Source organism: Eptatretus burgeri, chromosome 17, assembly GCF_056783735.1.
Source record: "Eptatretus burgeri isolate ZD-2024b chromosome 17, Ebu_testis_v1, whole genome shotgun sequence".
In the NCBI taxonomy this organism is placed as follows: Eukaryota; Metazoa; Chordata; class Myxini; order Myxiniformes; family Myxinidae; genus Eptatretus; species Eptatretus burgeri.
Window position 1 is genome coordinate 55,800,387 of NC_140977.1, and position 72,089 is coordinate 55,872,475.

At 48.4% G+C, this 72,089-nt stretch overlaps 1 protein-coding gene and 2 long non-coding RNA genes across 14 annotated transcripts in view; all 3 read right to left on the bottom strand.

Moving 5' to 3' along the window:
- Window positions 1-2,546: 2,546 nt before the first annotated feature.
- On the bottom strand, window positions 2,547-17,177 carry LOC147010170 (uncharacterized). The gene is made up of 3 exons (XR_015052926.1): window positions 16,746-17,177; window positions 16,136-16,406; window positions 2,547-3,038 (listed from the first exon to the last, which is right to left on the bottom strand). It is a non-coding gene; the product is annotated as an uncharacterized LOC147010170 (long non-coding RNA).
- Window positions 17,178-17,328: 151 nt separating this feature from the next.
- On the bottom strand, window positions 17,329-27,173 carry LOC147010171 (uncharacterized). Of its 2 annotated transcripts, XR_015052775.1 has the most exons (5): window positions 25,770-27,173; window positions 25,433-25,602; window positions 24,683-24,870; window positions 23,944-24,095; window positions 17,329-18,343 (listed from the first exon to the last, which is right to left on the bottom strand). It is a non-coding gene; the product is annotated as an uncharacterized LOC147010171 (long non-coding RNA). The 2 variants fall into 2 exon arrangements; XR_015052774.1 differs by lacking the exon at window positions 17,329-18,343 and having other exon boundaries at window positions 23,400-24,095.
- Window positions 27,174-62,153: 34,980 nt separating this feature from the next.
- MADD (MAP kinase activating death domain) overlaps window positions 62,154-72,089 on the bottom strand; it is a 140,499-nt gene continuing 130,563 nt past the window's right edge. For 10 of the 11 annotated variants that reach the window (XM_085861113.1, XM_085861118.1, XM_085861124.1 and 7 more), the window contains 2 exons: window positions 70,188-70,234; window positions 62,154-63,048 (listed from right to left, as the gene is read on the bottom strand). In XM_085861113.1, coding sequence (XP_085717239.1) covers window positions 62,956-63,048; window positions 70,188-70,234 — 140 coding nt within the window. In that variant the 3' untranslated portion in view covers window positions 62,154-62,955. The remainder of the gene's footprint in view (window positions 63,049-70,187; window positions 70,235-72,089) is intronic. The other variant, XM_085861123.1, reaches the window with a different exon arrangement.

The following is a 72,089-nucleotide window of genomic DNA, read 5'->3' on the forward strand; positions in this document are numbered from 1 at the left end:
CAATCCTCTGGAAGAAGTCCTTTCTTTCAAGCTTCTGGGTCTCACTATCTGCCATGACCTTTCCTGGGAAAGCCACATTTCAAATCTCGCCTCTAAATCCAGTCGCCGACTGGGAATCCTCCGTCATGCAAAGTCCTTCCTCGGCCCACCTGAGCTCCTGACCACTTACAAAGTTTTTGTCCACAGCCTGATGGAGTACTGCTCTCCCCTCTGGGCTGGTGCTCCTGCCTCCCACCTTTCTCGGCTTCACGCTGTAGAAACCAAGGCATTTCAGATCATTGGCATCTCCCGCAATGAGGGTGAGTCTTTGGGCCTCTCACTCATTCACCGCAGGTTGGTCGGTGGTCTTTCTGTCTTCTACAGTCTCCTCTCCAGCCTCGCCCCCCTGCTCTCTCTGCGATTTGTCCCCACCACATTTCCGCAGGGCGCTCAAGGTCTGACAACAACCCCCTTCTGGTAAAACTACCAAAATCACGAATCACTGCTCACCTTCACTCTTTCAATCCTCTTTTTTCCCGCCTTTGGAATAAACTCCCTCACTCTATTCATTCCCATTCTTCCCTCCAGGCCTTCAAAACAGCCGTTCACCACCACCTCTCATCATCCTCCATCCAAATCTTCGATCTTTTCTACCCCCGATAATCCACGCAAGCCCACCTCCTTCAAATTCCCTGCTTTCCTTCCTGAAAGTCCCTGTAATGTCCATCTTCTACACCCCATGTTCCCCGTCCCATCCCTCTCCCTTCCACAGATCTTCTAATGTCTCTGTTCCCCACTGTTTTGTCCTTCCCACTCCCTCCCCTCTTGTCTCATGCCTCCCTTGATGTGCGTTGTGTGTTTGCTCTTACATGAGCCTCGACAAGGTATACAAAAAAAAAGAAGCAAAAAAAAAGGGTAAACCGAAAGGGAAAGTCTCATGGGTAATTCTTATGGGTAATTTTAAAGGGGTCTCAAGGGTAATGCTGAAGTGGTGGTCTGAAGGGGTGTAAAGGGTAATTCTAAAGGGTTCCAAATGGGTCTAAAGGGTAATTCTAAGGGATTCTAAAGGGTAATTCTGAAGTGTTCTCAAGGGATCTGAAGGATAATTCTAAAGGGTAATTCAAAGGTCCTCAAGGGTAATTTGAAAGGCTAATTCTGAACAGGTCTAAGGGGAATTTCTAAAGTGGTTGTAGTGGTGACTGCCTTTTTACATTCATCATTTCCTCCATACACAGATGTGCAGACAGAGTTAATCCACCAAGCTTGTTCCTTACGTACTGATGTTCTACTAGCAAACGCTGGACAGTGGGGCATGGTTTAAAACCATAAATAACAAATCAACCTCGAATACTTTTCCATGCGAGGGTGGGAAAAGGATTTAAAAAGGAAAGAAGACATACCGGGGAGAGAGCCGTTATTATGAAGCTTTAAGAAGTACGAGCGCTGCTCGGTTCTTTTGGCTTCCTGGTTTTCTTCATTTTCCCTCTTGACTATCAGTTGTTCCGACCTTGCTTCCCATGGACTACTCGCGTCGAGTCTGTCTACTTCCTATTTTGAAAGACACTTTCCTATTTTGCAGGTCTTTGTATTCATCCTGGTTTCTGAGGAACATCAGCAGCATCTCGGTGGAACCAACCACAGACGAACTTTCCTATTTCCCGGACTTGGTTATTTTTTATCTGCTGAAAATCAACATTGTGTGATATGTTCTCCACCGGTGTTTTCGACCTGGGTTCCAAGAAGCATTGGCCGAATGCATCTCGACTGCACTGTCAACTTTACTCCCATTTAACTATGTTTGCTGAGCATTATGGAGAATGGGGGACCCCCAGCATTCATCTAACCACTGTATAACCACAAGTGAGTGGAAACTCGCACACATAATTTCAACAGGGTAATTTGAAAGTGGTCTAAAGGGTAATTCTAATGGGTTTTAAAGGGTTATTCTAATGGGTTTCGTTCGTTTCTAGGCTTTGCCTATTTCATATTAAAATGCCAAACTGAACTGCTTCCTTTGGACACAAGGAATTTACAAGGAGTTGAGGCGCAGAAGGAGGCCATTTGGCCCATCATACCTGCACCACACCAATACCAGATTTAATCAATCCGTTGATACCCCTTTGCTTCGTGTGCAGCCTTTTTGACGACTACACTGGTATTCATTTCGTCCACCTCGGAAGGATGACAGGCTGAGTCAGCCCACTGTTGTTGATTCAGCTGGCAACGGGGCTTGAACTCAGGATCCTGGGATCCCAAGCCACCACCCTAATCACAATGCCAACACCAGGTCACACAGGTGCCAATTTTAAAATATGAAAGGCATATCCAACCAAAAAAGTATCGACATCTACCCTGCTAATTTAAGTAACAAGCAGCCTCAGTAACAGGTGACATTTAACCTCTTTCCAGTGAGCTTCCTCAGGCCAAGAGACCCCACATCTCTGTACATGTCCACTTTTATTCCTGAGGCGACCACTCATTTCCGGTCACATGACGGTGTGTGACATTAATGGGAGGTGTTTTTATTTTGCTGAACCTCAAGCAAATAAACATCAAATCGCATCACCGATGGCCTACTCTGCTCTTATTATGACTTACTCGTGATCTGATGTTGTATGTGTGGGGGTGAGTGGATGTGTGTATGCTTGTTGCTAGTTTGGTGTTTCTGGGGCACGGACATGGCTGGTTTCACGTCTGGGTTAGACGTGACGAGGTGTGGGTTGTGTGTTGGAATTCCTGTCAGGTGTTGTGTATGTGTGGGTAGGGTGTTGGGGACCGAATGTTGTTTCCCTGCTCACCTTCTCGAGTTGTTTGCACCATTCAGTTTTTTGCCATTTGTATCAGAGGTGTGTACTGCGTGGATATTTCCACAGTCTCCCCAGTAGGTATGCCGATGATCTCCCCAGTAGGTGTCCACGGTCTCCCCAGTAGTTGTGTCCATAACGGTCTTCCCAATAGGTGTGTCCTCGACGATCTCCCCAGTAGGTATGTCCATGATGGTCTCCCCAGTCTCCTCAGTAGGTGTGTATTGTGTGGGTATGTTCATTCACCAAAGAAAGCTGCAGGAAACAACCAAGAAAGCTACCCAAGGTAATCCTGCCTGGGTTCTTCTGCAGCTGCAGACATTCACAAGTAGCAAATAGATGAGAATCCCAATGCTACATGCCCCCCTTGGCCACTGGACCAGTTAATTAAGGAGATCCGAGCCCACTGGGGAAATTGATTAGGTGAGAGGTGATTTGTTATTCCGTCCAATTGTGGGTGAGAGTCGTGATTCGGTCATTACGGGAGAGATACTTGACATATTTCAGCCGTGTGTGTGTGTCTGTGTGTTCGTTCTGATTTTCCAGGCACACCTTTTGAGCCACATGGTTAAAATTTGCCATGAAGACTGTTCACTCTCCTCAGGTGGTTTTGCACGATAAACCTCCCCTACAACACCACACACCACGCCCACCATGTGTTTGCTTCCATCAACCGGATACACCCTTTCACCCACAGGGCTCGCTCACACTTGGCATAAAGGGTGTCCACTCTCCCAGGATCGTTAAGCACTTTGCCTAACCTCCTGCCCCAACACAAAACACACACACACACACACACACACACACACACACACACACACACACACACACACACACACACACACACACACACACCATTGGTGTTTGCTTACATGTACCGGGTACACTCTTTCATCCATGGAGCTCATTCACAAATGGCATGAAGTGTCCACTCCCTCAGAAGAGCTCCTGTGCAAACTCCACCGCCATTATCTCCTAACTGTGTGTGTTTTTTCTGATTTACCAGTCACATCCTTTGACAAATGGTGCATGTGGAAGAAGAAGAAAAAAATTATATTCATGTACTCTCAATTATAATTGTTGCTGATGCTTTATCAATTTAATTTTTATGCTATCGTCGAATTGGCTGTCAATTGTGTTTCCCTTTTGTCTGGGTGTTGAAAGGGGGAAATGTCTTGCTGTGCTACAGGGTGACCTGGTCGATGGCACTGCAACTTTTGCCATGATTCTGTCATTCTATTTCACCCAGAGGACACGTATTGCAATTTGAGTTATTTTGCCTAATGCTTATCAGACCATGTACTCACTGCCTTTTATATACACAATTCCTTGTATTCATTCTTTTGGTTGTCTGCTTTTAGTATTTTGTCTGATTCTCACCAAGGCCAGCTGAAAGTCACCATGTTCTCTCTCTCTCCCTTTGTTCTCTTAGCCCTCTACACTCCCACGAAAGCAAAAAATGTCAGAAAATGTAAACTAAGCTTAGTGCAAATCATTGTGCATGTTTACCATCTCAGTGTTTTGGACTCCGTGGTACCGCAAATAAATGTTCTCTGATCAAATGTACTTTCCGTTGTGGACAGTGAATTAATTGTTTCTTACAAATTGAGTGATAGAATTTACACCAGGTCGGTTAATAGAACAAAGAGAAAATTCCACAATATACACAAACTGGAAACTGGAAATAGAGGAAAATCCTCTATTTCTCTTTGCCGATGACTCCACCCTCTGCCGTACCATCTGTCATCCCTCAGACCGGCAAGCAGCAGCTTCTTCGCTCACTGCAGATCTGGATAAAATCACAAACTGGTCCAACACGTGGAACATGTCTTTCAATCCAGACAAATCTCACACTCTCACTATGTCTCTTCGAAAGGACCGTTTACAAAACCCCCCCATCCACTTTCTCAACAATCCTCTGGAAGAAGTCTTTTCTTTCAAGCTTCTGGGTCTCACTATCTGCCATGACCTTTCCTGGGAAAGTCACATTTCCAACCTTGCCTCAAAAGCCAGTCGCCGACTGGGAATCCTCCGTCGTGCAAAGTCCTTCCTCGGCCCTCTTGAGCTCCTGACCACTTACAAAGCTTTTGTCCGTAGCCTGATGGAGTACTGCTCTCCCCTCTGGGCTGGTGCTCCTGCCTCCCACCTTTCTCGACTTCACGCTGTCGAAACCAGGGCTTTTAAGATCATTGGCATCTCCCGCAATGAAGCTGAGTCTTTGGGCCTCTCACTCAATCACCGCAGGTTGGTCGGTGGTCTTTCTGTCTTCTACCGACTCCTCTCCAGCCTTGCCCCCCCTGCTCTCTCTGCGATTTGTCCCAACCACATTTCCACAGGGCGCTCAAGGTCCGCCAACAACCCCCTTCTGGTAAAACTACCAAAATCACGAATCACTCCTCATCTTCACTCTTTCGTTCCTCTTTTTTCCTGCCTTTGGAATAAACTTCCTCACTCTATTCTTTCCCATTCTTCCCTCCAGGCTTTCAAAACAGCTGTTCACCACCACCTCTTATCTTCCCCCATCCAAATCCTCGATCTTTTCTACCCCCGATAATCCACCCAAGCCCACTTCCTTCAATTCTCCTGCTTTCCTTCCTGAAAGTCCCTTTAATGTCCATCTTCCCCTCGCCATGTTCCCCGTCCCATCCCCATCCCTCTCCCTTCCACAGTTCACCTGTGTCTGTTCCCCAATGTTTTGTCCCTTTCACTCCCGCCCCTCTTGTCTCATGCCTCCTTGCTGTGAGTTGTGTGTTAGCTCTCATACGAGCCTCGACCAAGGTATACAAAAAAAAAAAAAAAAAAAAAAAAAAAAACTGGGTATCAAGAGTGTTCACTCTCCCCAGGATGGTTTTGCACGATGACCTGCTTCTCCAACAACGTCCAAACCCCCACCCCTCCCTTCTGTGCAACACACCAAAATCGATATAACACTAAATAAATCTATAGAGACGAAATGAATCTATATAGACTATATTTGAGCCACAAAGCACAGAATGGAGGACAAAAAGCAGAGAAAATGTTCAGAGAAACACCTACCCCCATTGACAATCGATGGATCGTGTCTTACAACCCGTATCTGACACTGACATTTAACTCCCACCTCAATGTGAATCTGTGCAGCAGCATCAAGTCAATCAAGTACGTGCTAAAGTATGTCCATAAGGGTTGTGACATGGCCATCTACAGACTTCATTGTGATAAGCTCAGAGATGAGGTGCAGATTAATTATCATACGATCAAACAGATTATTATCAATGTGTTATCATTACACAATGTCAAGACTCGTATAAGAGCAAACATACAGAACGTATAACAAGGGGACGGGAGAGGGAAGCAGAAAACAGTGGGGAATAGACCTATGAGGAGATTTGTGGATGGGGCGGGGTACACGGGGTAAACAAGATGGACACTGCAGGGACTTTCAGGAAGGAAAGCAGGGAATTTGAAGGAGGTGGGTTTGGGGTGGATTAATGGGGGTAGAAAAGATAATGGTTTTGGATGGGGGAAGATAAGAGATGGTGATAAGAGACACTAACAGCTGTTTTGAAGACCTTGAAGGAAAAGTGGGATTGAAGAGCGTGTGGGAGTTTGTTCCAAAGGCGAGAAAAAAAAAGAGGAATGAAAGAAGGTGAGCAGTAATTATTGATTTGGCAGTTATACCAGAAGGGAGTTGCTGAAGGACCTTGAACGCCCTGCGGAAATATGGGTGGGACAGATAGCAGACAGAGCGGGGGGCGGGAGGGGGGGTGGCAAGGTCGGAGAGGAGACTGTAGAAGACAGAAAGACCACCGACCTGCCTGCAGTGAGAGTGAGTCGGACAGATCAATGATGAAAATGAGAAAAAGCGTGGAGCCCAGAACACTGCCTTGAGGAACTCCAGAGCCTGGACAGGAAGAGGGGATGAGAGAATTCCATTTAGGGCCATATGTTGACTGCGACAGGAGAGGAAGTCTGCGAGCCATGAGTGGAGATTGCCTTGGATACGATCGGAAGAGAGTTTGGTGAGCAGGGCAGGGTGCCAGACCATATGGAAAGCACGCAATATGTCCAGGGAGATGGCTCTAATCTCATGTCTGGCATTGAGGACCTCCATCCATTGTTGGGAATGCAGGAGCAGCAAGTCTAAGGTAGAGTGACCTGGTCTGAATCCAAATTGATGATCGGAAATCAGGCCATTGGAGAAGAGGAAGGATTTAATGTCTGAAGCAATGATGCATTCCATAACCTCGCTGATTGAGAGAAGGTCGATTGGTCTGCAGTTGCAGGGATCTGTTTTTGCACATTTTTTATGCAGGGCAGTAATTTTTGTTGATTTCCCAGCAGATGGCAGAAGACCTTGAGCAAATAAGAGGGTGAATAAAACAGAGAGAGGGTGAGCAAGAGCAGAGGAGCAGGTTTTTAGGACACGTGGGCTGATGCCGTCTGGACCGGTTGCAGAATCTGAGTCGAGGTTTGACAGCAAGCTCTCCACCTTGTCAGGAGAAAAGGACACAGAGTTCAGGGACAGCTGGGTGTGACTGGGTAAGGTGGGCACAGAAAGCGACAGGTTTAGGACACAAGATTTAGAAAAAACAGAGTTTAGGCATTCAGCCTTTTCATGTGCAGTGTCAGCTGTGCGGCCATTTGAGGTAAGGGAGGGGATGGAGAGGGAACTTACACCAGAAACAGACTTAACCAGATGCCACCAGGATTTGGAGGAGGGAGACAGGTTTGAGATTTCGGACTTGAGATTAGAAAGGTGTTGCTTCCTGGCTCTCCTGAGGGTAGCTACACACTTATTCTGAGCTTTGTTGAAGGAACTGAGATTGCCTTCATTTGGATTTGCCTTCCATGGGGCGAAGGCAAGTTGTTTCAGGACAACTGCCTCACCACAAGCTTCACTGTACCATGGGTAGGAGGAAGGCTGTGACAACTGAAGAAGAGAGAGAGGAAGAGAGAGGAAGAGAGAGGAAGAGAGAGGAAGAGAGAGGAAGAGAGAGGAAGAGAGAGAGATTCTTTGAAAGAATTTCCAGGACAAGTTGATGTTGGGGAAAGTAGCAATGGGAGAGCAGTCTATAAGTTTGATGGCTGCTTGAAGTCCCTGCCAGTCAGCCTGAGTGAAACGCCAGACTCACGGCGCTGATGACCAGCATTAGCAATTTTTGCATGCAAAAAGCTTCAGAAAGCTGTTCTCCATCAACGCTGCACTCACTCTTCACCATCTTGCTCACAACTTGTGACCTTGGAAACCCATCCATGCTGTGGGAACATTAGCAATGCATGGTGGAAGATACTCCATATGAATGTCGCTTGAAAGCAAGACAGCCAGACATGGATTACAATGACTACATCTTCAATGAAGCACTCATGCGTTTGTCAGACTCTGTGGAGCTCATGGCAGACCAGACGCTGGATGTCTATGGATTGCCAATTCCGAAGCGACATCAAGATGACAACAGACTCGAAAGAAATTCTTCAAGAGAAATCTTATGACTGACTGTGTCACACTTCTTAATCACGTTGAACAAACAGAGCCAAAAGATTGCGGAAGACCAAATGGTTATTGATAACAATGTGATGGCACACATCAATTCTGAGAGAGGAATAATCTTCTGGGTTGCCCCTGGTGGCAGAGGGAAAACATTCCTCATAAACCTCATTCTCACAAAAGTTCATTCCAGTGGTCATGTCACGTTGGCAGCTGCAAGGAGTGAGATTGCTGCCCAGCTTCTTCAAAGCAGACAAACAGCCCATTATACATTTAAAATCCCACTCAACCTGACAGGCACAGAAACACCAATGTGTGCCATAAAACGTGGCTCGGCTTTGGCATCCCTCTTTCAGTAGCGTAAAGTCATCTTCTGGGATGAAGCTACGTCACACCGACTGGCAGTGGAAGCTCAAGACTGAACGCTGAATGACATCCTCAAGAGCAGCAAAACCTTATTGGAAGGATTTTGTTGGTGTTATCAGGAGATGTCCACCAAACTCTTCATATTGTGAGTGGTGACGCGAAAGCCAACAAGATTGATGCTTGCCTCAAATCTTCACACCTTTGGAAGCATACAACAACTCTTCATCTGCCAACAAACACGATACAGGTCACTTTGCAAAGCTGTATCAAAGTCTGTATCAAAGTCCATGTGTGGAGTGTCTGTATCAAAGTATCAAAGTATCAAAGTCCTTGTATCCTTAATATATCCTTGTATCCGTGTGTAGAGTATCCTTGTCTGTATCAAAGTCCGTGTGTAGAGGCGCCTCGACTTCAGACCTAAGTTTACTTCACTTATTTTCATTACATTTTGAATTACCCTTGGAAATATTTCCATTGTCATTAAATCCCCGCATATATTTAAAGTTGCTGTGTCCATGCATTTGTCGTGGGGTTTGAGTATAAACCCCTTGTGCTGTACACCCATCTGTTCCATCGCTCTGCCAGTGCCGACTGCCCATCCAGCTTGCGCCATAATCTCTGAGGATCACATGTCCCCCTCCTAAGGAAAACCGCTCAGCTGTCTGGGCTGGCCGGTGTTAACCGCCCGTCCACCACAATTGGGCGTGGGGGGTTATCCTAACCACCCACTATAATATATACATACATGTATATATGTATATATATATATATATATATATATATATATATATATATATATATATATATATATATAATTATTACATTAGTGGGGGTAGATGGAGGAATCCCATTGTGAAGATAGGCTTGTATGGTATTGCATGGACTGTGGACGGGTAGGAGACATCTCGAGACAAATTACCTCACGTACGTGGTGCCGTGGAGAACAACTCCGTGCCATCTTATGTGTTTTCCGCGCGGTGACTTCGAGGTTTGACGACTACAAGGCTCCGAAAGGCCATTTCTGGATGCAAAGCTGAGCGCTTGTGTAAAAGGGGGATTTTCTTTTATTTTATCTTTCTCCTTGTCTCTTTTTGTGACTGAGTGGAGACGTGTCAAATTCGGATTTCATTTTACCTCACCTTTCATTTTCACCTCTTTCATTGATTTTCATTAAACCATTGTTGTTGAATTTCCTTATGTTCGTTTATTCATTTTGGGTTCGAGAATAAACCTGTGTGCTTCCGTTCAGGTAGGCGCCTTTGCTGCTTTCCATCACGCGCGCGTCTTAACCGCCAATAATTTTGCCTCTTCGCTTCGGAGTTAAGACCGTCTGGCTATCCATCCAAGGCTGGGGTTCATCAGCTGAGGACATGACAAAACACATATATATATATATATATATATATATATATATATATATATATATATATATATATATATATATATTGTTACGGTTGTGGAAATTCACAGAACACCATTCAGGTTCCCCGAAGATCAGTTATGTCGATAAGTGTGTGTCCAGATAGATTTCCCCACCGATATCTAATGGGCATTATTCGTGAGCCGGGCTGTGATCTTTGAGGTAGTATTATTCTTTTCTATCGTTATTTTAAACATCTCCTCACCACCTTCGCCACAACCGCCAACACCTCCTCACCACCTTAACCAACAACCAACATTTCCTCACCACCTTCGCCACAACCAACAACATCTCCTCACCTTCATCTCCACAAATGCCACCGTCTTTTCCCCAACAAACAACATCAACAAACGGACGTCTCCTCACCTTCATCTCCACAAACGCCACCATCTTTTCGCCAGCAACGACATCCATAGACGAACGGCATCTCTGCCAACAGATGCGGGGACTCCCTCGTTGTGGCGAGGGCCAGTGATTTCTACCACATCTGCTTTGTCCGCGTTTGACGGAAAGATCGGATCGGAATGACAAAAGCGGCGGAGCCAGCGGGGGGTAAAGGGTCAGAGGTGAAAGACAAACACCACCCCCTCCCCCCCCCCCGAAACCAATAAAAGGCGGGGCTAAGGCACCGGGAGTAGTCAGTCTGGGTTCGTGGTCGGAGTGGAAGTCTGGGTTCGTGGTCCAGTCAGCCTGGGTTCGTGGTTGAGTTCGTTCAGAGTGGAGCTCGGAGTGGAAGTCGGGGTTGAGGTCGGAGTGGAGCCTGGAGTCCAGCCAAGCCTGCAGTACCATGCAGAATTGTGGGTCGGTGGAAGCAGCCGGAGAGAAGTCGCCAGCCAGCGGCATAACGGTCCGAACGACACTGAGGAGTGAGCGGGCTCTTAAGAGAGCATCAACTCCAAAAGAGCAAGGCCCGTATTGCTCCTCTGAGGTGTCGTCAGCTAGGCCCGATTGACCAGGCCGCACGGCTCGGCCTGGACCAACCGAGCTGCCAATACACCAGCTGCCGTGTTGACGACGAGACACACCGAGGGTCGCCGAACCAGGGCCGAGCGAGTCACCACGAGGGTGGCAGGTAACCTGCACGGTCTCGAGGAGCTCCTTCAGTCTTCACAGCTCCGTGGAACATTAAAGGCCTACGGGCCCTGTTCTCCTTTTCTGTCCTGGGGTTTTTGCATGGAAGTCTGTGGCACCTTGTCCGCTAAGTAGAATTGTGGTTAAGTGTACATAATAAATAGACAACGGCTGTAGGTTTTTCTTGCTCGTGTCTTGTCCCTTACCCCCATTGCTTCATTGACTGCATGCGTGTAAAATAAATGTCATTGTTTGAATATGAACCTGCTCTTTGCGTCCCTTCCTCCATTGAGCTGCCGTAATTGCGTTCGGAATAATAGTGGGTTTTAATAGCTGATAAGATAATCGAGTCCGACGGGGCTTGGCGGTAATAAACCGCTCGGCAATCGCAAACGGAGCGAGCTGCTTAAAGTGGCTCGTGTCCGCACGGGTCCCATCGAGGTGTAAATCTCCGGCATTTCTGTTCGCGAATAATTAGGTAAATCGACAATTCGGCGATCAACCCTGTCGCGCGTGGACAGAAGAGTTGGCTGATTTACGGTGTGGTTAAAAACACAGCCGTAGCTGGATTTCGGCATTGATCCGAAAGCTGTGACTGGATTGCCACGGTCGGTTGGCGCGCGGCCGCAATTAGCTAAAAGCAGTCGCCCGCACTCCGGAGTGGTGAGAATCCACAACAATATATATATATATATATATATATATATATATATATATATATATATATATATATATATATATATATATATATATATATATCATTAAATTAGTCTGAATGGAGATCATGAAAAATTGCATCATATAATGCATGAAATCACTTCAAGCTCCTAATTTGAAAACTACAACACTTCCAAAAGCGATGTATACAGTGATTCGTCGGTACACTACGTGGCCAAATGTATGTGGACGCCTGCTCGTCCAACATCTCCTGCCAAAATCATGGCCATTAATATGGAGTTGGTATAACTTCGCTGTTATAACAGCCTCCACACTTCTGGGAAGGCTTTCCACGAGATGTTGAAACATTGCTGTGGGGATTTGCTTCCATTCAGCCACAAGAGCATTAGTGAGGTTAGGCATTGATGTTGGGCGATAGGTCTGGCTTGCAGTCAGCGTTCCAATTAATCCCAAAGGTGTTCGATGGGGTTGAGGTCATGGCTCTGTGCAGGCCAGTCAACTTCTTCCACACCGATCCAAACAAACCATTACTGAATGAACCTCGCTTTTTGCACGGAGCCATTGTCATGCTAAAACAGGAAAGGGCCTTCCCCAAACTGTTGCCACAAAGTTGGAAGCACAGAATCGTCTCGAATGTGATTGTACAGAGACATGACAGAAGTAAATAGACACCTAAAATTTCTTCATTTCATCTGCATAACGCAGTTTTATTTCATTATTTGTACTAATATGCAACAATTTATTTGCAGAAACGAGGTCCTGGGTCATGTATGACAATTAACTATGCCTCAAACCCAGGGAGCACACAACCTTTGCGATTTTCAAATAGGACGAATTGTTGGCCATTCGGGAGGAGTCAATCAGCGTCAGATATCTCAGAACGTTGGCATTCCGCTTTCTGGGCCCTCAGAAAGATGTCTTCCAGTTGTCAAGCGATCCATTGAGAAAACTTCCCGTTGCAAGGCAGCAGATGTTGCAGAGGAGGTCCAAGTTAGCTCAAGAAGTGCCATGTGGTACCTTCATCAACTGGGCCTACTATGGGAGATGAGCAAGGAGAAAACCTCTTCTTAGACCAGCCAACATTCAAAGGAGAAAGAAGAGGGCTGATGAGATGGCCAACAGACCCTTGGAGATTTGGCAAACTGTCATTTTTTTCAGATGAGTCCCAATTTGCTCAATTTTCTGACAGTGGACGCATATGGGTCTGGAGACTTCCCAATCAAGAGTTTTCTTTGAATCAATTGCAGCCAAATGTCAAACACGGTGGTGTTTCAGTGATGGTGTGGGGAGCAATCTGGAGCGCTGGTCGGTCAGAGCTTGTGGAGTGTGTTGGAAACATCAACAACATGTACGATATACATTTCTATCCTTGAGAATGGATGTCTCCCTGTCTTCTCCACTGGTCAGATGGTGAAAAACAACACTCTTTTTATGGAAGATAGAGCTCCATGCCACACTGCAAAAAAGACCAATGAATGGCAGGACAGAAATGGGATCAAGCGACTTCTATGGCCAAGTCAGTCTCCTGAGATGAATCCCAATGAACACTTCTGTGCCATATTGGATTGAGCTTTGCGGAAAAAATCCAGGAAACCAACATCACGGGCAGAATTGCTAAAACTTTTGCGTGAAGCCTGGGGAGAAATCCCACAAGAGAAAATTTCAGGACTCTTTAGTTCTATGCTTGAAAGAGTAAAAGCATTGAAATCTGCAAATGGCAAATCTTCCAAATACGCGTGTACGTATTAAAATGAATCAAATGTTCTTCAAATGTTCAATAAATAAATTCTGCACAAATCATTTTGTCGATTTACTTCTGTCATGTCTCCGTATGATGTAGCATTAAGATTTTGCTTCACTGGAACCAAGGGACCAAACCCAAACGATGAAAAACGCCCCAGACGATTATTCCTCCTCCACCAAACTTTACAATTGGCACGATGCATTCGGGCAGGTAGCGTTCTCCTGGCATCCGCCAAACCCAGATTCGTCCATCAGACTGCCAGATGGTGAAGCGTGATTCATCACTCCAGAGAATGCGTTTCCACTGCTCCAGAGTCCAATGACGGTGAGCTTTACGGTGAATAAAACAAGAATCAATGTAAGTGTGTAATTTTTTGTTCCTTTACTTGTTTAACATTAGGCCCCCTCAAAACCGTAGGCCCATACCAACTGGCCTACCTGCCCCCCCCCCCCCCTCTGTTCTCTGGCATGGTTGTGTATGATGATCAGGCATTCGATGATATGAGTGAGGAAAGTGAAAAAAATTCATTTGAGCACTTCATCGTGAAGAAACCTTTGCTGCATTTTCCAAATCAAGGCATTGGTGGGCAGGCCAAAAAATGGCAAATTAAGACCCAAAAAAAAAAATGGCAAAAAAAATTAATGTGAGGAAGAGCAAGCTGACGAAGGATGAGCCTTGATTAAGGATATAATTAAATCAGGCCTTAATAATCTTCAAAAGAGGTGTATTAATTCACCTAAACACCCAGTTTTCACTCATGCACTTCCTTTGGGTTCCCTTAGTATGCATGCAAAGTTTCAGGCTGCTAAGTTTCATGATTTTAGAGTTATGGAGGAGATACACACTACCAAATATGTACACATGGACAGTCCAAGCGAACGAACGGAACCTTAACTAGACTATGTCTTAAGTTAAGACCTCAGACACATATGACGGGGGTCACCACAAGACGAGCAGGTTCGCAAGCACCAAACCTGACAGTCGGTTGGCAGGAGAATGCTTTGGCCAAATCCATGGGTGTCAAGGAACGGGAGGAGACACGGTGCCTTCTGAACCAGCGTGATGATGGAAAAGTGAGGCATGACTGATCGGGGGAGTCAGAACGTCACCCAGCAGCTTGGCAAGCTCACACACCCTGTTGCTACACTCGGTCTTCATTCCTGCCTGCCACTTCTCGGTGCTGCCCCCCTTTATTAACTCTTGCCTGCACACCATCAATGATGTGTCATGCCCATCCCCTCTCACTCACCATTTGGTGATGGCCTAATCCAATGATGGGACAAGCTCTGCATGACCCCTGACCTGGATGAGTCGTGGTAAGGACCGGATGATCGGGGCCATGTTTCCCGCCTAGAATCAGGACTGTGGGCCGAGCAATGGTCAGAAACCCGAATAACAAGAAGAGCAATTTTTTCAAATTTGGTCAGAAATGCGATATCGAAAGAGCCGCAATGCACATAAACCCTATTTCAATAATTGACGAACAGGACAAAGACACAAACATTGATTTTAATTCAATACATGGTTATTGGGTTGGTATTGAGGAAAGAGGCCATTAAATTTTCTTCAGTACATCAAGTCAGCTTACCCATATTTACCTCCGTCACCGAAGGTGGAAGGAGGATATGTTTTCACCCCTGTGTGTCTGTTTGTTTGTCTGTCTATGTAGAGGATAGCTCAAAAGGTTGTGGACGGATCCGAATGAAATTTTGTGGACAGGTCCGGTATGTGACAATGACAAACTGATTAGATTTTGGTGAGGATCCTGATCCGGCTCCTGGAATTTTGAAGTGATTCTTCACCATTGAAAGATCGGGCTGCAACGATATATAGCACGATATCTCAAAAAGTTATGGACGGATTCCGCAGAAACTTGGTGGACACATTGGGGATGTGACAAGGACGAATTGCTTCAGTTTTGGTGAAGATCCAAATCCATATCCAGATAATAGAGTTTTTCAATTGTTAAAGTTGTTCTTCACCATTGAGAGATTGGGCCAAAAACGAGATATATCATGATAATTCGAACAATTATTGGGCCTGATATGTTCTACTGTTTCAGGCATTGTGTGGCGGATGTATGCGCTCCACCGAGTGCCCTTCTAGTTCTGTGTGATTTCTCCTGTCGAGTTTCTATGGAGAGTCGTCCGATGTTTGGACGGTGAGCTGTCGTTTTCATTTTCAAGCCAGACTTTTAACTCACCTCGTTCAATTGGTTTCTCAGTGTGCTTTTTATGAAGTTCACAGTTGAAAACAGTTGCTTGCACAGGCAAGTCGATCCGAAGATGGACAGAATACCAAATTAATATATCTTCATGTTACTGAAGGTTTGTGGTGGTGAATTCCAAACTTCAAACACAATTTGTTCTTGTTTTGTAAGATCATGCATTTCAGTCCATCGGTGTTGAAGTGCCAGGGTAGATCTGTGCCTTTCTAGATTTTCGAGTTTGGTCACTAAGCCTCTGAATTTAGAACTCCACACGTCCTTGTCCTGCAAATCGTCTGGTTCAAGTTCTAGTTCTGCTCGGTCTCCTCCTGTAAATGCTGAAAAGTTAAGTGCAGAAGTGTCTGCTTCAAGGGGGTTTAAACACAAATGATAAAGTTACCTTTTCCTTTCTGAATTCCTGAAATCACCCTGTGAAGGCTTCTTGCATTGCCAGAATCACTTTTTTTTAGGTTCTCGGTGTCAAGTTCATCGTTTGTCTCCTCGTTCAATTGTTTCAGTGATGGGAAATGAGCCGGCAATCCCATCTCGATGTCTCCAGCAAACAATGTCAGCACCTCTTCTAAAAGCAACTGAGCTGTGTTTCCCTTTCCTTGCAGCTTTCTGTTAGGGCCATTTAAAAGTGAGGTGATGTCCACCATGAAGTGAAATTTCTGTACAAACACACCACACACCACACACACCGTTTCTTGGACGTGATAATCTCATTCCGAATCCCTCTTAACTCGCAAGTCAAGACTCCAAGTCAAAACCAAAAATAATTGCCAAAATATAATAATGAGTAAAAATTCACCATTTTAACAAATGTGGACACAATGATGCAGTGCACGTGCGGTTTGTTTAGTTTCTTGGTAATACAAAATGGCGGACAGCAAACGACGTGACGTCACACGCAGGTGCGCCCTCCATTGAAGGAGGGAGTTATCAAAAACAACATCTCCTTTGTTATCCACATACAAGTCATATTCATTCATCACCGAATTCTCGCTTACCTGCCCAGTGAGGATAAGGGTGTCGATAACTTCTTCGATGGGGTTCAAGTGGTAAGGTGAGGCTGCGAAACGGAATGAAACAATAATATTGCTGACAAGATGGCGAAAGGAACCGAGTCATGGAGAGCAGGCTGTGAGGAGAGCACAACGTGAAGGTCCTTCTCGCAGAATTCGCCGGTAATCCGATGTATATCTGTTTATTACTCCGCCAACGTTCCCAAGTATTATTTTATCCTTTGACTAAACTCACAAAGATTTTTCTGAAAATTAATTATAAAGAGAAAAAGGGGGATTTTATCGATCGGGCTTGGGAGACACACTTCAGTGCTCAAAGAGCCGCAGGTTGCCGACCCCCGGCCGAGCCAAACACACTTAAAGAACATAAAATAAAGGTCAAACTGGATGTAGTGGGTGTTTTTAGACACACTGTGGTGGGTATCACCTTTCTAGCTATAACAATTATCGATATATATATATATATATATATATATATATATATATATATATATATATATATATATATATATATATATATATATATATATATATATATATATACACTTTGATGAAACTTGACCTCAACCTTCACGAAACCACAAACACAATTTTTAATAAAACTCCAACACAATCTTCATCACCCATGATGTATCAAAGTTTGTTCATGACATTAAAATCATCGGACCCATAACATTGATTCATCGGTACATTTTGCTGATCTCGTCCCACGTTGACCTTATCCTCAGCACCATCATTCTTCCAGGTGAGCACTCAGGTGTATTAATTGCCCCTATTTATTAAACTATTATTGTGTGTTGGATTGTTGTTGACTCTTTGAAGGACAAATGAAAGGTAACAGTAGGTGAAGGAGAGGCTGAAACTATCAAACAGAGAATAAGCGAGAGCAGCACAATAGGATTTGATATCAAGAGCACCGAGTCCAGGTAAAGTTACCTGATCACCACCTGTCTTGTCACAGTGTTCAGTGTACCTGTGCATGAGATAGCAGGCTTTTTGAGAAGGCTTTCCCAGGCCGAGTCGATATCGGATGCAGTGGAAATGGAAAACTGATATTTTTGTAAGAGGGCAGGTAGTGGTCTCTCGTTCAGCTTGAAATAATCATTCCCAGACTGAAGTACTCACTGTGGTGGCTTTCAAACAACAGCCAGACTGTTTAGTACTTTTACAAGTACATGGGCAGAAGAATCAATCAGGGCAGAGGAAGAACAGAAGATATTGGAGGGAAAGTTTGTCCTACCTTGAGTGGATGCGCATCAAGTGTGTCCATCTCATGGAATTGCAGAATGCCTTTACTGCACTGATGTGGCTGATTGTTGGAGTGGCAACACTCATCCAACTCACAAAGAGGCACACATGAGGAATAGGGAGTTGGGATGGGTGTCTTTTAGTAATTATGTGTTAGCAGAAATGGAGGTGTATCTTGAGTCAACATTTGGTGGTGGTACATCACAAAGATGAACATTGGATAATTGTGGAGATGAATTCCGAGCCTGTGGATTTGGAGGTGTTTGTGCAGAACATGAACAATGGATGATTGAGCTGTTGACAAACTGTATCCTACCACAGCGCAGAAGTCTCACCTGTCAGACACAATGCATACAGGTAGACACACGTAAGAATCAGGAACATCATGTCAGAGGAACGCTTCTGTTCAACATTGCCCCTCATTTTTTAAATTAATTACGAGTTGATTATTTCTTAATTTAAAGGTACTCAGATACAAAGACACACAAGGAACTTTGACGGAGGAGGAGGCCATTTGGCCTGTCAAGCCGACGGGACATCAACATCATATAAATTAAATCGACAACATTGGGTTGAGCACGATGTCAACAACGGTGGCAAGAATTACATAAACAAACCCACTGGTGAAAACTGAACTCTTTAAAGATCGTGTCATGGTGGTAAATGGGGTAAAAGAGGGGACGAATGGAGGGTAAGAAGAGCACGAGATGAGCTGGTCTGCACGTGATGATGCTCACAAACAAATGAAGGATCAACGTTGTGGGTTCAAAGCACTGTGTCACAATGGAGACAATGGAGACAATGGGGACAATGGGGACAATGGAGAAATAAATCAGAAGTTTAAAAATATAAAATAACATAAAAAACATTATTTCCAATTAAAACACTTCGCATTAATATTATATGAAGACTTTTAATTATAATCATTTAGATATGTTTATTTTCATTCAATATTCCAGAATGAATGAATAAAGCAAATATTTTCATTCCCATTATCTCATTCAATCATTCATTCCTTCCTCTGGCAGTAGATGACATTCATCAGAATCGAATTCCTGATGTTTTTCTGTCATTAAATCATGTTTTTTAATGCATAAAAAAACCCCCACAAAGTAACAGGTAAATTACTTTGAGACACGTTTAGTTGTATTGGTTTACATATCATTGGAACGAGAGTTCTTGAATATAAATATCTTTCATAATCCACATCATCAAAAAAATAAAAACCTTATATTGATTATGTCTGTGTGTAAGATGTACATGAGTAGTTGTTTGTGGTGTGCAGGCATGACCATGCACTGGTGTGTGTGTGTGTGTGTGTGTGTGTGTGTGTGTGTGTGTGTGTGTGTGTGTGTGTGTGTGTGTGTGTGTGTGTGTGTGTGTGTGTGTGTGTGTGTATATATGTATATATGTATATATATATATATATATATATATATATATATATATATATATATATATATATATATGTGTGTGAGTGTGTGTGTGTATATAGTTGAGGTGTGTGTGTGTGTGTGTGTGTGTGTGTGTGTGTGTGTGTGTGTGTGTGTGTGTGTGTGTGTGTGTGTGTGTGTGTGTGTGTGTGTGTGTGTGTGTGTGTGTGTGTGTGTGTGTGTGTTCTGATTTGCTGGCCAAGCCTTTTGACCCACGGTGTTCAATCTTGTCATGAAGACTCTTCACCCCCCTCGGGTAGTTTTAGGGTTTAATCCTCCACTCCAATCCCCCCCCACCCCACACCATGTGTTTGCTTCCATCCACCAAACACACCCTTTCACCCATCGGGTTCACTCACACTTGGCATAAAGAGTGCTCTCTCCCCCAGGATAGTTTTGCACTTTGCCCGAACTCCTATCCCAAGCTGTCCCTCGTATTGGACACCACCATTACCCCCTTACTGGGTGTGTTTTTCTGATTTACCAGTCACATCCTTTGACACATGGTGTCCAAACTTGGTCTCAAGAGTGTTCACTCTCCCCAGGATGGTTTTGCATGATGTCCACACACCTATATCCAGGACCACCCAACCCTCACCCCCTCCCTCGCTGCACCGCCCCCCCTCACCCACCTAAATAAATAAATATCTCCTAACTCACGTTGGATCTTTATGGACAAGCATAAAAAACTATATTTTCACCTGTTTTGTTTTGGGCTATATCTTCAACTCTAATGCACTTACACACACAATTTTGGTGTCTACTACTATGTTTCATGCAACAGACAAGGTAAACGTTGATGATTCTCTCTAGATTGGACGACAATAGATGGTGGAATTTGAATCTGGATGGCCAACAAGCTTTAACAAGACACTAACCAAGAAAGTGACCCTGATGACTTTGACCAAAAAGAGCATCAAGCTGGATGGAAGGCCAGTATATGATACCGAATTGATCTACAACCGAGTTTTATGTCTCCAACAATACAGGGATATTGATATCAAGGATGCCCTCTCTTACGAACTGTTCCCTGTCCCAGCCTCCTTGTTTGATGAGAGCGGTGCGATGCGGGCTCAGTCGAAAGCAATCCTGAAGACGAAACTCCAAGTTGAGCAATCAAGTCGAATCCAAGGTGTTCCAGATGCTATCCTCATCGATGGATGTGCCATGTCATGGACTGCACATTGGCCCACAAATGGTACAGTTGAGGATTATGTGATCAACTTCATGGGAACCATCAAATACCACCTGCAGTGTTGTGACGTATACCTTATTTTCGACAGGTACATCAAAATCAGCACGAAACAAATGACGAGATCCAGTCGCGCAGGTCATGATTCAAGTCGAAAACATCAATTCAACTTATACACAACATTAACAGCGCAAAAAGTGGTCCGAAATGTAGCCGACAACAAAGTACAACTGATCGATTTGATCTGTCAGTATCTGATGACTCACATTGTGGGCAACCAGACCAAACTGGTGATCACTGGAAAAGATCCTACACCAGTACAAGTATGGAACAATTCCACTCTCCAAACAGGATCTGAAAACACACCATGAAGAAGCAGATGTCATCATCATCCATCACTTAGAATTATGTCAGGTGTCAGTGGTGACTCACACATAAAAGTGGTCTGAGACGATACAGATGTCTTTGTCCTGTTGATTCATTTCTACCTCGAGGAAAAAATGACTGCGAATGTCAGCATGGAGAGTCCGTGTGCTTGGAGGGCGAACGTAGACATTCGCCAAACAGTACTGAAACACAAAAGCATCGCCAAATATCTGCCTGCTGTACATGTTCTGACCAGATGCGATACTGTGTCGTATTTGTTTGGCATTGGAAAGGCCACAGCGCTGAAGGTACTAATGGGCGGACATCATCCCACCTTACTTGGTCAGCTGGAAGCAGACGAGGAAAAGATGATATGAGGCAACTACCTTCATTGCTGCCTGTTATGGTTCCAAAGTCGAAGGTGATATGTCCACACACCGGTATCAGTTGTGGAAGTCGAAGATGGCCAACTCCAAGATGACCTCTGCTCCGAAATTGAAGTCGTTGCCCCCATCGCATGATGCCTTTGTTCAACATGTACATCGCACTCATCAAGTCATTATATGGAAATCGGCCACTCAGTCAGATCCTCCGAACTTGGATCCCATCAAGTATGGATGACAAGAAGGTGAGGACGGTGCGACGTTGTGTCCAACCACACTTCCACCTGATGTTTCTGCTGCACCAGCCATCATTCTGTGGCTGATCAAGTGTGGATGCTCCACCAGCCAGCCATGTTCCACGGGAGGTGTGGTTGTGTGGCAGCACAGATGTCATGTTCGATGTTTTGCAGTTGTAATGCTAGATCAGACTGTTGTAACGAACAGACAAGGGCAGTAGCTGCTAATCACGACGACGATGACGAAGATTGAACATAATGTGGAACATTGCATCCTTAACAAACTTAATATTTGTTTGCCCAAAAATAAAAGGTAATTTCAAAATCATATACATGTACAGACTTACTTTAATACATAACCCAAAGTCATAGTCAACTATCCACATGTATCCGGACATATTTGTGTGAAAATCGTATTCCAATATAATCATCAATTCATTGATCATTTCAGGTAAGTTACTTCAGCAGTCATTGACTATTATTGTACGTAGTATTAATATTTGAGGTTTCATCAAATTCAATATCTTACTCGAGGTGATCAGTGAAACTGCAAAATAGCCATTTTTAATATTAAAATGGTGGCCATCTTGAAAATATGAGACAGGTTTTATATATACACCTTCAATTTTATCATTATCAGATTCCTTGACCATGAAAACATAGTAGTAGACACCAAAGTTGTGTTTGTAAGTGCATTACAAGTGAAGATATAGCCCAAAACAGAATTTATCGAAAGTTGGTTGCGGCCATTTTGTTTTTCACCTCCAAAAGAAATTCCTCAAGGACGCGAGTCTGGCACTGGCTGATTGTGATTCAGGATAGCCCAGAGATGATGAATCAACCCCCAAAAAAATTCATAATGACGCTACAACATGCTTATTCACATTTCCGCCGGACTATATTGTGTAAATCAGAAGTCAGAACCAAAAATGTATAAATTAAAAAGGAACCGAGCATAAATTAATATTTATTTTAAATAATCAGTTACACCTGCAAAGGAAGATAAACACTAATTTATCAAAGACTTGATTGGAAATTCGACCTGTCAGCCTCACAGAGCACACGTGACCCCAATGCACCGCTTCTCTTGCACTTCCGGCGGGGTTTTTACATCGAAAGTTTTATTTTGTCCACATCTCAATGTCGATTAATCAAGTAACAATAACAAAACAATTAGCGCTGATGACTACAGGTAAGTGATGAGTGTGTTTCTTCGGTTAGCTTTAAATCTATAAACAATGTGGAGGAATTTGTTAAAGAATATATGAAGAAGAAAAAGACCTTATGGTAACAAATAAACAAAGAACCAGACACATTTACTCCATTATAACAAGATCAACGAGAGCAAGTGTGCAAGTCCCGCTCCGGCCTAGTCCTATCCGACGTTGGGACAAGCTCCGCATGACCTCTGACCCGGATGAGCCGATAACGTGGGAATGCCTGGATGATCGGGGCCGTGTTTCCAGCCAAGACGAAGGACTGTGGGCCTCGCCAAATACTCCTCAAACACACTTAAAGGAAGAACATAAAATAAAGGTCAAACTGGATGTAGTGGGTTTTTTTAGAAACACTGGGGTGGGTATCATGTTTCGAGCTATAAGAATTATTGATATATATGTATGTATGTATGTATGTATGTATGTATGTATGTATGTATGTATGTATATATATATATATATATATATATATATATATATATATATATATATATATATATATATATATATATATAGATATATATATATAGAAAAAATATTTTTTTTGATGAAACTTGACCTCAACCTTCACGAAACCACAAACACAATTTTTAATAAAACTCCAATGCAACTTTCATCACCCATGATGTATCAAAGTTTGTTCATGACATTAAAATAATCGGACCCATAACATTGATTCATCGGTACATTTTGCTGATCTCGTGCCAAGTTTACCTCCTCCTCAGCACCATCATTCTTCCAGGTGAGCACTCAGGTGTATTGTCCCTATTTATTAAACTATTATTGTGTGTTGGATTGTTGTTGACTCTTTGAAGTACAAATGAAAGGTAACCGAAGGTGAAGGATAGGCTGAAACTATCAGACAGAGAATAAGCAAGAGCAGCACAATAACATTTGAGATCAAGAGCACCGAGTGCAGTTAAAGTTACTTGATCGCCACTCCCTTGTCACAGTGTCGAACACAAGGACACACAAGGAACTTTGATGGAGGAGGAGGCCATTTGGCCTGTCAAGCCGAAGGGACATCAACATCATATGAATTAAATCTACAACACTGGGTTGAGCACAAGATCAACAATGGTGGCAAGAATTACATAAACAAACCCACTGGTGAAAACTGAACTCTTTGAAGATCGTGTCATGGTGGTAAATGGGGTAAAAGAGGGGACGAATGGAGGGTAAGAAGAGCACGAGATGAGTTGGTCTGCACGTGATGATGCTCACAAACAAATGAAGAATCAACGTTGTGGGTTCAAAGCACTGTCACAATGGGGACAATGGAGACAATAGGGACAATGGGGACAATGGAGAATCAAATCAGAAGTTTAAAGACATAAATTAACAAAAAAAACATTATTTCCAATTAAAACACCTCACATTAATATCATATGAAAACTTTTAATTATAAATAATCATTTAAATATGTTTATTTTCATTCAATATTCCAGAATGAATGAATAAAGCAAATATTTTCATTCCCATTATCTCATTCATTCAGTCATTCATTCATTCCTTCCTCTGGCATTGGATGACATTCATCAGAATCGAATTCCTGATGTTTTTCTGTCATTAAATCATGTTTTTTTTTACACAGAAAAAAAAAAAACACAAAGTAACAGGTAAATTACTTTGAGACACGTTTAGTTGGTTTACATATCATTGTAACGAGAGTTCTTCAATATAAATATCTTTCATAATCCACATCATCAAAAAAATTAAAACCTTATATTGATTATGTCTGTGTGCAAGATGGACATGAGTAGTTGTTTGTGGTGTGTCGGCATGCCCATACACGTATGTGTATGTGTGCGTGTGCGTGTGCGTGTGTTCTGATTTGCTGGCCACACCTTTTGACCCACGGCGTTCAATCTTGCCATGAAGACTCTTCACCCCCCTCGGGTTCGTGGCTGATTTACACCGACTCGCCGAACATGGTGAGTTTGGAGACAAACTAGAAGAACACTTGCGTGACTTGTTCATCACTGGGATCGATGACGACTCAGTTCTCCGCAAACTTCGAATTGCCATCCACAATCTGGCAAAAGTCGGAGAAACAGCGACTGAGTGCATACAGACTGCTCATCACATTGGCGTGGACCCTGATCCATCAATGCATTGAAACCATACTCTGTGCAGAGCGTTGGTGCTGCGTCAGCAGTCTCCTTGGCTCTTGGGCACAATCCTGGAAAGGTCGCCACTCCGACACAGGACACCAGAAAGCTGGCACTCATTTTGCCGATGTCGGAAGGATGACAAGCAGATTCAACCCCACCTGGCATTAATTCAACAGCTGAGTGGGATTTGAACTCAAGATCCTGGGATCCCAAGCCCACCACCCTCACCGATAAGCCAACACCAGGCATATGGACACTGATGCAGTGCACAACAGATCACAAATTGGAAGTACATTGGACACAACTTGCAGCTTTGTCATAGTACTTTGTCATAGTACGCAGATAGCCCCAGCTTTGCCTGGCTGTTGGTGGTCATTGCACCATCCCACATTCCGAAGCCTCTGTTTTCAACCCGATCTATGCATCCTTCAAAAGCAGGATTATAGTAACCCCAGGAGAGGGTGTTGTGCCTTTGTGACATACCTTTCGCTGAATGTTTCAACTTGGTATCGTCATCCATGCATTTGCACTTGGGAACAAACGACGACAGCCTGTTCACCAACAAATTCTGGCTTGATGATCTCGGGAGTACGTTCACTCCATTTGTCACAGGCAAGCCAGTTTTTGCAGTCCTGGATAAACTTCTGCTGAAGCTGGGGGTGCACAAAGTCACCACTGAGCAAACGGACAACCCAAGGTATAGACTATCAGTGTCCATTATGATGAGCTCATAGTCCTTTCAATCAATGTATCCATCAAGGAAGTCATAATATAACTCCAGGATGCACAGCTTGGCCAGTTGGTGAATAGCAACACCCACCTGGTATGATGTCCGAATGAAGATGTGGGGTTTGCAGATCTGGATCTAATATGCAGCATCAACCTCTTCAAGATCATTGAACCACACACTGCGCAGAGCTCGATAAACTGATTTGTTATCCTCAGTGTGAGTGGCTCTGGTTTTCCACTGAAGGACCTTGGTGATCTTGCCATAGGCACTATTTCCAAGGAGTTTGAAGACATCGATAAATCCAAAGCTGTGTTTGCAGATATCACCAATCTGCCTCACGGAGGTCTCCTCGGCTGCCACACTCCTCGATCCTCGGTCTCCTCGGCCGCCGCTCTCGTCGATCCTCGGTCTCCTTGGCTGCCGCTCTCTTCGGCCACCACTCGCCTTGATCCTCGGTCTCCGCTCTCCTCGATCCTCGGTCTCCTTGGCTGCCGCTCTCTTCGGCCACCAATCTCCTCGATCTCCGCTCTCCTCGATCCTCGGTCTCCGCTCTCCTCGATCCTCGGTCTACTCGGTCGCCGCTCTCCTCGATCCTCGGTCTACTCGGTCGGCGCTCTCCTCGATCCTCAGTCTCCTTGGCCGCCGCTCTCCTCGGCCGCCGCTATCCTCGATCCTCCGTCTCCGCTCTCCTCGATCCTCGGTCTACTCGGTCGCCGCTCTCCTCGATCCTCGGTCGACTCGGTCGCCGCTCTCCTCGATCCTCGGTCTCCTTGGTCGCTGCGCTCCTTGGTCGCCGCTCTGCTCGATCCTCGGACTCCTCGGTCGCCGCTCTCCTGGATACTCGGTCTCCTCGGTCGCCGCTCTCCTCGATCCTGGGTCTGCTCGGTCGCCGCTCTCCTCGATCGCCGGTCTGCTCGGTCGCCGCTCTCCTCGATCGCCGGTCTGCTCGGTCGCCGCTCTCCTCGATCGCCGGTCTGCTCGGTCGCCGCTCTCCTCGATCGCCGGTCTGCTCGGTCGCCGCTCTCCTCGATCGCCGGTCTGCTCGGTCGCCGCTCTCCTCGGTCGCCGGTCTGCTCGGTCGCCGCTCTCCTCGGTCGCCGGTCTGCTCGGTCGCCGCTCTCCTCGGTCGCCGGTCTGCTCGGTCGCCGCTCTCCTCGGTCGCCGGTCTCCTCGGTCGCCGGTCTCCTCGGTCGCCGCTCTCCTCGGTCGCCGGTCTCCTCGGTCGCCGCTCTCCTCGGTCGCCGGTCTCCTCGGTCGCCGCTCTCCTCGGTCGCCGGTCTCCTCGGTCGCCGCTCTCCTCGGTCGCCGCTCTCCTCGACCCTCGGTCTCCTCGGTCGACGCTCTCCTCGATCTCCTCGGTCGACGCTCTCCTCGATCCTCGGTCTCCTCGGTCGCCGCTCTCCTCGATCCTCGGTCTCCTCGGTCGCCGCTCTCCTCGATCCTCGGTCTCCTCGGTCGCCGCTCTCCTCGATCCTCGGTCTCCTCGGTCGCCGCTCTCCTCGATCCTCGGTCTCCTCGGTCGCCGCTCTCCTCGATCCTCGGTCTCCTCGGTCGCCGCTCTCCTCGATCCTCGGTCTCCTCGGTCGCCGCTCTCCTCGATCCTCGGTCTCCTCGGTCGCCGCTCTCCTCGATCCTCGGTCTCCTCGGTCGCCGCTCTCCTCGATCCTCGGTCTCCTCGGTCGCCGCTCTCCTCGATCCTCGGTCTCCTCGGTCGCCGCTCTCCTCGATCCTCGGTCTCCTCGGTCGCCGCTCTCCTCGATCCTCGGTCTCCTCGGTCGCCGCTCTCCTCGATCCTCGGTCTCCTCGGTCGCCGCTCTCCTCGATCCTCGGTCTCCTCGGTCGCCGCTCTCCTCGATCCTCGGTCTCCTCGGTCGCCGCTCTCCTCGATCCTCGGTCTCCTCGGTCGCCGCTCTCCTCGATCCTCGGTCTCCTCGGTCGCCGCTCTCCTCGATCCTCGGTCTCCTCGGTCGCCGCTCTCCTCGATCCTCGGTCTCCTCGGTCGCCGCTCTCCTCGATCCTCGGTCTCCTCGGTCGCCGCTCTCCTCGACCCTCGGTCTCCTCGGTCGCCGCTCTCCTCGATCCTCGGTCTCCTCGGTCGCCGCTCTCCTCGATCCTCGGTCTCCTCGGTCGCCGCTCTCCTCGACCCTCGGTCTCCTCGGTCGCCGCTCTCCTCGGTCGCCGCTCTCCTCGACCCTCGGTCTCCTCGGTCGCCGCTCTCCTCGACCCTCGGTCTCCTCGGTCGCCGCTCTCCTCGACCCTCGGTCTCCTCGGTCGCCGCTCTCCTCGACCCTCGGTCTCCTCGGTCGCCGCTCTCCTCGACCCTCGGTCTCCTCGGTCGCCGCTCTCCTCGACCCTCGGTCTCCTCGGTCGCCGCTCTCCTCGACCCTCGGTCTCCTCGGTCGCCGCTCTCCTCGACCCTCGGTCTCCTCGGTCGCCGCTCTCCTCGACCCTCGGTCTCCTCGGTCGCCGCTCTCCTCGACCCTCGGTCTCCTCGGTCGCCGCTCTCCTCGACCCTCGGTCTCCTCGGTCGCCGCTCTCCTCGACCCTCGGTCTCCTCGGTCGCCGCTCTCCTCGATCCTCGGTCTCCTCGGTCGCCGCTCTCCTCGGTCGCCGCTCTCCTCGATCCTCGGTCTCCTCGGTCGCCGCTCTCCTCGATCCTCGGTCTCCTCGGTCGCCGCTCTCCTCGATCCTCGGTCTCCTCGGTCGCCGCTCTCCTCGATCCTCGGTCTCCTCGGTCGCCGCTCTCCTCGATCCTCGGTCTCCTCGGTCGCCGCTCTCCTCGATCCTCGGTCTCCTCGGTCGCCGCTCTCCTCGATCCTCGGTCTCCTCGGTCGCCGCTCTCCTCGATCCTCGGTCTCCTCGGTCGCCGCTCTCCTCGATCCTCGGTCTCCTCGGTCGCCGCTCTCCTCGATCCTCGGTCTCCTCGGTCGCCGCTCTCCTCGATCCTCGGTCTACTCGGTCGCCGCTCTCCTCGATCCTCGGTCTCCTCGGTCGCCGCTCTCCTCGATCCTCGGTCTCCTCGGTCGCCGCTCTCCTCGATCCTCGGTCTCCTCGGTCGCCGCTCTCCTCGATCCTCGGTCTCCTCGGTCGCCGCTCTCCTCGATCCTCGGTCTCCTCGGTCGCCGCTCTCCTCGATCCTCGGTCTCCTCGGTCGCCGCTCTCCTCGATCCTCGGTCTCCTCGGTCGCCGCTCTCCTCGATCCTCGGTCTCCTCGGTCGCCGCTCTCCTCGATCCTCGGTCTCCTCGGTCGCCGCTCTCCTCGATCCTCGGTCTCCTCGGTCGCCGCTCTCCTCGATCCTCGGTCTCCTCGGTCGCCGCTCTCCTCGATCTTCGCTCTCCTCGGTCGCCGCTCTCCTCGATCCTCGATCTCCTCGGTCGCCGCTCTCCTCGATCCTCGGTCTCCTCGGTCGCCGCTCTCCTCGATCCTCGGTCTCCTCGGTCGCCGCTCTCCTCGATCCTCGGTCTCCTCGGTCGCCGCTCTCCTCGATCCTCGGTCTCCTCGGTCGCCGCTCTCCTCGATCCTCGGTCTCCTCGGTCGCCGCTCTCCTCGATCCTCGGTCTCCTCGGTCGCCGCTCTCCTCGATCCTCGGTCTCCTCGGTCGCCGCTCTCCTCGATCCTCCGTCTCCTCGGTCGCCGCTCTCCTCGATCCTCCGTCTCCTCGGTCGCCGCTCTCCTCGATCCTCGGCCTCCTCGGTCGCCGCTCTCCTCGATCCTCGGCCTCCTCGGTCGCCGCTCTCCTCGATCCTCGGCCTCCTCGGTCGCCGCTCTCCTCGATCCTCGGTCTCCTCGGTCGCCGCTCTCCTCGATCCTCGGTCGCCGCTCTCCTCGGTCGCCGCTCTCCTCGATCCACGGTCTCCTCGGTCGCCGCTCTCCTCGATCCTCGGTCTCCTCGGTCGCCGCTCTCCTCGATCCTCGGTCTCCTCGGTCGCCGCTCTCCTCGATCCTCGGTCTCCTCGGTCGCCGCTCTCCTCGATCCTCGGTCTCCTCGGTCGCCGCTCTCCTCGATCCTCGGTCTCCTCGGTCGCCGCTCTCTTCGATCCTCGGTCTCCTCGGTCGCCGCTCTCCTCGATCCTCGGTCTCCTCGGTCGCCGCTCTCCTCGATCCTCGGTCTCCTCGGTCGCCGCTCTCCTCGATCCTCGGTCTCCTCGGTCGCCGCTCTCCTCGATCCTCGGTCTCCTCGGTCGCCGCTCTCCTCGATCCTCGGTCTCCTCGGTCGCCGCTCTCCTCGATCCTCGGTCTCCTCGGTCGCCGCTCTCCTCGATCCTCGGTCTCCTCGGTCGCCGCTCTCCTCGATCCTCTGTCTCCTCGGTCGCCGCTCTCCTCGATCCTCGGTCTCCTCGATCCTCGGTCTCCTCGGTCGCCGCTCTCCTCGATCCTCGGTCGCCGCTCTCCTCGGTCGCCGCTCTCCTCGATCCACGGTCTCCTCGGTCGCCGCTCTCCTCGATCCTCGGTCTCCTCGGTCGCCGCTCTCCTCGATCCTCGGTCTCCTCGGTCGCCGCTCTCCTCGATCCTCGGTCTCCTCGGTCGCCGCTCTCCTCGATCCTCGGTCTCCTCGGTCGCCGCTCTCCTCGATCCTCGGTCTCCTCGGTCGCCGCTCTCCTCGATCCTCGGTCTCCTCGGTCGCCGCTCTCCTCGATCCTCGGTCTCCTCGGTCGCCGCTCTCCTCGATCCTCGGTCTCCTCGGTCGCCGCTCTCCTCGATCCTCGGTCTCCTCGGTCGCCGCTCTCCTCGATCCTCGGTCTCCTCGGTCGCCGCTCTCCTCGATCCTCGGTCTCCTCGGTCGCCGCTCTCCTCGATCCTCGGTCTCCTCGGTCGCCGCTCTCCTCGATCTTCGGTCTCCTCGGTCGCCGCTCTCCTCCAACCTCGGTCTCCTCGGTCGCCGCTCTCCTCGATCCTCGGTCTCCTCGGTCGCCGCTCTCCTCGATCCTCGGTCTCCTCGGTCGCCGCTCTCCTCGATCCTCTGTCTCCTCGGTCGCCGCTCTCCTCGATCCTCGGTCTCCTCGATCCTCGGTCTCCTCGGTCGCCGCTCTCCTCGATCCTCGGTCTCCTCGATCCTCGGTCTCCTCGATCCTCGGTCTCCTCGGTCGCCGCTCTCCTCGATCCTCGGTCTCCTCGGTCGCCGCTCTCCTCGATCCTCGGTCTCCTCGGTCGCCGCTCTCCTCGATCCTCGGTCTCCTCGGTCGCCGCTCTCCTCGATCCTCGGTCTCCTCGGTCGCCGCTCTCCTCGATCCTCGGTCTCCTCGGTCGCCGCTCTCCTCGATCCTCGGTCTCCTCGGTCGCCGCTCTCCTCGATCCTCGGTCGCCGCTCTCCTCGATCCTCGGTCGCCGCTCTCCTCGGTCGCCGCTCTCCTCGATCCACGGTCTCCTCGGTCGCCGCTCTCCTCGATCCTCGGTCTCCTCGGTCGCCGCTCTCCTCGGTCGCCGCTCTCCTCGATCCTCGGTCTCCTCGGTCGCCGCTCTCCTCGACCCTCGGTCTCCTCGGTCGCCGCTCTACTCGGTCGCCGCTCTCCTCGGTCGCCGCTCTCCTCGGTCGCCGCTCTACTCGGTCGCCGCTCTCCTCGGTCGCCGCTCTCCTCGGTCGCCGCTCTCCTCGGTCGCCGCTCTCCTCGGTCGCCGCTCTCCTCGGTCTCCTCGGCTGCCGCTCTCCTCGGCTGCCGCTCTCCTCGGCTGCCGCTCTCCTCGGCTGCCGCTCTCCTCGGCTGCCGTTCTCCTCGGTTGCCGCTCTCCTCGGTCGCCGCTCTCCTCGATCATCGGTTGCCACTCTCCTCGGTCTCCTCGGCCGCCGCTCTCCTCGATCCTTGGTCTCCTTGGCCGCCGCTCTCCTCGATCCTCGGTTTCCTCGGTCGCCGCTCTCCTCGATCCTCGGTCTCCTCGGTCGCCGCTCTCCTCGATCCTCGGTCTCCGCGGTCGCCGCTCTCCTCGATCCTCGGTCTCCTCGGTCGCCGCTCTCCTCGATCCTCGGTCTCCTCGGTCGCCGCTCTCCTCGATCCTCGGTCTCCTCGGTCGCCGCTCTCCTCGGTCACCGCTCTCCTCGATCCTCGGTCTCCTCGATCCTCGGTCTCCTCGGTCGCCGCTCTCCTCGATCCTCGGTCTCCTCGGTCGCCGCTCTCCTCGATCCTCGCTCTCCTCGGTCGCCGCTCTCCTCGATCCTCGGTCTCCTCGGTCGCCGCTCTCCTCGGTCGCCGCTCTCCTCGATCCTCGGTCTCCTCGGTCGCCGCTCTCCTCGATCCTCGGTCTCCTCGGTCGCCGCTCTCCTCGATCCTCGGTCTCCTCGGTCGCCGCTCTCCTCGATCCTCGGTCTCCTCGGTCGCCGCTCTCCTCGATCCTCGGTCTCCTCGGTCGCCGCTCTCCTCGATCCTCGGTCTCCTCGGTCGCCGCTCTCCTCGATCCTCGGTCTCCTCGGTCGCCGCTCTCCTCGATCCTCGGTCTCCTCGGTCGCCGCTCTCCTCGATCCTCGGTCTCCTCGGTCGCCGCTCTCCTCGATCCTCGGTCTCCTCGGTCGCCGCTCTCCTCGATCCTCGGTCTCCTCGGTCGCCGCTCTCCTCGATCCTCGGTCTGCTCGGTCGCCGCTCTCCTCGATCCTCGGTCTCCTCGGTCGCCGCTCTCCTCGATCCTCGGTCTCCTCGGTCGCCGCTCTCCTCGATCCTCGGTCTCCTCGGTCGCCGCTCTCCTCGATCCTCGGTCTCCTCGGTCGCCGCTCTCCTCGATCCTCGGTCTCCTCGGTCGCCGCTCTCCTCGATCCTCGGTCTCCTCGGTCGCCGCTCTCCTCGATCCTCGGTCTCCTCGGTCGCCGCTCTCCTCGATCCTCGGTCTCCTCGGTCGCCGCTCTCCTCGATCCTCGGTCTCCTCGGTCGCCGCTCTCCTCGATCCTCGGTCTCCGCGGTCGCCGCTCTCCTCGATCCTCGGTCTCCGCGGTCGCCGCTCTCCTCGATCCTCGATCTCCTCGGTCGCCGCTCTCCTCGATCCTCGGTGTCCTCGGTCCACGCTCTCCTCGATCCTCGGTCTCCTCGGTCGCCGCTCTCCTCGGTCGCCGCTCTCCTCGATCCTCGGTCTCCTCGGTCGACGCTCTCCTCGATCCTCGGTCTCCTCGGTCGCCGCTCTCCTCGATCCTCGGTCTCCTCGGTCGCCGCTCTCCTCGATCCTCGGTCTCCTCGGTCGCCGCTCTCCTCGATCCTCGGTCTCCTCGGTCGCCGCTCTCCTCGATCCTCGGTCTCCTCGGTCGCCGCTCTCCTCGATCTTCGCTCTCCTCGGTCGCCGCTCTCCTCGATCCTCGGTCTCCTCGGTCGCCGCTCTCCTCGATCCTCGGTCTCCTCGGTCGCCGCTCTCCTCGATCCTCGGTCTCCTCGGTCGCCGCTCTCCTCGATCCTCGGTCTCCTCGGTCGCCGCTCTCCTCGATCCTCGGTCTCCTCGGTCGCCGCTCTCCTCGATCCTCGGTCTCCTCGGTCGCCGCTCTCCTCGATCCTCGGTCTCCTCGGTCGCCGCTCTCCTCGATCCTCGGTCTCCTCGGTCTCTGCTCTCCTCGATCCTCGGTCTCCTCGGTCGCCGCTCTCCTCGATCCTCGGTCTCCTCGGTCGCCGCTCTCCTCGATCCTCGGTCTCCTCGGTCGCCGCTCTCCTCGATCCTCGGTCTCCTCGGTCGCCGCTCTCCTCGATCCTCGGTCTCCTCGGTCGCCGCTCTCCTCGATCCTCGGTCTCCTCGGTCGCCGCTCTCCTCGATCCTCGGTCTCCTCGGTCGCCGCTCTCCTCGATCCTCGGTCTCCTCGGTCGCCGCTCTCCTCGATCCTCGGTCTCCTCGGTCGCCGCTCTCCTCGATCCTCGGTCTCCTCGGTCGCCGCTCTCCTCGATCCTCGGTCTCCTCGGTCGCCGCTCTCCTCGATCCTCGGTCTCCTCGGTCGCCGCTCTCCTCGATCCTCGGTCTCCTCGGTCGCCGCTCTCCTCGATCCTCGGTCTCCTCGGTCGCCGCTCTCCTCGATCCTCGGTCTCCTCGGTCGCCGCTCTCCTCGATCCTCGGTCTCCTCGGTCGCCGCTCTCCTCGATCCTCGGTCTCCTCGGTCGCCGCTCTCCTCGATCCTCGGTCTCCTCGGTCGCCGCTCTCCTCGATCCTCGGTCTCCTCGGTCGCCGCTCTCCTCGATCCTCGGTCTCCTCGGTCGCCGCTCTCCTCGATCCTCGGTCTCCTCGGTCGCCGCTCTCCTCGATCCTCGGTCTCCTCGGTCGCCGCTCTCCTCGATCCTCGGTCTCCTCGGTCGCCGCTCTCCTCGATCCTCGGTCTCCTCGGTCGCCGCTCTCCTCGATCCTCGGTCTCCTCGGTCGCCGCTCTCCTCGATCCTCGGTCTCCTCGGTCGCCGCTCTCCTCGATCCTCGGTCTCCTCGGTCGCCGCTCTCCTCGGTCCTCGGTCTCCTCGGTCGCCGCTCTCCTCGGTCCTCGGTCTCCTCGATCCTCGGTCTCCTCGGTCGCCGCTCTCCTCGATCCTCGGTCTCCTCGGTCGCCGCTCTCCTCGATCCTCGGTCTCCTCGGTCGCCGCTCTCCTCGGTCGCCGCTCTCCTCGGTCCTCGGTCTCCTCGATCCTCGGTCTCCTCGGTCGCCGCTCTCCTCGATCCTCGGTCTCCTCGGTCGCCGCTCTCCTCGATCCTCGGTCTCCTCGGTCGCCGCTCTCCTCGATCCTCGGTCTCCTCGGTCGCCGCTCTCCTCGATCCTCGGTCTCCTCGGTCGCCGCTCTCCTCGATCCTCGGTCTCCTCGGTCGCCGCTCTCCTCGATCCTCGGTCTCCTCGGTCGCCGCTCTCCTCGATCCTCGGTCTCCTCGGTCGCCGCTCTCCTCGATCCTCGGTCTCCTCGGTCACCGCTCTCCTCGATCCTCGGTCTCCTCGGTCGCCGCTCTCCTCGATCCTCGGTCTCCTCGGTCGCCGCTCTCCTCGATCCTCGGTCTCCTCGGTCGCCGCTCTCCTCGATCCTCGGTCTCCTCGGTCGCCGCTCTCCTCGATCCTCGGTATCCTCGGTCGCCGCTCTCCTCGATCCTCGGTCTCCTCGGTCGCCGCTCTCCTCGATCCTCGGTCTCCTCGGTCGCCGCTCTCCTCGATCCTCGGTCTCCTCGGTCGCCGCTCTCCTCGATCCTCGGTCTCCTCGGTCGCCGCTCTCCTCGATCCTCGGTCTCCTCGGTCGCCGCTCTCCTCGATCCTCGGTCTCCTCGGTCGCCGCTCTCCTCGATCCTCGGTCTCCTCGGTCGCCGCTCTCCTCGATCCTCGGCCTCCTCGGTCGCCGCTCTCCTCGATCCTCGGTCTCCTCGGTCGCCGCTCTCCTCGATCCTCGGACTCCTCGGTCGCCGCTCTCCTCGATCCTCGGCCTCCTCGGTCGCCGCTCTCCTCGATCCTCGGCCTCCTCGGTCGCCGCTCTCCTCGATCCTCGGTCTCCTCGGTCGCCGCTCTCCTCGATCCTCGGTCTCCTCGGTCGCCGCTCTCCTCGATCCTCGGTCTCCTCGGTCGCCGCTCTCCTCCAACCTCGCTCTCCTCGATCCTCGGTCTCCTCGGTCGCCGCTCTCCTCCAACCTCGGTCTCCTCGATCCTCGGTCTCCTCGGTCGCCGCTCTCCTCGATCCTCGGCCTCCTCGGTCGCCGCTCTCCTCGATCCTCGGCCTCCTCGGTCGCCGCTCTCCTCGATCCTCGGTCTCCTCGGTCGCCGCTCTACTCGATCCTCGGCCTCCTCGGTCGCCGCTCTCCTCGATCCTCGGTCTCCTCGGTCGCCGCTCTCCTCGATCCTCGGTCTCCTCGGTCGCCGCTCTCCTCGATCCTCGGTCTCCTCGGTCGCCGCTCTCCTCGATCCTCGGTCTCCTCGGTCGCCGCTCTCCTCGATCCTCGGTCTCCTCGGTCGCCGCTCTCCTCGATCCTCGGTCTCCTCGGTCGCCGCTCTCCTCGATCCTCGGTCTCCTCGGTCGCCGCTCTCCTCGATCCTCGGTCTCCTCGGTCGCCGCTCTCCTCGATCCTCGGTCTCCTCGGTCGCCGCTCTCCTCGATCCTCGGTCTCCTCGGTCGCCGCTCTCCTCCAACCTCGGTCTCCTCGATCCTCGGTCTCCTCGGTCGCCGCTCTCCTCGATCCTCGGCCTCCTCGGTCGCCGCTCTCCTCGATCCTCGGCCTCCTCGGTCGCCGCTCTCCTCGATCCTCGGTCTCCTCGGTCGCCGCTCTACTCGATCCTCGGCCTCCTCGGTCGCCGCTCTCCTCGATCCTCGGTCTCCTCGGTCGCCGCTCTCCTCGATCCTCGGTCTCCTCGGTCGCCGCTCTCCTCGATCCTCGGTCTCCTCGGTCGCCGCTCTCCTCGATCCTCGGTCTCCTCGGTCGCCGCTCTCCTCGATCCTCGGTCTCCTCGGTCGCCGCTCTCCTCGATCCTCGGTCTCCTCGGTCGCCGCTCTCCTCGATCCTCGGTCTCCTCGGTCGCCGCTCTCCTCGATCCTCGGTCTCCTCGGTCGCCGCTCTCCTCGATCCTCGGTCTCCTCGGTCGCCGCTCTCCTCGATCCTCGGTCTCCTCGGTCGCCGCTCTCCTCGATCCTCGGTCTCCTCGGTCGCCGCTCTCCTCGATCCTCGGTCTCCTCGGTCGCCGCTCTCCTCGATCCTCGGTCTCCTCGGTCGCCGCTCTCCTCGATCCTCGGTCTCCTCGGTCGCCGCTCTCCTCGATCCTCGGTCTCCTCGGTCGCCGCTCTCCTCGATCCTCGGCCTCCTCGGTCGCCGCTCTCCTCGATCCTCGGCCTCCTCGGTCGCCGCTCTCCTCGATCCTCGGTCTCCTCGGTCTCCTCGATCCTCGGTCTCCTCGGTCGCCGCTCTCCTCGATCCTCGGTCTCCTCGGTCGCCGCTCTCCTCGATCCTCGGTCTCCTCGGTCGCCGCTCTCCTCGGTCGCCGCTCTCCTCGGTCCTCGGTCTCCTCGATCCTCGGTCTCCTCGGTCGCCGCTCTCCTCGATCCTCGGTCTCCTCGGTCGCCGCTCTCCTCGATCCTCGGTCTCCTCGGTCGCCGCTCTCCTCGATCCTCGGTCTCCTCGGTCGCCGCTCTCCTCGATCCTCGGTCTCCTCGGTCGCCGCTCTCCTCGATCCTCGGTCTCCTCGGTCGCCGCTCTCCTCGATCCTCGGTCTCCTCGGTCGCCGCTCTCCTCGATCCTCGGTCTCCTCGGTCGCCGCTCTCCTCGATCCTCGGTCTCCTCGGTCGCCGCTCTCCTCGATCCTCGGTCTCCTCGGTCGCCGCTCTCCTCGATCCTCGGTCTCCTCGGTCGCCGCTCTCCTCGATCCTCGGTATCCTCGGTCGCCGCTCTCCTCGATCCTCGGTCTCCTCGGTCGCCGCTCTCCTCGATCCTCGGTCTCCTCGGTCGCCGCTCTCCTCGATCCTCGGTCTCCTCGGTCGCCGCTCTCCTCGATCCTCGGTCTCCTCGGTCGCCGCTCTCCTCGATCCTCGGTCTCCTCGGTCGCCGCTCTCCTCGATCCTCGGTCTCCTCGGTCGCCGCTCTCCTCGATCCTCGGTCTCCTCGGTCGCCGCTCTCCTCGATCCTCGGTCTCCTCGGTCGCCGCTCTCCTCGATCCTCGGCCTCCTCGGTCGCCGCTCTCCTCGATCCTCGGTCTCCTCGGTCGCCGCTCTCCTCGATCCTCGGACTCCTCGGTCGCCGCTCTCCTCGATCCTCGGCCTCCTCGGTCGCCGCTCTCCTCGATCCTCGGCCTCCTCGGTCGCCGCTCTCCTCGATCCTCGGTCTCCTCGGTCGCCGCTCTCCTCGATCCTCGGTCTCCTCGGTCGCCGCTCTCCTCGATCCTCGGTCTCCTCGGTCGCCGCTCTCCTCCAACCTCGCTCTCCTCGATCCTCGGTCTCCTCGGTCGCCGCTCTCCTCCAACCTCGGTCTCCTCGATCCTCGGTCTCCTCGGTCGCCGCTCTCCTCGATCCTCGGCCTCCTCGGTCGCCGCTCTCCTCGATCCTCGGCCTCCTCGGTCGCCGCTCTCCTCGATCCTCGGTCTCCTCGGTCGCCGCTCTACTCGATCCTCGGTCTCCTCGGTCGCCGCTCTACTCGATCCTCGGCCTCCTCGGTCGCCGCTCTCCTCGATCCTCGGCCTCCTCGGTCGCCGCTCTCCTCGATCCTCGGTCTCCTCGGTCGCCGCTCTCCTCGATCCTCGGTCTCCTCGGTCGCCGCTCTCCTCGATCCTCGGTCTCCTCGGTCGCCGCTCTCCTCGATCCTCGGACTCCTCGGTCGCCGCTCTCCTCGATCCTCGGCCTCCTCGGTCGCCGCTCTCCTCGATCCTCGGCCTCCTCGGTCGCCGCTCTCCTCGATCCTCGGTCTCCTCGGTCGCCGCTCTCCTCGATCCTCGGTCTCCTCGGTCGCCGCTCTCCTCGATCCTCGGTCTCCTCGGTCGCCGCTCTCCTCGATCCTCGGTCTCCTCGGTCGCCGCTCTCCTCCAACCTCGCTCTCCTCGATCCTCGGTCTCCTCGGTCGCCGCTCTCCTCCAACCTCGGTCTCCTCGATCCTCGGTCTCCTCGGTCGCCGCTCTCCTCGATCCTCGGCCTCCTCGGTCGCCGCTCTCCTCGATCCTCGGCCTCCTCGGTCGCCGCTCTCCTCGATCCTCGGTCTCCTCGGTCGCCGCTCTACTCGATCCTCGGCCTCCTCGGTCGCCGCTCTCCTCGATCCTCGGCCTCCTCGGTCGCCGCTCTCCTCGATCCTCGGTCTCCTCGGTCGCCGCTCTCCTCGATCCTCGGTCTCCTCGGTCGCCGCTCTCCTCGATCCTCGGTCTCCTCGGTCGCCGCTCTCCTCGATCCTCGGTCTCCTCGGTCGCCGCTCTCCTCCAACCTCGGTCTCCTCGGTCGCCGCTCTCCTCGATCCTCGGTCTCCTCGGTCGCCGCTCTCCTCGATCCTCGGTCTCCTCGGTCGCCGCTCTCCTCGATCCTCGGTCTCCTCGGTCGCCGCTCTCCTCGATCCTCGGTCTCCTCGGTCGCCGCTCTCCTCCAACCTCGGTCTCCTCGGTCGCCGCTCTCCTCGATCCTCGGTCTCCTCGGTCGCCGCTCTCCTCGATCCTCGGTCTCCTCGGTCGCCGCTCTACTCGATCCTCGGCCTCCTCGGTCGCCGCTCTCCTCGATCCTCGGCCTCCTCGGTCGCCGCTCTCCTCGATCCTCGGTCTCCTCGGTCGCCGCTCTCCTCGATCCTCGGTCTCCTCGGTCGCCGCTCTCCTCGATCCTCGGTCTCCTCGGTCGCCGCTCTCCTCGATCCTCGGTCTCCTCGGTCGCCGCTCTCCTCGATCCTCGGTCTCCTCGGTCGCCGCTCTCCTCGATCCTCGGTCTCCTCGGTCGCCGCTCTCCTCGATCCTCGGTCTCCTCGGTCGCCGCTCTCCTCGATCCTCGGTCTCCTCGGTCGCCGCTCTACTCGATCCTCGGCCTCCTCGGTCGCCGCTCTCCTCGATCCTCGGCCTCCTCGGTCGCCGCTCTCCTCGATCCTCGGTCTCCTCGGTCGCCGCTCTCCTCGATCCTCGGTCTCCTCGGTCGCCGCTCTCCTCGATCCTCGGTCTCCTCGGTCGCCGCTCTCCTCGATCCTCGGTCTCCTCGGTCGCCGCTCTCCTCCAACCTCGGTCTCCTCGGTCGCCGCTCTCCTCGATCCTCGGTCTCCTCGGTCGCCGCTCTCCTCGATCCTCGGTCTCCTCGGTCGCCGCTCTCCTCGATCCTCGGTCTCCTCGGTCGCCGCTCTCCTCGATCCTCGGTCTCCTCGGTCGCCGCTCTCCTCGATCCTCGGTCTCCTCGGTCGCCGCTCTCCTCGATCCTCGGCCTCCTCGGTCGCCGCTCTCCTCGATCCTCGGCCTCCTCGGTCGCCGCTCTCCTCGATCCTCGGCCTCCTCGGTCGCCGCTCTCCTCGATCCTCGGCCTCCTCGGTCGCCGCTCTCCTCGATCCTCGGCCTCCTCGGTCGCCGCTCACCTCGATCCTCGGCCTCCTCGGTCGCCGCTCTCCTCGATCCTCGGCCTCCTCGGTCGCCGCTCTCCTCGATCCTCGGTCTCCTCGGTCGCCGCTCTCCTCGATCCTCGGTCTCCTCGGTCGCCGCTCTCCTCGATCCTCGGTCTCCTCGGTCGCCGCTCTCCTCCATCCTCGGTCTCCTCGGTCGCCGCTCTCCTCCAACCTCGGTCTCCTCGGTCGCCGCTCTCCTCGATCCTCGGTCTCCTCGGTCGCCGCTCTCCTCGATCCTCGGTCTCCTCGGTCGCCGCTCTCCTCGATCCTCGGTCTCCTCGGTCGCCGCTCTCCTCGATCCTCTGTCTCCTCGGTCGCCGCTCTCCTCGATCCTCGGTCTCCTCGATCCTCGGTCTCCTCGGTCGCCGCTCACCTCGATCCTCGGTCTCCTCGGTCGCCGCTCTCCTCGACCCTCGGTCTCCTCGGTCGCCGCTCTCCTCGACCCTCGGTCTCCTCGGTCGCCGCTCTCCTCGATCCTCGGTCTCCTCGGTCGCCGCTCTCCTCGATCCTCGGTCTCCTCGGTCGCCGCTCTCCTCGATCCTCGGTCTCCTCGGTCGCCGCTCTCCTCGATCCTCGGTCTCCTCGGTCGCCGCTCTCCTCGATCCTCGGTCTCCTCGGTCGCCGCTCTCCTCGATCCTCGGTCTCCTCGGTCGCCGCTCTCCTCGAGCATCGGTCTCCTCGGTCGCCGCTCTCCTCGACCCTCGGTCTCCTCGGTCGCCGCTCTCCTCGACCCTCGGTCTCCTCGGTCGCCGCTCTCCTCGACCCTCGGTCTCCTCGGTCGCCGCTCTCCTCGACCCTCGGTCTCCTTGGTCTCCGCTCTCCTCGGTCGCCGCTCTCCTCGACCCTCGGTCTCCTCGGTCGCCACTCTCCTCGATCCTCGGTCTCCTCCGTCGCCGCTCTCCTCGATCCCCTGTCTCCTCCGTCCCCGCTCTCCTCGATCCTCGATCTCCTCCGTCCCCGCTCTCCTCGGTCGCCGCTCTCCTCGATCCCCAGTGTCCTCGGTCGCCGCTCTCCTCGATCCTCGGTCTCCTCGGTCGCCGCTCTCCTCGATCCTCGGTCTCCTCGGTCGCCGCTCTCCTCGATCCTCGATCCTCGGTCCCCTCGGTCACCGCTCTCCTCGATCCTCGGTCTCCTCGGTCGCCGCTCTCCTCGATCCTCGGTCTCCTCGGTCGCCTCTCTCCTCGATCCTCGGTCTCCTCGGTCGCCGCTCTCCTCGATCCTCCGTCTCCTCGGTCGCCGCTCTCCTCGATCCTCGGTCTCCTCGGTCGCCGCTCTCCTCGATCCTCGGTCTCCTCGGTCGCCGCTCTCCTCGATCCTCGGTCCTCGATCTCCTCCATCCCTGCTCACCTCAATCCTCATTCTCCTCGGTCGCCACTCTCCTCTGTCCCCCCTTCATATTCCTATGAGGTAAGGAAAGGGTTGTATTTGCTCGTTGAAAATAAGAATTGATTTTCTCACAAAATGTTCGTGAAAAAGTTCAGTTGAAATGAATTTTTTTTTGCTCCCAATTGGAGTTCAGACCCAACTTTGAGAAGAATTTTCCAGGAATTCATTTCCGGCCCACGTCCAATGGAGTGCAGTGTGTGGAACTCGTCACTTGGAAGCATGTTGAGAAGATCAACACGACCATGTAAGAAATTTTCATCTTTCAGAAAGAAAACTCAAACTTTGTGGAGTGGGGAAAGTTCACCTGCAGTATCAAACCAAAGACAAACTCACAGCAAAGAGAGATTGCACAACTGAAAGGACAAACCAGGAAACAGATATTTGCGATTGAAACAGGGTACTGACACACAATGGCCTCCTCCTTTTTCAAGGCTACTCCAAGAATCTATACTTTCTACAAGAAAGGGCAGTTCAGACAGCGAACTTGATTTGTTGTCTGAAAGGGTGGGATGAAGAGCTAACCATTCCATGATGAAGTACTCCCCTGACAGATTGTCGTCGAATCCGATTACATTGTGAATCAAATTCAGAAAAGTGAAATCAAAATGGCCCTCACACCAACCCTGAAAGAACATTGAAAAAAAATTCCTCTTTAACCACCTGAAGAAGTCCCAACTTGTGCCCTTTTATCTGTACTTTTCTTGAGCATGTCATCTCTCACAACCTCCACTTACCTCTTGGGGTGGTCAAGATATTCTACTCCGGAGGATTATCAAGACCGCAACGAGAATCCACAACTGTGGTGCACGTGAACCCAAGAACTGGTGATTTAATGCGCTGGTTTTCATTGTTTGACGTCACAATGAATAGTGACCACACCCCCTACTTACATTACCTTTTCTGTTGTTCTCATTGGAATTCCCATTATTAATTGTCACCAATAACCACCAATTTTAAACTTTGACGACGCCAACTATTTCTCGGGTATCTCTATAGTAAAGAAAAGTGCAATCAAGTTCAATTCAACAATTAAGGGAAATTACTGCGAGTTTATCAATAAGGCAGGAAATACAATTTAAATTATCTTTACCACCACCATCACGACCACTCCAATCACCACAATCACTATCAATACAACTCTGACAACAACCATCACTCCAATAAGCAAAGATAACTCCCATCAACCTTCCCTCGATCCCTCGTCTGCACCACACCACATTACCACAACCACCACATCACGTCCATCGGATGCTCGATTCATTGCAAGAAAGTTATTTCGGTGAAACGTTTTACATTTGAATCACATTTACTACATTCAGGATCACACCTTTGCCGTCGAATCCAATTCCCTGTCGAATCGAAAACAAAAGAAATTTCACCTGGAACACATCATCGATCCGACCACAAATAGGTATTTCACAATCTCCCAACAAAACAACTCTTAATATATTCATTGTGTACTTTTCCTGAGTACTTCGTCATCATTTACAATCTTCACTTACCTCCTGGGGTGTTCGGGATGCTGCATTACCGAGGAATCGCAAGATCGCGATGAAAAACAACATCTCGGGTGATCGCTAACGCACGAACTGGCGGTTCAACGTTCTGCTTTGCGTTGCTCTGTTATCTGTGACGTCACACTGAACCGTGGCACGCCTCCGACGCGTCATGTATCTTCTTCTTCTTCCTCATATTCATCTTCTTCTTCATGTTAAGAACAGAAACCACCATTTGCTCAGAAATATTCCACTGAATTGAAATATCATTGCACGACCTTTTATTACACGGAGTAATATTGTGGACTCCACCAAGACAGAGGTCAAAGGACATCGTGATCATTTTAACATGGAGTGAAGAATTCCCATTATTAATTGTCCGAATTGGCCGAACACAACCCCACCTGGTATTAATTCAACATCTGAGTGGGATTTGAACTCAGGATCCTGGGATCCCAAGCCCACCACCCTCACCGATAAGCCAACACCAGGCATATTGACCCTGATGCAGTGGACAATAGGTCACAAATTGGAAGTACAAGGGACACAGCTTGCAGCCAACACACAGGGAAGGAACTTTATGAAGAATTTTCCTTCGGAACCAAGTGCTCCCATGCTCCATTTATGGTTGAGGTAACAAGTGATAAGATCCTGGTGAATGCGGAAGTTGATATAGGTGAGTCAGATGCATTGTCAGAGTGAAAAACAGCACACCTCTTCTGAGCATCTAACATTTCATCTGGACCCCTTCTGGAAGCCACCAATCCTGATTTTTCTCTCGTAACATGCATGTTATTCCCATTTACTTCCATATGCTCCCACCCGCAGCTCCCAGCCAACCTTTAGTTTTTCCACATCCACTGTTTTAGGGGCGAAATACAAACTTGCCGCAATTGTGACACAAAAGCCGGCTCTGCGGCACCCCGTAGGGCAAAAACTTAAGGCTTGAGGACTATCATCTCTGCAGTGGGTTTGTGCCCTCACAATATGTTATCACATATTATGTAACTGTGAGATATTGTAATTATATGGATCTCTCACAAGTCATATCATCAAGGGTAAATTCCACTTTTTTGGATATTTGCTGACATGTCAATGCTGGAACAGCAAACTGCGCAAGTACTCGATTCTGCTCTGAAGGAGCAGGAGGTACCCCAAACTCGAGCGGCTCATTGTGAATCCCATCAAGGAGCACCCGCCCTTTGTCATAGTACGCAGATAGCCCCAGCTTTGCCTGGCTGTAGGTGGTCATTGCACCATCCCACATTCCAAAGCATCTGTTTTCAACCCGATCTATCCTTCCCTCCAAAGCAGGTGTATAGTGACCCCAGGAGATGGTGTTGTGCCTTTGTGACATACCTTTCGCTGAGTGTTTATACTTGGTATCATCATCCATGCAGTTGCACTTGCCAACAAAGGATGACAGTCTGTTGACCCACAAATTCTGGCTTGATGATCTCGGGAGTACGTTCACTCCATTTGTCACAGGCAAGCCAGTTATTGCAGTCCTGGATAAACCTCTGCTGAAGCTGGGGGTGCACAACATCACCCACTGAGCACACGGACAACCCAAGGTATCGACTATCAGTGTCTATTTTTATGAGCTCGTCGTCCTTGTATGGAGTTTGTCCATCCCCGTCTCCTCCTTTAGTCCTCCATCCCCATCTCCTTCAGATGTCAATCAACCTGCTGCAACCACGAGGCCAAGTCACTCTTCCCTGGATATGCTGCTTCTGCTCTCCCAACAATGGATGGAGGTCCTCAATGCCAGACAGGAAATCCGAGCCATATCCCTGGACATATCATGTGCTTTTGACACAGTCTGGCACCCTGCCCTACTCACCAAACTCTCTTCCCATGGTATCCAAGGCCATCTTCACTCATGGCTCGCATACTTCCTCTCCTGTCGCAGTCACCGTGTGGCCCTAAATGGAGTTCTTTCATCCCATCAGATATGGGTTTGTGCCCTCGATCCCTCGAGGGATGCTTTTAACAGTGCCATTGGCTTGTTGGCTTCCTCCACTCACGAGGGTCCCTCGCTGAGAGAACCTGGTAAGTAGGATCAGCGTCAGGAAAACGAGTCACATGTCCATGCAGCCGCAGCTGACAATCACAGACTACACAGGTAACAAATCTCATCCGAGTCTCTCTCAGCAACCTCTCGTTGGACACAAAGTCTGACCAGCGATGGCCAAGGATTCTCCAAAGAGACCTGGTACTGAAGGAATTAAGTCTCCATCTCAGATCCCTGGTTTGAGTCCAAGTCTCAAATCCATAGAACAAGAGTGGAAGTACCAAGGCCTTAAAAACTCGGACTTTCGTCGACCTGCATCGGCACTGACAGCACCACACCCCATGATCTCGGGAATCCATGACTCTGCAAGCCTGATCAAAATATCTGTAGACATCTGTTTCACAAGCTGAGGAGACATGAATATCATGACCATGCATCTCTCCGTGACATCAACATCCTCACCATAAACTGGTGCAGACAAGATAGCAACACCCAAGATGCCAACGAAAGCCTGGATCTTGGTTTTGACCCAGGAAACCCGTAATCCCAGCAGCTTTGACTCCTCATTCAGGACCCGGAGGGACTGTATAAGGATATCCAGCATCTCCACAAAGACTGACTCATTCACAAAATCAAGGTGAGAGACCTTGACATTCCCAAACGATGCACTGCAGCTTGATCTCTCCGACATCCTCCCCAGAATCCAGTCGATAAAAGCGCTGAAAATTGTGGGGGCCAGTACACACTCCTGATGAACTCCAGTAACAACTGGAAATAAGTCAGAGATGGTATCACCACATCTCACAGCACTCTCAGTTCCAGACATCAGATTGATCAGTTTTGGTGGCATTCCACGAAGACCGAGAATCCTCCAGAGGACATCCCGATTCACTGAATAGAATGCTCTGTGGAGATCAACATACGCTGCTCACAGCCCCTGCTTAAATGCTCGTCTGCATTCGATGAGAACAAAGAGCAAGGATACAGTCAATCGTTGACCTCTTTGGTGTAAAAACCAATTTCTGTGGGTGCTGGTACTCAAGCAGATGGTGGCGAACCCTCTCAAGAATTGGCCGAGCAAAGACCTTGCCTAGCACCGAGAGCAGCGTCACCCCTCGGTAGCTGTTGCAGTCTTGGCAATTTCCCTTCTCTTCCAGGGGCCTTCTTGTCCCTCTTCCAGTCAGTTGGGATGATGCCTGTGTTCCAGGCAGAGCACAGAACTGCATGCAATGAAACGAGTACAGCATTTCCATCAGCCCTGATAAGTTCAGCATGGATGCCACAGATCCGAGGAGCTTTACCCCCTTTCAACTGGTCACTGCAGCCCATGTTTCCACAAACGAAGGTGGTTCACAGTTTATTGGAGGGTTAGCAATAGGAATAATAACACCCCTGACAACCAAATCAAGAGCTGGTGGGTCAACCTGGTACAGCAGCTCAAAGTAACAGGCCCAGGAGGCCTTCACTTGGACTCCTCTGTCAAGAGCCCACCACCCTCCTCCAACTGCAGTACACTGAGGGATGGGCTAGCAGCAATGCAATGCACAAATTTTCTGGAAGAAGGAAGAGAATCACTTGACCACAGGTGATGCACTACCCCTTTACAGATTCCTCACCCATCAGCCTCCTTGTCCGCCCTCAGCACACGTATAGCTTTTTGCCTCAATTCCCTGAACAGTTCAGCTCTGCCAATAAGCTTGGCCCTGCGACTGGTCAATAGTATCCAGTGTGCCTTGGGAGACAAAGTTCTTCTTCGTCTGATGGTGGGTTCCAAGACATCCACAGGCAACATCAAGGATGGAAGTTTTGAAGGCACTCTACAACTCTTCAAGATTCCCCAAACACACAGAGCAACCAAATCCCCATACAGCCTGTTCGCGAACTCCTCAGATTCCCTGTTATCCCTGAGCTTGTCAACATCCAGCCTCAGCTGGGATGGTACCATTCTCCTGCATTTTAGCTGCAACTTCAGAGTTGTTCCAACAAACCTGTGGTCAGTATTGAGGAACTGAGCACTTTGTAGACCCTGCAGTTCTGAGTCATCCTCCAGTGACCATCAACAAGCACTTGGTCAACCTCCTTTGCCACATTACCAGCATTGGAATACTAAGTTCAGTGTTAAAGCTGTTGGCATGGAAACCATGAAGCAGCCACCCTCAGTCCACAAATTCTTGCAAACTCATGGAACTTAGTACTATTTTGGTTCACTGTTCTTGACCCATGGGGAACAAACACGTCTCATAGCCATCCCTGTCAGTGCCAGTCAATGCATTGAAATCCCCCAACACCCGAAGAGTATCTCGTCTGGAACACTGATCAATCACAGACTCGATAGAATGCGTGGCATAGAATGCCTCCTTCACAAAGAGATCACTCGCCTCAATTGGAGCATATACAGAGGCCAGGGAAATGACACCCCAAGAAGTGACGACTCATCAGTCTCATGATATTCATGTTGACTGGTGTGACCTCAATTATCATTAGTCAGCTTACTGGACACAGCTACAGCAACTCCTTGGGCATGGTAAATGTCAGAGCGACCAAGCAGTAGTAGGTGTAACCAGCCATCATGATCTCGCCACTTTCCAGTCTCCAAACCTCAGAGATTGCTGCAATGCTGATGTTCAAACGCTGGAGCTCAGATGACAACAGACAGGTGCTCATCTTCTCTTCGGGATCGGACATTCCATTCGTTTTTTTCAAACTTGTCACACAAATAAAGAGTGATGGCTCACATATAAATGCACCTCATTATTTTTTTGGAGATCAGATCCAAGATGGCTGACTGGTGGCCATTTTGTTACTTAAATGTGTCCCATTTCTCAAACCATTTCTCAGACCTGCCTGGTCCAATTTTGTTCAAACATGGCACAAGCGCAGTATATGATGGCAAACATGTGCTCCTCACTTTATTTTGCGATCTGATTAAAGATGGGTGAGTGGTCGACTGGCGGCCATTTCAGTTGTTCATAAATATGAGCTATCCCTTTAACTCCGTACAGAAAAATCAATTTTTTTTAATTTTGTCAAGTTTTTTAATTTTATTGGAAATGTGTATATATATATATATATATATATATATATATATATATATATATATATATATATATATATATATATATATATATATATATATATACACGAGGTGTGTTCAAAAAGTATACAACCTTAATTTTTCGTGCGTAAACAAATGAAGCTAGAGAGGTGTGGTTTGGTGCACGTATGTAGGCGATCCTAATCCGTATGCGTGAATATTTTCCCGCCTGCAGAAGCTGTCAGTCGCCGACAGACCGCCGATGAGTGAGGAAGTGTAAGTGAGCGCCGTCAGATTTTCGTTTTTGACAAAATGACGGAAAAAACTTGAACAACGCTACTGCATCAAATTTTGTGTAAAGCTTGGCGATTCCCAAGTGGAAACGATCCGCAAGTTTCAACAGACCTTCGGGAACGAAGCATTGGGGACCACACAGATAAAAGAGTGGTACAACCGCTTCAAAGATGGTCGCACATCAGTGGAAAGTGAAGCACGTTCTGGTAGGCCCTCAACCTCCCGAAATGAGATTGTCATTGACCAAGTGAGGACCCTGCTAATGCAGGATCGTCGAATCACGATCAGAGAACTTGCAGACGAGGCGGGCGTCAGCATTGGATCCATTCATTCCATTGTGACTGAGGATTTGGGCTTCAGGAGAATCTCAGCGAAGTTCGTGCCAAAGCTGCTACCAATCGAGCAGAAGCAACTCCATTTGGAGATCGCACAGGACATGCTGGAGACTGTGAACAGCGATCCCAACTTCTTCAACACAGTGATCACTGGCGATGAGACCACAGTGATCCGTCATTTTATCAAAAACGAAAATCCGACGGCGCTCACTTACACTTCCTCACTCATCGGCGGTCTGTCGGCGACTGACAGCTTCTGCAGGCGGGAAAATATTCATGCATACGGATTAGGATCGCCTACATACGTGCACCAAACCACGCCTCCCTTGCTTCATTTGTTTACGCACGAAAAATTAAGGTTGGATACTTTGTTAACACACCATATATATATATATATATATATATATATATATATATATATATATATATATATATATATATATATATATATTCCTCAGGGGAGAGAGCATGCATGGGCTTGGTTAAAAAAATAACAACCACACAACACTCCTTGACGAGACCCCCACCAACAGCACTCCATACACGTGCACACAATCACCCATCAATGCTCAAGCTACCTAAAAGTCCTGCCAACCTTCCTCTATCCCTCTATCTCCATAACTTCCAAGTACCTATCTTTAAACTTATCTCCTGTTTCTGCTGTCACTACCTTTCCAGGTAGTACTGCAGCATAGCAAACCAATTGTTCAAATTTGCATAAAAGCACCAAAATTGGTGCTTATATGCAAATTTGAACAATTGATCTGAAATATCAGACTACGCTGTCATATAAGGGAGGCCATTCCATGCATTAACTACTCTGAGTAAAAGACCCCTGCCTTACTACCGTCAAAGCATTTATAAATAAAAAATAGGTCATTTGAAAGAAAGCTAACATGTTTCAAAGATCTACCTGAAGCAAGCTTACTTATAGCTTATATAATATGTTTCTCCCTCTCATTCTTCATACTTTTACCAGCAACAGAAACTCCATCATCAAGTGAGTAAATCAATATATACTCTATCATCCTCATTTTCTGTGTTCAATGGCTCATCAAAATAACTTGAACCTTGGAGACTATCTTTTGTTCGAAGAAACATTAATCTGGGTGTTAACTTGGTCGAGCGGAACTCAAGATCATCAATTCTTCATTAAATATCAATACATTTGCATTAACTAGATGGAACTGTGCTGATTCTTCTGTTGGTATGAAACCAGCTAGTATTTTCGAAGCTGTTGAATATTCATTGTTCTGAATAGCCTTCACAAAATAATCAGGAGGTTGATTTACCTTTCCCAGCTCTTGGAATAATCCTTCATCATCATATTCCAATTCTCCTATATCTCCAAATGCTAAAATATTTTAATCAAATGACAGAGCAAGAACTGAAAGTTTTTTTTAGTATATTCTATCGTCTTTTGTTGAGGAGTTTTTAAGTTTTTCCACATCTGCTTAAACCAACATGAAGACATCTTGATGAATTTGGTCCATTTTTGTGGTTGCTAAATTTTATCTTACTTTCCCAGACAGGTAAAAAAACCATTTATTTATATATTTGGAAAATAAATCTTTGTTTTTTTTTACAAGTTTAATATGAAACGAGTCGCTTAGTTCATATGAAATATTAATTAGTTTTACAACAAAAGAGATTTCATGTTTTTGTTCTGAATATATCTGATGCTTACAACTTATAATTCCAATCTTCCTATCCTCTTCTTTCTTTAAAACTAAACAATCATAATAATGCTTGAAATGTATCGTGTCTGATTACATTCTTCTTTATTCCTTTCAACTTTTTTTTTTAATCACATTTAGATCCACTATACTTGTAAGCATAAGACTTTGCTCTTAATCCTGCAAATTCACATATTATCCGACGTCCCCCACCCCCCATCTCATCTTTATATTTTCCAATAACTTTTTTTTTTTGTGGTAAATAGTCGATTATCTTTTTATAGTTTTTTGTGTCATAAATGTTTATGTCTTTCATCATATCCTCATAAACATCTTCTGCCTTGATATCCAACATAAAACTGTCTGTATCCATGTAAAGTTGATTAACTCTTTCATCATAGTTGTTCTTTAAGCTGTTGTAGAAATTGTCATAGATCAACAACTTGGACAAGTCAAGAACTGATGTTCCTACATAAATAGGTATATCCATCACAATGCTTTCCTTCTCCATATGAATAGCACAAAAGTTCTCAGGGAATGTCTCTACTCGTTTAAAGCTGAGTCTATTAATTAATTTAGATGTTTGTTTCCAAGATGTAGTGTCTTATATTTCGTCTGCTTCTGACTTTTTCATCCTCTTGCCAAATACATCATTATTCATCAATTGATAGAAGTCTTTCTCGAAATCGGTCTAAGTAACTGTTCGCATTGGAGTATTGAAGTCGATTTTTTTTTTTTAACCAACGACTGATTAAACTTTAGAACTCTGTGAATTTTCTTTATTCTCAATCCAGCTGATATATATTGCCTCAGGTTTCTTTAGTGTAATGCATAATTGGCTTTATCATATGATATATAGTTAAAAGCTTTTCTGTTGGTGTACATGCTCGAGAAGAGCGAGTAAGAAATGATTTCTGATAATATAATCCATGAGCCATTGTTTTCTTGGTTTTTCTTTATCGGGAGCATATGGTAATTCTTTGTGAGCATTGTGGATTTTTTCAAGATATTTTAAATCCACTTCAAAATAATATCCAACTTTTGCTTCATGCAATTCTTTCTGGGTAGCGATAATGATATTTTTTTAATATTCATTCATAATTCTTCTCCTGTACCCATTTGAAGCCTCCATATGGAAGAGCTTAAAACATCGCCCATCCAGAGAGATTGCTAGCATCATAATACATCAAATAAGAACTATCTTTCAAAGCATCATAATCAGAGAGATATTTATTGTTTGCTTTAGCATGTCTATTTTGAACAGAATTGTGATATTACTCCTCTTTTAGCTTTCTCCATCACCAACAGCATATCTACATCAGAAATTAATTTGAGAAGTTGTTTGGTCATCTTCAGCATCGCACCTCAAGCTAGACTAGGAGCTGTATAGCAATGAACAGGGTCTCATCCATACCAATTGGTATTTTGACAGACAAGTCTAAATGCGTCAAATACATCAGCTAATAACAAAACATGTTCTTAAGATACAAGTCATGATATTCACCAAGATTTTTATGTTAAATTTTTCACAGATATTTTGTGCATGTTGATAGTCTTCATCACTAATATGAGTTTTATTCAGCTCATTGTAGAAGCTTTCCTTTGAACGGAATTGTGTTTCCTCAAATCTTCCAAAATTGTCCACATATTTGTATGGGTAAACACCCTTTCATGATAAGAGCTCAACTGTGCTTGCTTCAGCTGACACGAGGTTTGTTTCCTCTTAATTTAGGAAATGATTTTAAGGATTTGGATATGCTTTAAGACTTGATGTTAATGTCAATAAATTACTGTATTTTGGATAAATTTGCATGAATCTAAAAATCCAATATTAGTTTTGTGAGTTGTTGGGATCGATTTTGTAAATGAGATGTACTTCTGGTCTGAGGTAGGAATGACAGATATGTCCCCAGGTGTCTTTGAAATTCACTTATGAATAAATGTGTGCCATAGTTGGCATTGTTGTGAAGAAAGACTGGAATGAAAGTCAGGAGTTTAAAAATTGAGATTACAACTTTGATGAGCAGATCCTCTATATTTACCAGTAAGATGACAATGGTCTCTAACTTTTGGTTCTTTCCTGATTACATCTTGACAAAGATAACAAATGTTAGAGTTCTTAAACTCTTCTTCTTCATCTTGTGTTAATTTCATTGGTTTATAACTTTTTTGCATTACTTCTGTTAGTTTAATACAATCTTTTTCTAATCGTTTTACAAACTCTTGAGGGGTATCTTCTCCTCTGTACATTTCTAATTTATTATATTGATCTCCAACAGATGATTTGATATAAGAGAACCCACAAGGAGTATGCTTTTGATTTGGCTTGGTGTAGAATTGATTTGGATTTGGAGAAGTAGTGTCTATCTTTTCGAGAATGCTTTCAAAGTTGGCATGTATCACAAATTGATGCTTCGTGGATTTATTGATATCATTGAAATCTACCACTGAACCCACTTTTGGCATATTGATCACAGTGGATTTATGGTTTGAGCAATATATTGAATGTTGTTCTAATCTTTGTTTTGTGTGAAAGAAGTTGACACCGCTTATCGGGATACATCTTATTAGTTCGATTGTATGCTTGAGAAGTAATGAATCTTGATAAATTTTTGATGCAAGCATAATATGAATTTTCCTCTGAACTATAATGCAGAAGGTCAATGTGCATTTCATCATTGTTAGAGTTATTTGAAATTTTTAATATTTGAACTTTGTTTGTATCTGTTCGTCCATATACATTAACATAGAGATTGTTTATTTTCTCAAAGTTAGAGATATCCTTTAACTTCATTGGATATTCTAATCCTTTAACATTTAAAGTATTTTCATATTTTTTATGCCATATTTGTTCCAGTTTCCATTGTGGGGGGGGGGGGGATGGGTGTGTGAGAAAGAACAGCACAGAGGAAGCATTTGTTGTCATTGTTTTAAACTTTAACAACTGCTTTTTAAAATTTTCTTACACTTGGCAATCAATATAGGAAGAAGGTTTAAGAGGATCCGATTTCAAGATGTGTATATCCAAGAAAATTATTTTCCCAATGTTAAACCCAATTCCTTCTATGTTATCAACATCTATTTCATACCTCTGAAGTTTATCATGAACATTACAATCTTGGAAACCTTGAAATGAAGAAATGAAATGAATGTTTGCTCTCATATCAGGTGTTTCTTATTGCAACTCGTTTCTTTCATTGTCTTCTTTTGTTAAAGATAATTTTACTCCCATATCGAATTTAATTGTATTAAATTCCCTCTGGGACTTGTTAATTAAAGTTTCAACAGCCGAACTACTTTCACAATTGCTTCAGCTACCGATTTTGGTTCTAGCTCTTAAAACCAAAAAAAATTCTTATTTTTATATGATCCTGAAATGCCCCATCAGTTTTTCAATAACAAACCTGGCAATATCTTCTGAGTTTTTTTTGTGTTTGCATGATTGAAGATGTCTCATAACTATGTTATAACAAGTCCTTTGAGCATATATCACAATGTTGTTTTTCTTGCTCTCCTGGTTGGATTAGTTGAAATATATTGAGTGCGCGTTTGCATGATTGTGTGTTTGTTGTAATATTTGTAGTCCTTATTGCCAACATCACAATGAGTTATATTCACCATATTTATGTAATTAAAAAAAGATGACTTTTCTAGGACACACATATACAGTATATTGTTGCGGTTCTGGGAACCGCATCCCTCCAAAGCAATAGCAACCATCATACAGTAAGTAGTCCCCAGACAGTTATTCCATTAATATATGTTCAGACAGACCCTTCCCAATTGTCTCGCGGGACAACGGGACAGTGCGTTGTGTAAACTTCATAGCTAGGTCTGATTAAATCTCTGCACACATTCCTATTCTTTTTTCGACTCTTCTACTCTTATTCCTGAGGCAAATCCCAGCCACGTGCACCCTTCGCTGTGAAATGGGTCCTCAGCGAAAGCCAAGCAGGCATTACGCCAGACACCCCTCTGCAGAAATCACAGCCTGTCAAACGCACATGCAGCGATAATTTCCAAACACGTACCAAGGGGATGGAAGAAACGGCACCCGAAATGCTGGCAACTTGCAAAGCGCACGTGGCCGCATACTTTCCAAACCATGTACAAATCTCCATCTAATACTTATATCCAATCCTTTCCCTCAATTTCCTGACACAGATCAGGGCTGGCACTGTAAATCCCACTGCCTCTGATAACTGCTAACACGATGCACGATGGCGGGTGGACCCGCACGTTGACCACGTGAACAATGGCGGACCCGCGTGCACTGTACAGGGCATGCTTGATGGCAGGCGGACCCAAGCACTGACCACGTGTATGATGGCAGAACTGCGCGCACTGTATGGGGCATGCTCGATGGTGGGCAGACCCGTGCGCTGACATGTACAGTGGCGGACTTGCACGCAGTCCATGATACTTTATCATCGTACAGAATGGGGCACAAATAACACACATCTTTGGTCGGATCTGTGCATGGGGTTACAATAATGTCTTACCGTCGGTCTTCGCTCACCATGACAACCACAAATGTCTCCCGTGGACAGCAGACATCCTGCTGCACCTCCACGTCGATGCAGCTGCTACCAGGCAGAGGCATGCAGTGTGGCCGGATCGCTCGGGCCACGTGGCGCACCACGGAGCAAGCACATTGACCAGCCCAACCGCGGGTCACCGAGGAATACCACGGGGTTCGGTGCAAGGCGATTCATGTCACGGTACTCGGAGTGAGACGATTCCGCAGCATGGAACCATCTGGCTGGAGGTGAAGTGGAGCCACTTCCGGTCATGGCAGCCAGCCTGTGTGCTGGCCGGGGCACAATCAGAGCACCCGATTCGAATGACGACATCGCTTCGGGTCGTCACCCCCACACGCACCACGGGATCTATAAAAGGACAGGTCACGGAGCTGCTAGTCGTCGTTCCTGGTGTGTCATTCCTGCTCGTCGTTCCTGCCCGTCGTTCCTTTCTTCATTCCTGTCGGCTTGTTCTGTCTGGCTTGGGATCGACAACCTACCCATTCGCCTGCTGGCTCCACCCTTCTTTACCAATTCGCCTGCCGACTCCGCCTTCTTCACCACCTCGCTTCCCTTCTCCGCCCATTTGCTTCCGACTCTGCCTCTCTTCACCCATTGGCTTCTGACTCCACTCAAGTCCCTCCCTTCATGCCTGACAGTCACATCTCATTCTCTGGACCGACGCTGGCTGCACGAAGCAAGAGACAATGCGCCAGCTGTCAGGGAGGTATCGCCCAGCGGAGCATCCCCCCAAAACATACTGGTGGCACGGTCAGGCAATCGTGCAAGGTATTGAGACCGTTAGCCTCATCTCCTCTCCATTTTCTCTGAACTCCTGATCGGGTGTGTGTGTGTGTGTGTGTGTGTGTGTGTGTGTGTGTGTGTGTGTGTGTGTGTGTGTGTGTGTGTGTGTGTGTGTGTGTGTGTGTGTTTCTTGGCGCCTGTCCTCACTTAAGTTAAGATTGTAAGAGAATTATATCGGGATAACTCTGCTCTGTGTCTGCTTTCGTAAGTTGCTTGTATTATTGCTGCACCTCTCACATTTCTTCCTATCTCTGCTTTCACACCACAATAAAAGCTATATTCACTGTCCCACATATCTTTCCTCGCCTGCCTGTAATAAATCCTTGTAGAAATGTTCCCAGCTCGTTTTTGTCTGTTCTTTCATTGATCCAGCATAGTCCGTATCCCAACTTAGATGTGACTTTATTCCCAACGATTCGTTCCTTATAGCCGGTACGTTCTTAGCAGTGTCGCTTAGTTGCATCTGATCCAGTAAAGTGATCCGGTTCGGACAAGGTGTACCGAGGGCATGTTCCCCGGTAATTAGGTCACGTGATTAATTCGGTAACCTGATTAGATGGGAGCACCCTCAGTCACGTGGTTGAGTTATTGGCGTTCACGGTCAGTTAGTGACCCGCCGCGTCACGGAATTATCCATGTGCGATGGCCTGCAATTCCGGGGAGTCTGGTGGGAACCCGAGATAGCTCCCCGCCCCCTGGTGGTCTTCTCACCCGACCCCCGGCCCGCAAATATATATATATATATATATATATATATATATACATATATATATATATATATACATATATATATATATATACATATATATATATATATATACATATATATATATATATATATACATATATATATATATATACATATATATATATATATACATATATATATATATATACATATATATATATATATATATATATATATATATATATATATATATATATATATATATATATATATATATATATATATATATATATATGCTTTTTGAGTTTAAAATCAAATTTTCTTGGTGAAATCTTTCTGATTAAGAAATACTGGTGAAATGTCTTACTTCTCCTTGAATATGGCAGCTTGGCTGCCAGGTTATCATCATGCTATTGGTGTGCTACTCTGCCACTGATGCTGTGCCCCCACACCAGTACACTGGTACTCATTTTCCTGACCTTGGAGGGATGATAGACTGAATAAACCCCACCTGGTGTTAATTCAGCAGCCAACAGGGCTTGAAACTTTACCCTAAGATCCCAAACCAACTACCCTAACCACTGAGCCAACATCAGGATGAAATCTCTTACTGATCACTTAGATTTTATTTTTATCACAAAAATATCCATAAATCAGCAAGAGATGATTTTTCTCAGACCGATTGAAAGTTTTTTTTTGATGCATCGTAGAGAAGCTGGTGCAGGATGAGTGAAAGAGGTGGGGGAGAAAAAGTTGGTGCCAGAAGAGATCTGTTTGTGAGAAAAAAATTCACTCCTTTGCATTGACAGGGTTAAATAATTTTCCCTGAGTTAACATTAAAGTCAATGGGGGAAATGGCATAGTTCCAGAACCAAGAAAATTCCCCGACTTCTGGGGAGTTTATGGGATGGCACGTCATCCGTCCATCCATCCACAAATACTTGCAACTTCTCTGAAACTGCACAAATGATTTCGATGAAACTTTACGACAGCTTTCATCACCATGTATTTTAAATTAAATAAATAATAATAATAATAATAATAATAATAATAATAATGTATTAAAAATCGGACCCTAAGGTGATCTTCAGGGGTTCCCCCCCCCCCCAACATAGGAATTTGCTTTCTTCTCAGAAACTACACGTGCAATTCTGATGAAACTTTGGTATTAACTGTGTGATGATGCCACTCGTGTGTAATTATTTTTTATAAAACAAGCAAATACTGGTCACTTCACTGACGGAAATATTATTTAAAGGGGGTGGGGGGGGAGGAAGGAGAGAGAGGAGCGAGCAAGGAGGGGTGGAGGAGTTTGGAGGGAGTGAGGAAGGGGGGCTGTGGGGAGAGCATCACCTCACCAAACATCGCTATACACTCTGGGAGAGGGTGGGGGGAAGTGGGGAGGGGGTTGGGAAGAGGTGAGGTGAGGGGGGGTTCTGGACATGCATTCGGTTGGAACTGAGGGGCAAATAGGGGAAGGGCTCTCAATTTGCATTTGGCAGTGGGACTTGTGGAGAAGGTCAGGGGGGGTAGTACAGGTTTGAACGAAATTGGGAATGTTAATACAGCATGCGGTGCCCACCTGATGTCTGGGGGGGGGGGGTTAGGAGGAGGTAAATGTGAGGGAGGCAGCGTGGGGGGAAGGGAAGGGAAGGGAAGGGCGATAAAACACACCAAAACAGCAACATTTTTATTTTTAACCACAAGGTTCTATATAAAACCAGGTGGAGGCAATTAAAACCCACGCTCTCTCTTGGGCAAAGGCCTGCACCTGCATGCATGTTCGCACATGCAACCTTTGTACCCTTCTGGTTGGCTCACTCTAAATCTGATTCGTAAATGATACACTCTGAGGAACCGTTTTAAAATTCAAAACTAAACCATCAGTCCTTAACTGAGGGGGGGGGGGGGTGGAAAGAGAGGGAAGAGGCTGGAGCCTGCCTGTCTGAAGGATGAGGGATGTCATGGTACAGGATGGAGTCATAAGCATATAGAGAGAGGATTTTCCAGAGTTAGAGATCATTTATAAAAATCAGGAAAAGGACTGGGCCCAGAATGATGCCTTGTGGCGCTCTGGCCTTGACAGGGAGAGGAGAGGAAAGTTTTCCATTGAAAGCTACATGTTTGCTATGAGAGTAGATTTAGTCGGAACGCCAAGTGTGGAGATGGCCTTGGATGCCAGACTATCAAAAGCACGAGACATGTCCAGAGATGGCCCTGATCTCACGTGTGACATTGAGGGCCTCCATCCATTGTTGGCATGCAGAAGTAGAAGCAGCATGTCCAACGTAGAGTGACCAGGTCTGAAACCAAACTGATGATCTGACATGAGGCTTTTGGAGAAAAGGAAGGATTTCATATCAACTGTGATGAGGGATCACGTGACCTTTCTGATGATTGAAAGCTGACAGGCCTGTAGTTAAGGGGATCCGTTTTTGCTCCTTTTTTATGTAATGCAGTGATTTTGTCAGATTTCCAAGTAGATGGAAGATGACCTTGGGCAAGCAAATGACAGGGTGAAAAGGGCAGAGAGAGAGGATGTGCAAGAGCAGCAGAGCAGGTTTTTAGGACATGTGAGCTGATGCCATCTGACCAAGCAGCAGAGTCAAAGTCAAGGGTTGAAAGAACCTTCTCAGGTCCAAAAAATGCATGCTCACACATGCAACGTTTGCACCCCTCTGGTTGGCTCACTCAAAATCTGATTCATACATGCTACACTCTGGGGAACCGTTTTAAAATACAAAACTAAACCATCAGTCCTTAACTGAAGGGGAGGGGTTGGAAGAGAGGGAAGAGGGGTTGTCGAAATCAAGTCCATGAGCAGTTGGGTACAACAGGGAAGATTTGAACATTGGGTAAACAAGAGTGATTTGAACGTGTCGATGCGATTTCTCCAAAATTAGCATAATGGATTTGAGGGTGATAAAAACAATAATAAAATGTTGTCAATTAAACTTGATATTAAAATAAATGTATTGTTATAAATCTGTAATGAAAATTGTACTCAAATATGGTATGATTCTATATGCTTGAACATGTATATACTTTTCAATTTGCATAATCATATCTTTCCTCTGTATTGAAAGCTGATCAACCTGCCTAGTAAAGATGTTCAAAGCAGGCTGATGTTTCAACTACAACTTCAATTGCCTATCATTTCAATCATTCCTGCATACTAAGGGATTTTTATGAAATTATAGATATAAGGCACCAGCAAGCTTGATAAGAGATATTATTTTAGCTCAACTGGAATGTTGGTCGAAGGAAATGTCCAGATGTAATCACGAAGTTCTGCTTGCTTCACTATAGTATATATTTCCCCAGCCTGTTAAAAGCGGACTGACTTTTAACATACATACCTATATTTATGTGAAATCCATTAATGTACCCAAAGGGCTGCAGTCTTGACGTCATTCTGCGCCGGGAGAGAATCTACACATTTGGGTTTGAAATATATGCTACAATCCTTCACCAAATCAAGCTGGCTGCTGCACGAAGGTTGAAAATGATCTCCACCTGGGAATACCAATACCTGACTACTGTGGTGCCAGCGTTTGGAAATTTAAAAAAATAACTACTCTCACTGAACATGATATAAAGAACTCAACAATTCCATGTATTTTAGAATCTGGAGGAAGACTGTTATTTTCTCTGGATTACTCCATATGCGCATATGTATTTGTCTGTTTGTATTTGTTTATGTTGTTTATTAAATAAATGACTCAAATGTACAGGAAGACTTAAGAATTTCTTCCACAGAAGTAAACAGAGAATTGAGGCATTCGGGCTTCTCACAAGCAGAGTTGGCTGTGGAGCCATTTGAAGTGAGGGAAGAGATGGAAGGGAAGCATATACCAGAGACAGACTTGACAAGCTGCCACCATATTTTAGAGGATGGAGACAAGTTTGAAATATCATTCTCAATGTTGGACAGATGTTATTTTGTGGTTCTCCTGAGTGGACACACACTTGTTGCAGACTTTTTGGAATGCACTGAAATTGCCTCTCATTGGATTACCTTCCAGGAAGAGAATGGAAGTTGCTTCAGAGCAACTGTCTCACCACAGGATTCAGTGTACCATGGGGTGGGGGTCGGGGGGGAGGGAAGAAAGGTTGGACGATGGGATGGTTGGATGATCATCTTTAAGATGAGATGGGATGAATCTGTGCATGAGAGAGCAGGTTTCTGTGGAAGATTTCCCAGGCTGTGGAAACAACAGAGGCTGATATGGGAGACCAGTCCTGAAGAGAGATGGCTGCTTGCAGTCCCTGCCAATCTGCTTGAGTGTAATATGCCAGACTCGCAGGCGCTGAGGCAGCTCTCTGAGAATAGCCAGAGATGTTGACTTTCACAAGCACATGATCAGATGAACCAACTGGAGCAGAGAAATAGGACACATTTGCAGGAAAGTTAATAATCACCAAGTCTAGAAGGGAGGATTTGCTATTTGGAGAAATCCTGGTTGGAAAGTTCATATATTGAATCAGCCCCATGGAGTCACAGAAGTCCTTTGCTGAAGTGCCAAAGCTGGTGAAAGATACCAACACCCAGCCAAGTTGCATGGTGACAATTTAAATCACCACATATGAGGAAGAGAGAGAGAGTTGGAAGGAGTGGTTCAAAGTTTGTCCACATTTTCTGTGAGAGATATAGATTGAGTTAGCACTGTTAGCGAGACGGTACAACACACAGATGAACAGGAACTGGGAGCTGAGGGGTGTCGCAGCCAGAGGTATTCCTGGGGTTGGGAGGTGGGAAAATTGAGTTATTCATGTAAAGTGCAACTCCGCCACCGGGCATGGTCCGGCCTATCAAATTCTAGGAGATGGTAACTAGTGAGACACACTAAAGAGTCGGGGACATCCTGTGGGAGGAAGGATTCTGTTAAACAGATGTTTGGTTTATCGGTAGTGGCCTGCATTGAGAGATCCGTCAGGTTCGAGTGGAGACCTTGGATTTTTGAGGGAGGGAGGGAGAGGATAGGTCATAAATTTGATTTAACACTAGAGTATCTGGAGGTAAATGTAAATGAGCAAGTATTAGCACCAGTAACTTTGGAATGATGGAGTTCAGGAAGTGGTTTAAGTTGGAATTTCATCAAATTAAAACATAAATTTGTACTTTTTACTCATTTGACCCAATGATAACGATTGCAACAAACAATTATATTAGATGTTGGTATCCATGCCTTCTTCTTTTAACAGCCACCATTAACCCACCTTTTCTTGTGGTCATCGGCCGGGGGAAGATTGGCCCAAGATTCCACTTACCGGCTGGCCAGGCCTGACATTCGACGAGTTAGGGCAGGAATTTGTAGCGAGAGCTCACCTACTCATTGCGATGGACTTGGTATCCATGCCTTTAGGAACTGTTTTTCTAAAACCCTTTGTCAAAGTGGAGTGAAAAGTGAAGTAGGAAACTTCACTTTTCATCTTGCTCTACCTTAATCTTAGATTATAGCGTGGAATAGGTGTGTATGAAGGAGAGTAGTGGAAGACGAGGTGTAGTGGATTTCACTGAACCAAGTTTACCTCTTGAGTGTTAACCATTCAATCAACAGAGTGAACAGATAACCCTCATTCGCTGTGCACCTGTTTCCCCTGTTGAACATTTAACCTTGTTGGTAATACCTTTTGCATACCTTGACTGTCACAATTATAGGTCCACAGAAAACCCAATCAAATTCCTCAAATTGTTTAGACAATGTTTAACAGAAGTAAACTAGAAGGACACTCAGTAGAGCGCATACCTCCGCCATGTAATGCCTGATCCATGAGAACATATCGGGCCCAATACATTTTTGAAATATCATACTATACAGTACTATATCATTTTTGGCCCTATCTGTCAATGGTGAAGAATCACTTATAAAAATTAAATAATTATTGGATCCGGGTCCAGATTCGGATCTTCACAAAAATCTAAATAATTCATCCTTACAACACACCCAACCTGTCCACCAAGTTTCGTCCAAATCCGTCCGCAACTTTTTGAGATATCGTACTATATATCATTTTTGGCTCCACCTATCAGTGGTGAAGAATCACTTTTATAATTCTAGTAGTCAGATCTGGATCTTCACCAAAATCTAATCAGTTTGTCCTTGTCACACACCGAACTTGTCCACAAAATTTCATCTGGATCCGTCCACAACTTCTTGAGATATCCTGCACGCAAACAGACAGAGAGGGGGTGAAAACCTCCTTCACCTTTGGTGGCAAAGGTAACAAACAATCAGATTGTCTTAACGAAGTAAATTATCATACACCTACTTCAAAAACCAATGGTTCAGGCTTAAGGAAGTTTTATTGACGATGAAACAATCATTGATCATATATCCAAGGAAAATGTACGCGTACATTCAGAATGAAAAATGTTAAAATTTTTATCTTGTTTTATTTGGTTTGAAAAATTAAACATTGGCTCCTGCCTCATTCGTCAAAATGAAATCACATCATGTTTCACACTTTTTTGTGCACGGATTTGGAAGGAATTGCACCCGATTGTGGACATGAATACCAGTCAGACATGGTACAGACACTGCCACATGTACAAACACGAGTTGTGAAGTTGACACCAGAAACCTACAAACTGTACACAGCAAGTTGTATTTAAAGCACGACAAACTAACCAACTATCCTAAGCCTCTGGCATAGTCCAATGAAAAGCTCAGTGATGGGGGAATTACCATGTCAGATACAGTAGAAAGCCATTCATTTCAAGGGGTTGTCTAAATCGAGTTCTGTCAGTCTTCGTCGAGTAGTTTGAAGTGGTGTTGTGGATATCCGATTCTAGTCAATCGCTTCTCTCATCCCCCTTACCTCGTTTTCTTTAAACAAGTGAGCACATTTGCCAAAATCTGTTTCCACAATGGTAAGAAACAATCGATGCAAAACAGTTTGGGAGATAAACACAACTCATCATTTCAACAATGGAGCCTTTTAGTAACTATGTAGTACAGGTTTGGTTTAAGGTTATAGATGTAAGGAAAAAAAAAAAAAGAAGAAAAACATTGGAAGTGAAGGGAATCAGGAATATGGTTGGAACCGAAACCCCTCCAATATAAGGTTGGATGGAGCGTTTGAGACTTCACTGCAACTTCACAACCAAATCCTGCTCTTTACCTCTCACAGCAGCAACGTAGGAGAACAGACAAAGCACGGCATAACAAATCTCATGAGCCTGCAGGAACACACGTACACACCTTTGTGATTTTTTTGAGTCAAAATAAAAGGTGCGATTTAGATTTAAAATGTATCAAGGGCAAGGGGGAGAGAGGGGCAAGCAAAAGTGAGGATGGGATTTTGGGGTATGGGAGGGGGAGGATTTTTTTGTGTTCCAAGTAAAGGCTCATGTAATAGCTAATACACAGAAGCATATAACAAAGCAGGAGACAAAAGGGGTAGGAGAGGGAAGCACAAAATAGTGGGGAACAAAGACAATAGGATATCTGTGGAAGGGAGAGGGATATGGCGGGGAACACGGGGTAAACAAGATGGTACTACAGGGACTTTCAGGAAGGAAAACAGGGAATTTGAAGGAGGTGGGTTTGGGGTGGATTAAAGGGGGTCATAAAGATCAAGATTTTGGATGAGGGAAGATCTGAGATGGTGGTGAACAGCTGCTTTGAAGAGCTGAAGAGAGAAGTAAGAGTTTGTTCCAGAGGGAGGAAATAAAGAGGAATGAAAAAGTGAAGGTGAGCAGTGATTCTTGATTTTGGCAGTTTCACCAGAAGGGGGTTTTTGGAAGACATTGAGAGCTATGAGGAAATATAGCAGGGACAGATTACAAACGGAGCAGGGGGGTCAAGGCCGGAGAAGAGATGGTAGAAGACAGAAAGACCACTGACCTGCCTGTGGTGAGAAAGTGAGACACCCAAAGACTCAGCCTCATCGTGGGAGGCTGAAATGAAATGAAATGAAACTTGTGGATTACCACTTCTTTAGCTTCTGGAACTGTTGGAGGGAAGAAAATGTAAACAGAATGCGATATATTTGTGATTCAGGCCCCCTTTTCTTTTCAGGCAGGATAAAAAAAATGATCCTGAAAGCCTTGGGTTCCACAGCGTGAAGTTGAGCTGGGTGAGAGGCAGCAGCACCACCCCAGAGGGTGGAGCATTACTCCATCAGACTGTGGATGAAAGCTTTGTAAATTATTAGAAGCTCAGGTGTACCAAGGAAGGACTTTGCATGACGTAGGATGCCCAGTCAGCAACTGGTTTTGGAGGTCAGTTTGAAGAGGTATCTTTCCCAGGAAAGATCGTGGCAGATAGTGTGACCCAAAAGCTTGAATGAAAGGAATTTTTCAAGGGGATTGTTGAGAAAGTAAAATTGGGGTGGTGGGTGGGGGGGTGGGGTGGGGTGGGTTCCAGACGGATCTTTCGGAAAGACATGGTTAGGGTGTAAGATTTGTCAGGATTGAAAGACATATTCCAAATGTGTTACAGGCTTGTGATTTAATGCAGGCCTGCAGAGTGTGAAGAGGCTGCTGCCTGCCAATCAGAGAGAAGAGAGAATGGTACGGAAGATGGTGGAGTCAACAACAAAGCTATAAAGAGGATTTTCCAGAGAGTCTGAGAGATCATTGATGAAAACCAGAAAAAAAGCACAGGGCCAAGAACACTGCCTTGAGGAACTCCAGCCTGGATGGGAAGAGGAGATGAGAGACTTCCATTAACAGCCATGCATTGACTGCAACAGGAGAGGAAGTCTGCGAGACATGAGTGGAGATTGACTTGGACACCACAAGAAGAGAGGTTGTTGAGCAGTGCGGGATGCAAGACCATATCGAAAGCTCGCAATATGTCTCGGGAGATGGCTCTGATCTCATGTCTGGCATTGAGAACCTCCATCCATTGTTGGGAAAGCAGAAGTGGCATGTCCAGAGTAGAGTGACCTGGTCTGAATCCAAATTATCGGAAATCAAGCCATTAGAGAAGAGGAAGGATTTGAAGTCAGAAGTGATGATGGATTCCATGATCTTGCTGATGATTGGGAGGAGGCTGATTGGTCTGTAATTGCAGGAATCAGTTTTTGCACCTTTTATGCAGAGCGGTAATGTTTGCTGATTTCCAAGCAGATGGCTTAGAAAATGAAAGGGTGAATGGAACAGAGAGAGGGTGAGCAAGAGCAGAGGAGCAGGTTTTTAGAACATGTGGGCTAATGCCATCTGGACCGGTTGCAGAATCTGAGTCTATGTTGGACAGCAAGATCTCCACCTTGTCAGGAGAAAAGGACACAGAGACACAGAAATTTGTTTGAAAGAATTCCCAGGACGAGTTGATGTCAGAGAAAGTGGAAATGGGAGACCAGTTGAGAAGTTTAAAGACTGTTTGAAGACCCTGCCAGTCGGCCCAAGTGAAGTGCAAGACTCGTCGACGCTGAGGTGGTTTTCGAATAACAGCTAGAGAGATGACCGCTTTAACAAGCATATCAATAGATGAACCGATTGGAGCAGAAGAACAGTAGACATCTTCTGGGAAATTGGTCAAAATCAACTTCTGAAGAGATGGAGTACTGTTGGCTGAGATCTGGGTCAGGAAATTGACAGATTGAGTCAGTCGCAATGAATCTCAGAAGTCCTTTGCTGAAGTGCCATGGCAGGTGAGAGAGGTACCCACACCAAGCCAACGGGCATGATGGCAATTGAAGTTACCACATATGAGGAAGAGAGAATTTGGATGAGAGAATAGAAGTTGGTCGATGTTTTCTGCGAGTGAGATGTAAATGGAGTCATCACTGTTTTGTAGATGGTACAACACACATATAAACATGAGATGGGAGCAAAGGGGAAGTTGTAGCCAGAGGTATTCCTGAGGGTGTGGAGGAGTGAGGACAGTGCATGGGAAGTGAGGAATAGAGTTTTTGATAAAGAGAACAACTCCGCCACCAGGACGGGGCTCAGGTCTGTCATACCGGAGGAGGGAGTAATCAGGGAGAGATCCTAGGCCCTAGGGAGTCAGAGACGTCTTGAAGGAGGAAAGTTTCTGTTACACAGATTGTGTCTGGTTTGTCAGTGGCGACCTGCATGAAGAGATCGGTCAAGTTAGAGCGACGGCCCTGGATGTTTGAGGTCCACACTGTTTCGGAAGAGGGAGGGGAGGGTAGTGTGAGGGAGGAGAGGTGGAGGTAGTGAGAGTTGACAGTTGATGACAGATTGTATAAGTGTGAGGGTAGAGGGTCAGATGGGGAGTAATAAGAGAGGGGGAAAAGGGAAGTGGGAGATTGGAGGAGGTGGAGGAATGAGCTGGAAGTGAGAGGTTGGGGGTTGGCAGCTTTGAGAAGATGGAGTGAGGGGCAAGAATTGAATGGGAGGGGTGACGGGGGAGAGAGAGAGGGTAGCTTTGAGGGAGAGGGGAGATGATGAGAGCGGCACAGCAATGAGGGAGGAGGGAGAAGGGATGGGTGGGGAGAGGGTTAGGATAGGAATGGGTGGAGGTATTGTGGAGATGGGAGTGTGTGGGAGAGGAACAAAAATTGAGGGGGGGACAGCTTTGAGAATGGGGAGGGGTGGGAGATTTGAAGTGGAGGGGTGAGGGGGTACATTTGGGGGAGAAGGGTGAGGGTGGAGAATTGAGGGAGAAAGGTGTGGGGGAGATGGCAGGGGTGGGGGGGTGGAGGGGGGAAAGAGTGAAGCTTGCTTTGAAGAGAGAGGAGGTGGCTGAATTGAGAGGGAGGGGTGAGAGGGAAGCTTTGAGAGGGAGGGGAGATGAGAGCAGGCACGATCATGGAGGAGGGAGAGAGAAGGGAGGGGTGGGGAGAGGGGGAGGATGAGACTGGGTAGTGGTATGGTAGATGTCAGAGCAGGTGGGGTAAGGGACAAGATTTCAAGGGATGGGAAGAAATGTGATGAGAGGAAAAAAAAGAGCATGATAGAGATATTGAGCGGTGTGTTGAATGTCAGTGCGAGACATTTGAAAACCATACAGATTGGGATATCAGATGGGGATCTGTTAGTAAGGCAGAGGACAGTGGAGAGATGCTATGATGGGGGGCAAGATGGGAGGGGTAAGGAGAGGGCATAACAGGGAAGGAGTTAGGAGGAGGTAGATTTAAGAAGGTGGGATGAATGTGCACTGAAGTTGGAAAAAAAAAACGATTAATAACGGAAGATAAACAAGTAGTGTAAAATGGGATTTTAAAAAATTGTAGGTGAGAGATTCGTTTAAATACATTGGAAGATGGATGGAGAGCAGAATAATTGACAGAGTGGAGAAAGGAAGCGTTGTGACAGATGGAATTTTTAGACACGGGATGAAAAAGGTCGAATTGAATACAGGAAGTTGAATAACCGGGCAAAGAGGTGAAGTTGAAGCATTTTTTTGTTTTTTAGATTAAGGAAGAGGGGGGAAGAGTAAAGGAAAAGTTTGATGAAAAGGCATGAAGGTGTGTGGTGAAAACCTTCACAATCAGAGTGGGATTGGCAGGAAAGATGGAGGAGAAATAATACGAAGAAGAAGAGTCGGTCCAGGAAGTCACGTGGTTAAGTGGGGGGAAAAGGTGAGAAGGGATATATATATATATATATATATATATATATATATATATATATATATATATATATATATATATATATATATATATATATATATATATATATATATATATATATATATATATATATATATATATATATATATATACATACATATACACATACCTGGTGTTGGTGCAGTGGTTAGGGCAGCGGCTTGGGATCCAAAAGGTCCTGAGTTCAAGCCCCGTTGGGCCACTGAATTAATACACCAGGGGGTTGACTCAGCCTGTCATCCTTCCAAGGTCGGCGAAATGAGTACCAGTATACTGGGCCGGTGTATACCCCGGTTAAAATAGGTGTACCATATCCCTGTGTCGTAAGAGGCAACCAGGGTTGCGTCAGGAAGGGCATCCGGCGTAAAACATGTGCCAAATCACTATGCGGATTATACGGATGATCCGCTGTGGCGACCCCTAATGGGAGCAGCTGAAAGAAGAAGAAGATTATATATATATATATATATATATATATATATATATATATATATATATATATATATATATATATATATATATATATATATATATATATATATATATATATATATATATATATATATATATATATATATATGAAGCCTGGTGTTGGCTTAGTGGTTAGGGTGGCGGCTTGGGATCCCAGGGTCCTGAGTTCAAGCCCCGTTGACTGCTGAATTAACACCAGGGGGTTGACTCAGCCTGTCATCCTTCCGAGGTCGGCAAAATGATCACCAGTGTACTGGTCCCGGTGTATGCCCCGGTTGGAATAGGTGTACCATATCCCTGTGTGTCGTAAGAGGCGACCAGGGTTGGCGTCAGGAAGGGCATCCGGCCATAAAACATTGCCTCAAGAAAAAGCCCAACCCCTGCACAGCAGGGAAAAATGGCTGTAAAAACGGTAATATATATATATATATATATATATATATATATATATATATCTTAAGACATGAAACAGAGGGTATAGTTGGGAGGGAAAGGAGGAGGATGGACAGAAAAGTGGAGAAAATAAAAATTACCCCCAGTTGGGGGTGACTGTCATCTCTGAAGCTTTGTAAATGTGGATCTCTGATCGGCTTAAAATGGCTTAGATGTAGTCTCGTCTTTTGGTTCAACGTACAGACAAAAGCCCAGGAGTAAAAAGGATAGAAAACCTCAGAAATCAAACTACATTTCTGAGTTATCCGGAGATAGATTTTGAAAATGGTTGATTTGGAACATTTATGATCAATGCGTCTTCAAAAGGATAGAAACCGGACCTCAGAAATCAAACTGCATTTCTGAGTCATAAATGGCGGATTATATTTTGACAATGGATGATTTCACAAATTTACAGCATCGGTGACCTTGACATTGACCTTCAATCAGGTCTAAAGTCATACCGTCGTGCATCACTCATCGACCCCTTCCTCCATACCAAGTTTCATCAAGATCGGGCGAATTTTTTTTGACCGTATCACATCCACGATTTTTCCAACTTTGAAGACACGTGACTCGATAACCAGGACAAATTAAAAAAAAAAAAACGGCCCGACCAAATTTAGATATTGTTCCATATTATCAGAATCCGAAGAAATTTCGAAGATCGGATCATAAACGGCGGAGGAGATAGATTTTGAAAATGGACGATTTTGCAACTTTGGAGTGGCCTTGACCTTGACCTTCAATCGTGTCAGAAGTCATACCGTCGTGCATCACTCATCGACCCCTACCTACATACCAAGTTTCATCAAGATCAGGCGAATTTTTTTTGACCATATCACATCGACGATTTTTCCAACTTTGAAGACATGTGCGTGACTCGATAACCAGGACAAATTTCAAAAAACCGGCCCAACCAAATTTAGATATCGTTCCATATTATCAGAATCTGAAGGAATTTCGAAGATCGGATGGATCATAAACGGCGGAGGAGATAGATTTTGAAAATTGACGATTTCACAACTTTGGAGTGACTTTGACGTTGACGTTGACCTTCAATCGGGTCAAAGGTCAAATCGTCGTGCATCCCTCATCAACATCTACCCAGATACCAAATATCAAGAAAATCGGAAGAAAAAAATGGGACATATGTACGTATGGACGGACATCGAGACTGGTTTTATTAGGTCATCTTTAACAACGAGATGACCTAAAAACTGATAGTAGTAAGGAGAAGATACAAATGAACATGATTGTGCACAAAGACAGGTCAGTGTCAGAGAAACCAGATATAAAAATATCGACAAAAACTCACCAAATTGGCACAAGTTTTGAAACAAAACCGAACTCGGAACACAGTAAACATGGAGGCAACAAAATAAAAAGTTAGAACATGGCAAACGACGACTGGAAACTTATCTTTGGGAAAGCCAACAGAGACCCCTGGAGAGAACCTACCATCGCCTCAAAAACCGGAACCGGAAGTGAGTTGGGGGAATGAGTAAGGCAAGGGGCTAGAAGGGGTGGGGCTAGAGGGAGGGGGCAGGCACATGCATGCAAGAGGGGAGGAGTGAGAGAAGGGGGTAGCGCTAGAGGGAGGGGCAGGCACACGCAGGAGAGGGGGAGGGGGGAACCGGGATAGGCACATGTGAGAGGGAGCCAGGGGGAAGGCACGAGAGAGGGAGAGGGCCGGGAAGGACGGGCACGAGATTGTGAGCACGGGCAGTCCCTCCCCCTACCCACTCATAAAAATTGAGGGGGGGGGAAATTGTGGAAAATTCATGATTCCCACGTCCACCAACCCCCCCCCCCAACCCCACCGGCCCCCATTTCCCAAAACAATTTCTTGTTTCCTGCATTTCCCACCCCCTGTGCAAGGGAACATACCATTGGTGTCTTGAACTTGTGGATTACCACTTCTTTAGCTTCCGGAACTGTTGGAGGGAAGAAAATGTAAACAGAAGGAGATATATTTGTGATTCAGGCCCCCTTTTCTTTTCAGGCAGGATAAAAAAAATTTTATTTCACACTAACAAAAACAAAAAATATTGTGATAGTCAGATTACATTTGTAGTCAGGGATCCAGAACCATGATTTTAAGATGGACCAGACACCACTTCCTATACTTTGCAGGCCTCGTTTTTTCTTTAGTTTGGTGTCTCAGGATGAACAATCAAGAGGCCTGCTCGGGCATCTCGATTGCGAACACATCACAAATTGTATTTGAACATAGGTACTCACCAAAAAATGAGTGCGATTTTCGGTATCACTAATTTTTCAGAAAATGTTTCATAATTTCCTCAAATGTCAAGTTGGACAGTTAATTTCAACCCCTAGTAAGGACTTTGGCATGATCCTTCATATGCTGAGGCCAAATGTGTCAAGTTTTGTCAATTAGAGGTTGAAAAAATGATTTTTTTTCAGTCCAAATTGCCTGTAAAATTTGCTAAATCAGCAATAAATATTGTTTTCATTTGTCTTAAAATCAATAATACAACTAATATTATTATTATGTTGTCAAAGGGACATAGTAGATGCAATAGGGACCACTGGTCGTCATTATAATAATAATACCGAATATAAATACATGTACATGTGTTCATACACATACATATACATGTATATTGTATATACAATGAACATTATTTTGCAGATAACGGTAAACCACACTTTTTTCTTGCTGGAATGGTGGTTTGGATGTGCACACAACATGAGCAACAGGTTTCTAACACATATTTATTACAGATTATGATCGTTTCGACATTAATATATGTATATCAGGTTGTGCGTTGCATAGCAGTACGACACTCCACAGACACATCGTGTATCTACCTATTGATCCGGAAGATGGGACCCACGATTACAAGTATACAGTTAGTTAAGATTGTGAATAAAATAATTAAGAACTAATTAAGAACTAAGACATCTATTGATTTAACATGCATATGCCTTCATGTGAATGAACACTTAAATTATATACTTGCAGGTGTGAACAATGGCTGAACCTGAACGCAAGAAAAAAAGCGACAGTCCACTGACTTTGGTCGATGTGTGATCTGCCAGCAGTCCTCGGCTGAGACAGTACAGAAACTAACCGAGAAGGGATTAGAACCATCTAAGAGCCTGAAGGTTGAGGAACGAATTCGCCGACAGCAAGCGCAGCAGTCGAGCCGCACATATGAGATACACGACAACTTACCTATTCCACCTTGGAAGCCATTCATTGCAAACCAAAAAAACAAAGCAGCAATACAGAATTACCTCGCAGACTCCTGGACCACGCATCACAAGGAAATGCCTCAAGGTGTGAAACGGATTATCGGTGGCATATCCAATGAAGCAGACAAGTCTGTTGTCATTACAACTGATGGATCGCATGTGATACCAGATCTGCAATGTGAAGATCACGAGGAAGCCGACACGCGCATCTTTGCTCATATTGCGTATTGTGTGTCCCAGTTTGGATATACACGTAGTGTTGTTCAGGCAACGGATACAGGCATACTCGTCTTAGCTGTTTATTACAGTGTACGTATACCTGGGTTGAGAGAGCTGTGGGTGAATAAGGGCTCCAAGTACATCCCATGTCACACAATCACATCAGTGCTTGCTGAAAAGTATAATCTGTCAGTTCAACTTGCGACATCGGCGCTTCTCTGTGGTCATATAATGAGTGGGTGTGACACGGTTAGTTACGCATTCGGAAAAGGAAAGAGGAAAGCCTTCCAAACAGTCATGCTGCATGCATCTGAGCTCACAGAAATGGTTCAATTCGGAGAAGATTCCCTG